Source organism: Cryptomeria japonica, unplaced genomic scaffold (genome assembly GCF_030272615.1).
Source record: "Cryptomeria japonica unplaced genomic scaffold, Sugi_1.0 HiC_scaffold_204, whole genome shotgun sequence".
In the NCBI taxonomy this organism is placed as follows: domain Eukaryota; kingdom Viridiplantae; phylum Streptophyta; class Pinopsida; order Cupressales; family Cupressaceae; genus Cryptomeria; species Cryptomeria japonica.
The window spans coordinates 148,039-220,127 of record NW_026729026.1 but is presented as its reverse complement, the minus strand read 5'-3'; the positions used below and the strand labels follow the sequence as shown (position 1 = coordinate 220,127).

General features: G+C 34.1%; 3 protein-coding genes across 3 annotated transcripts in view; all 3 read right to left on the bottom strand.

Annotated features, from left to right (window-relative positions):
* The window catches only part of LOC131070097 (probable LRR receptor-like serine/threonine-protein kinase At5g48740), a 5,349-nt gene extending 3,469 nt beyond the window's left edge, over window positions 1-1,880 (bottom strand). Inside the window, exons 1-5 of the mRNA XM_058005622.2 lie at window positions 1,805-1,880; window positions 1,184-1,718; window positions 625-1,097; window positions 403-529; window positions 235-306 (exon numbers count right to left, since the gene is read on the bottom strand). Of these exons, the coding sequence (XP_057861605.2) occupies window positions 235-306; window positions 403-529; window positions 625-1,097; window positions 1,184-1,718; window positions 1,805-1,880 (1,283 nt within the window). The remainder of the gene's footprint in view (window positions 1-234; window positions 307-402; window positions 530-624; window positions 1,098-1,183; window positions 1,719-1,804) is intronic.
* A 25,512-nt stretch (window positions 1,881-27,392) lies between these two features.
* Window positions 27,393-38,092, bottom strand: LOC131070098 (probable LRR receptor-like serine/threonine-protein kinase At5g48740). Its single transcript, XM_059215639.1, has 14 exons — window positions 38,017-38,092; window positions 37,386-37,920; window positions 36,812-37,278; window positions 36,589-36,715; window positions 36,419-36,490; window positions 29,596-29,667; window positions 29,439-29,504; window positions 29,073-29,308; window positions 28,763-28,971; window positions 28,504-28,630; window positions 28,324-28,395; window positions 28,059-28,248; window positions 27,827-27,959; window positions 27,393-27,716 (listed from the first exon to the last, which is right to left on the bottom strand). The coding sequence occupies exons 1-14, from the start codon at window positions 38,090-38,092 to the stop codon at window positions 27,393-27,395; spliced, it is 2,706 nt and encodes a 901-aa protein (XP_059071622.1).
* A 5,067-nt stretch (window positions 38,093-43,159) lies between these two features.
* LOC131070100 (probable LRR receptor-like serine/threonine-protein kinase At5g16900) lies at window positions 43,160-47,769 on the bottom strand. The gene is made up of 15 exons (XM_058005624.2): window positions 47,694-47,769; window positions 47,023-47,557; window positions 46,447-46,907; window positions 46,218-46,344; window positions 46,035-46,106; window positions 45,545-45,613; window positions 45,348-45,419; window positions 45,189-45,260; window positions 44,753-45,036; window positions 44,469-44,677; window positions 44,213-44,339; window positions 44,026-44,085; window positions 43,761-43,950; window positions 43,529-43,661; window positions 43,160-43,456 (listed from the first exon to the last, which is right to left on the bottom strand). Exons 1-15 carry the CDS (start codon window positions 47,767-47,769, stop codon window positions 43,160-43,162), a joined length of 2,784 nt encoding a protein of 927 aa, XP_057861607.2.
* Window positions 47,770-72,089: the final 24,320 nt, after the last annotated feature.

The window sequence follows — 72,089 nt, the reverse complement described above, 5'->3', positions numbered from 1 at the left end:
CATGCCTCAAAAATTAAATTTGTGTTGTATTACCTCAATCCCAAACTGTAAGATTGACCCATAGGACATTCAATTTTCACAAGATTAAATATGGTCAACAATTGAGACACGTCATTTTTTTAATTGTATTAAATTAATTGTTTACCTTCATTTTAACACATGCTTGAAATGACGCTGTAATTATATTCTTGAAACGAAATAATGTAAAACTAATATATAGTTCCGTTTGCTTACATGTTAATGAGCTCAGTCATCTGAGCAAGAACTGTGGGTATGGATCCCGTCAGACTCCTTCCGGCCAAGTTGCTGAGAGTAAACAACACCAATGGGTTACATCCTTTCAAATCTATTTTCCCACAATTGTACCTATAAAAATAATTAGAATTCTCTGAATAAAATTACATATCCGAAATTCTGACAGAAGGAGGACTGTTATTGCACTGGATTCCTTCCCATGGAAGAACAAAACAAGGATCTGAAATCCAATCGTTGATTTTAAACTGTTTCTTCATAGCAGCTAGAGCATCAACTGCACAATTACAAAATAGACGACTTCATTAAAAATTTTAATAACAATAAAATAATTTAATACTAGTAAAAAATTCTAAAGCAAGAAGTTCTTACCATCAGCTGAGTAAGTTGCAATTTCAGTAGTAATGAGCTGGTAGTACTCCAAAGCATTGATGAGAGGACCGGGACCTCTGTTAGAGGATCTGTACAGCTGTATATTGTCAAAAGTAAAATTTCTTCCGAACGTCGGTATTTCCCCAAAATTAAACCCAACCTCTTTGGCAGAAAAATCTCTTTCCACACGATCGAGTGTTAAACTGATTTGCCCAACCTTCATAGTCATTGAATCAGAGACGTTAAGCACGTTGCTTTCTGCAAAATAGAGTAACAGTAAGGGGTTGCTTATTGGTTCGAAAACCATGTCTATGCTCTGGTTGGCAAGTGTCGTAGCTGCAGTTTGCATAACGGCAGATGGAGGAAGGTCTTGGGTGTTGTTCGTTGAGATTGTCCCCTGCAACGTAATAGTCTGGAGTCCTTGCAGTAGAAGAAAGGGAGACCACAGGCGATCGAATTTGTCTTCAGGATACCTAAATAAATGGATTAAAGAGATGTGAAACCTAAAAGGAAATTTAAAAGGGTTTATGGAAAAACGAAACAAGATGAGTATTATTACCTGATTGTGGTATTTCCACCGGCATCATATCTTGCCTCCATACGCAAGATTGTTCCGGGCTTGGCTTGAGGATACATGCCTTGTTGAAGGGTTCTCAATTCAATAGCAGAGATAAAAGGAGTAACCGTCTCAGAGGTTCTAATCAAGCAAATAAACAGAGCATCACTTGAACTAAACAAAATCCTCTCGCTCGGCAGGTTCAGCTGTGAAATTCTGCTTGTTATGTTTCTCACGGACAACATTTCCGTAGTCTCAATGGAGAATCTAAAGAGCGGAGAGACTGATTGTACACTGTAATTACCATTATAAAACCAAATTCTTGCAAGGTGAGGCACTTTTGGGGTTATGGGCAGTTGATAGCAAGATTTGTCGAGAGGCCCTGGGAAGACTCGAACACTTTGCTGGTATTCTGGCATGCTAGAGTTTCTTATTTCTACCTTTTCCCCGACTTGTATATAATTATCATCAGGAACCCATTGTATACCGTTTTCATGCTTGTAATTTGATTTCCCGCCATAGTCGATGCTGAGAAAACCTGCTTTAACAGAGATACATACAACAGAGTTAAACAAAACAATACAATTGCCATATGCAATTAGGATTTAACTGGTATATACTGACCTGGTTGAGCAATAACAAAAGCAACACACCAGAGGATAATAATACTCGCAACCAATACCATTGCAATATAACCCATAACTGACTGCCCTAAGCTTATTTGGAAAGTAGATTCAAAAAATTCTTTGTAAGCAATTACTTATGGGATAATGTTATGACCTACATTTTCTTGCCTATATTTTGTGAGAGGTGGTCAAAAAGTCAGGTCAATAGCAGATGGTGAAGGAATGCGTCAAGCCGTCTGACGACAGTCACGACACTCGGTCGTATTCATTGAGATGACGTACTCTGTGAGTCGGTCAATCTAGAAAACTTGGATACAATTTTATAGTAGGGGTGGTGCTGTCAAGATAAGATTCAGTCGAAACTTTCTTTAATAAATTGTATTTGCAAAGACAATAGATCACCTAAGTCAAGAGAACTATAAGGAATATTACAGACCAAATGTGATTTAACAAGATACGACAATAAATATACGTATATTAATATTCGGTCTATGGCGAGGACCACGCAACAACAAACAAGTGCCAAAAGTTGAACTGAAATATATTAAATCAAATTACAATTCCATTTTCAAGGGTTGAGTGTAATAATGCGGCTTCGATAGCCTCTGCGTTTGTCTCGCTTGAAAATAAAATCAATGTAACCACGGGCGTTCCCATGGTTTGAAAGAGAAATTAAAAGAAAAACGTCGATACAAAATCACATCTAAATTTCCAGGTAGAGGAACACCACGGAAACCTCTAGGATGTTAAAATTATACCGACCACGAGAATTTCGTGGCCAATGATGTTATTTTTTAGCGCATTTTTTTCTGGTATTGATCAAGCTGATTTATTTTTTCGGTTTTATTATTGAACATTATTTTTTTTTAAAAGCATATATTAATATCAGTAAGCAAATCTACAATACGGGAAAAAGTCTGAAAGAAGTATTTCAACATTAGAAGTTATTGAAAATGATTGCTTTAATCCTTCAACATTCCACTCTGGTTTAAATTTTTTTTACTAATTAGACAATTATTTAATTTTAATGATGAAGTTATTTGCAATATTCTAAAAAGTTTTTTGATTTTGTGTTCTTTTTCAACAGATTTCTAAAACATTTTAAATTTATGAATTCAAAATAACTGATTGGATTTCAAATCCTTGCTTTGCTCTCCCTCTTCAATCTCTTTCTCTCAATTTTTTTTTTCTCTACCTTTGTTTCCCTACCTCTCCACCTCTCTCCCTATCTTTGTATCTCTTTTCCTATCTCTTCCTAGCGCTCTCTCTCTCTCTCTCTCTCTCTCTCTCTCTCTCTCTCTCTCTCTCTCTCTCTCTCTCTCTCTCTCTCTCTCTCTCTCTCTCTCTCCACCTCATATTCCCCCCTCTACTTATCATCAACACATCAAATATTTTAATACAAACACAATGATCCTTTGGAGTCCTAACAAAACCCGACTGTAATGGAAAGCCATCATACTTATGAGACCACATCTCGATTGACTATTGTAGTCCATCTAAAGAATGTTGTTAATGTACAAATGAAATGTTACTAGCCTCTAACCAAAAAAAAATCATGTTATTCTATATAATTGTTCTCCTTAGTGTCCTCATATACGAAATCAGTTGTAAATCCTATTTTCTCAATTTCAAAGTCTCAAGCAACAACAATAGATAAAAGGAAATAGGAGATAACTTAGCAACAAGAAATAAAATCTCACCAAAATTAACTCCTCTCTAAGAGTAGTCTTGGTCACTAATCTAGCCTAATACCACTCTAATCAATTTACTATACTAATTTTTTCTTTAAACATCCGCTTCCAACTATTGGGCTTTCTTCCTTTGGAAAAACTAACAAGATCCTATGTATCACAATTACACAAAGTTATCATATCCTCCTACTTGACCTACATGTAAGAATTACTTTCCCTTGAAGAAACATGCCAATAATTAACAAAGAAAGTATAAAATGGAAATCTAGTTGGCTATACATGTCAATATGATCTTATTGTTTTGTGGACAATCTCAAGGTACAAGTAATAGGTTGTACATGTTCTTCTAAATACTATGATCCTCATAATCATATAAACTATTTACACCTTCTCCTTCCTCTTCATTCTCTAATCCATTTAATTATTTTTGTTGAATTTTGCAACGCAAGTTTCTTCATGTCAAACAACAAACAAAAACACCTTCCACAAGAGAGTTACATAAAAGAACGCTATCTTACTCAAAAGCAAAGAATACATAATTATAGGATGAGTTACAATTGTACAATGAGGTGCTTATAAAGAAATCACATAGCTAAATTTAGGAGAATTAAAGTGCAAGCATGAGGAGATAAATAAAGTTCAACTCTAGATAACTAGGTTCATAAAAGCTAAACTAGGTGCACAGCTAAAATAAGCACTCGTAAGTGAACTTAAGCAAAAAAGAAAAAAAGAATAACTAGTTGTAAAAAAGCAACTAATAGCTAAATATGCTCTAACTTAATGTGCATCTTTCTACTTTTTTATTTTATATCTTTAAGTTCACTATTTTAGTATTATCTTTCTTTTTTTGTTGTTCTTCATGTAAATTAGCTAGGTAAATTCCTTGAAAATTACATCTTTAGAATTTATCATTTTTAAAGTAAGAAAAAATACAAATCTTACAACATTTTTTATTCTCAATGCAACCAACAAATATACATTAATGAGGTTGTTGGCTCTAGTTTATATCACTTCTTTTCAGGCACATGAAGATAAACCTCACAACCAAACACTCTTAACTTTAAAATAAAAGGCTTATTGTGTATCCACAGTTTAACATCCACTAGTACAAATATATTTGAATTAATGATCTCTAATAATATCCAAGAAACAAACAACTTTCAATGAGTTTAGTGTTACCAATAATATAATTAGAAAAGCCATCAACTATGTTTTAGTTAGGAATGGTCCTAGTACAATTTTCCCTAATCTATGGTGTCACAACATACATGGATTTTAAGTTCTCATCACATTGACAAAATTAGAAAAAAAAAAGAGGCCCTAGGCCTAGAAAAATTTCTAATTTGTGATTCTTTAGAAACCACCAAATGCCCTCTTGCCAACTTGCAACCAAATTTATCAAATGTCACATGTATTCAAAATCATTCAACGTGGATACTGTAAATGGTGAAAGTTTTAGGTTTTCAACAATTAGATGTATGAAAATTGCTAATATTTATACTTAGGGACCATTACATTAAAAAAAGGGGTAAACCCAATAGATTTAGCCATAAATCAGCAAGGATAGGGTTGAGAATCCTTATTAGGTTTACTAGAATTGAATTGATTGCCCTCTTTTAAGTTGAATTATAAAAATGTTGAAATTAGGGTAAATATGTTGAAAATGAAGTAAACACACATGAACAATGAGCTACAGTCATCAGATCGAGCAACAAACTTGGATCTGATGAATGCAAGTATATTTAGATTTGTTCCTAGAAGGAGCTCTTAAAATGTCAAGACTGATATGCCCGTCGCATTAGTCCTCTACACTTTTCCCATCCCAAGGGAGATTTGTTCATCACTGTAAATAAAGTAACTCTGTACCAGCCTAGTAAGGTTCACTTGACTCATGAAAACAAAAATACCAAAATTACAAAGCAAAAGACTATGTTTGCAAAGTAACTTGAGTATCAAGATATGCAAAAGAGTAAAGCATTGAGTGGAGTGTATGCCCCCACGTTAAAGCAATTGCATATGCAACAATGGGAGAATTTTTTTTAATGTAGTATGCATGCATCCAAAATAAATACACGTTATCACAATGATATGGCCCCAAGGAAGAACAAATCAAAGGATAGTGATCACAAAACATAAAACACATAAGGGTTATACTTAGCTCTAGGGTGAGTATTATCTTAAGATAAATAACTTGTATATCATGAAAAATATTTTTATTGAATTATCCTCATCCCCCTAAGAAAGTAGAACCACAATGGAAGAAGGGCACCTCTGTCTTTTGAGTCAACATGGAAAAGACAAAAAGAGATCTTAATGCTTTTGATCATCCTCAAGTAGACAATAGTAAGGAGAACAAATAAAAGAATTGAGAAACAAATAGAGGATGATTATGAACAAGCACGAAAGGAGAGAGAATCTATGGCATGAATGAAGCTAATCATGAAAATAATCTACCTCCCAATCTTGCTCAACATTGTTTTGTGAAGGTGGACAAGATGCAAGAGGAGAAACTTCGAGCATACTAGATGGAGCTACCACAAGTTCCAAACAAGGACCATGCTCTAATGATGAGTCACTTGTCTGTTACTAGGAGATAGGATTAATGCTTGTGAGAATTGTTATTGTTTAGATAAATCATTGTCAACATCAACATATTCATATTCATCATTGAAATCAGTATCATCAATATTGTTAGCATGATGTTCGTTTTCATCCATCTCTTCATCAAGATTAATAGAAATAGGATCTTTAATAGGAAAAGAACATGAACCATCATTAATCTTAATATTTTTTTATCTTGGAGATTTAGGTTGAACTTTCTCCCTATGGTTAGGTGAAGGCTAGACAAATGGGATCATATCAACATTTGGTGTCTTTTGAGAGGAAATTGGTTGAGAAGTGAGTTCATGACCCTTAGCATGACATCTCCATCGAGATTCTCTCGCACAATGGTTTATTTTAGTTTTAAAAGAGGGTTGTGAAGGATTAGGATAAATAGGCATAGGCTTTTTTCTTCTTTTAAAGAAGGATGAATAGGAGAATGTCTACTAGTATTAAAGATAGGAGATGTCGAGCACTTTCCTTTGTAAGATGTAGGATGCAAAACCACAACATATAGAGGAAGAATAAGAGGTGTAGGAAGGAGATTGGGTCCATCATGAGGAGGAGGAATAGGTCTAGGATCTCTAGGATTACTCATAGATAATATCACATCATTCTTCCACTTATGATAAGATTGAAAAAGAGCATCACTTCTAGGTTTAAGAGGTTTAAATTGTTTAGACCAAAAGTAATCAAGATTAACATCTCAATGCCTCACCATGGGTTGATACATGCTATGATTTATAATAATGATTTTATCATTATGAGGGAATTTTAGACACTTATGAATGGTAGAAGGGATCTCTTTCATGGAAGAGGTAAGGATGTCCCAACTTAAGATGAAATTGATCTGATGTAGGAATGATAGCAAAAATGACATCTAAGCACTTAGGGACAACCTCAATGGGAAGAGAAATAGAACCAATAGCAGAAAAAGAGAAACCATAAAAGATATTAACCACAAGATTAGATTTATCATATGTTACTTGATGCAATTGTAAAGTATAAATATATTCTTCAGTTATAGCATTTACCATTGATGCTAGATCAATTAGCACTCCTCATGAGAGTATGTCTTTGATCTTCACAATGATATATAGCGGGCCATCAAGTGCTTCAATAGTTTCACTAGGATCAAAGGTAATGTATAGGTACTTAGGAGGTGCAGGTTTATCAATAAGATTCACCAGATTGTTAGAATCAAGGCCAAGTTCATAGGGATAAAATACAAGATGTTCACACTCAACCACATTAGTAGAATTGGAATGCAAAGTATTAGTAAAGATTTGGAGGTGTTGATTTGGATGAGCTATAGAATTGTTTGCTTTGTCATTCTCACCAACTACAGATATGATATTGTTATTAATAAGGTCTTGAATTTTACTCCTTAAGGAATAACACTTTTTAGTGTCATGACCAAGTTGACGATGATATTGGCAAAAAGAATTGTAATCATAATAAGGTAGAAAATGTTTGGATGTGTCAATTGGTTTGATGGGAGGAAGTGTCAACACATTTTTTTATAATAATTGTGTCATGATACTATGCAATGATTCAGAAAGAGGAGTAAATTCTTTCCTAAAATACTTTGATAAAGGAGGCACACCTTTTTTTGCAGCTACTACTTGGGTATTGATGTTGTTGTAATGTCCTAAATTGTACCCCCTTACAATTTTGACTACATTTGGGGTCCTCACCTTATTGTTTGCGTCCCTACGGCTGATGAGGACCTGATTCTCCTCATATCATGTAAATTTGACTTCATATTGACCTTGTGCATCATTTAAAACCTTTGTCCTAGCCCCTAAATTGGGTAGGACCAAGGCATGGCACCTTGCTTCCTAACAGGACTAGTAAGCCATGCCTTGGTCTTCTGAATTAGGGCCTTGTTTTGGGCTCCTTGGCTCTTTCAAAAATTGAGCAGGAAACCCAGCCCCGTGTCAGCTCATGTCAGAAAATTAATCTATTTTTTGAGTGGCAACTATAAAATGAGGCTTTTCCCTCTCATTTATGTAGACACACACATGAAATTCAATTTGACATCATGAAATAAAGCAATTAAGTAAAGAAAGAAAGCAATCAGTCTTCCTTCAAGCATTGGAGTAGAAATAAGGTCAAGATTCAAGCATTGGAGTTGACATTCATGTTCCATGTTGTTGAAGACATCATAAAACCCTAATTCCATAGAGAGACAAACAAAATGTCACAAGGAGGCATATCATTTGTGTTTTTAGTCATTAGTCAGTATCTCCCTCAAAAGGAGAATATTTTCATTACTACAATTCAATTACCTTTCATTTCTATTTCATGGTTAATTCAAAAATTGGGGTTTGAATTAGGTAAACCCCTATTCCCAACCTATTTACCCTTCTTTTTGTGTGCAAGAAAGAGGTACACAGATTCAATCTTTAAAAGAAACATTATTTACAATGACGAATTGATCCCCCATTGAAGTGCACAAAGTTTGGAGGACTAGGGTGAGCGGCACCACAGTCTCGACATTTTAGGAGCTCTTTCTTGGACCAGGTCTAAGTCTAGTTACATTTCTTAGATCCAAATTTGTGGCTCAATCTGACAACTGTAGCTTACTCTTTAGGCATTTTTGCTTCAATTTCCAACACTTTTAACCTAAGTTTAGCAATTCAACTTACAAAAGAGGGTTTATTAATTCACATCATCAAAAACCTCAATCCAATTAAAATTCTTAGTCCTAATCCTTGTTGGTTTGTGACTAGATCTATTGTATTGAAACCCTCTTTTGAATGTAATGGTCTTAAGTTAGGAAATTAGTGATTTATCCCTTCTATGGTGGAGACCCTAATTTTTCACCATTAGAGTTGTCATTGAACTTATGAATCCTTTATTCCGTTTAAACTTCACAAAATATTCTTGATTATTTTCACTTTTATCAACCGAAGCCATTGAAGAAGATTGTTCAAATTGACTCACTTGAAGTTGATAGTTATGAATGATTGCACACAATTGTGTAAATAAAGTAAACTCAGAGAAGAGAAGCTTATCCCTAATGTATTTTTGCATATTAGAAATAAAAATTATTTGAACATCTTGATTAGGCATAGGATAAGAAATTGGAGAATACAAATGTGTATATTTAACAATAAAATGAGTCACTTTTTCTTTAACACCTTACTTACAATGAATCAAATAGGTCAAAGTAATCTTAGGACCAATATTATTATGAAATTGTTGAATGAAAGAATTATCCAATTGTTGAAATAATGTAATAGAATAAGGAAGAAAATAACAATAACATTGCAAAGCTTCATCCCCAAATGTTCTAGTAAACAATTTAGTCAAAAGTCTTTGATCATGAGGAAAATCACTACACAAAATTTGAAATGTTCTCATATGAGTCAAGGGACCACCTTTTCTATTATAAAGCTCTAATTGAGGTAATTTCACATGTTTAAGGTGTAGAACATGAATAATCTCATTAGATAATGGGCTCGCTACATCAAATGTAGGCACATTAAACTTTGATTGGTTTATGGAAGTTATTCGTCGTTGTAAGCATGAGACAATTTGAGCTAGGCTATTGATGTTTGCTTTGGTTGATGGATTAAAATTGGAAATTTTGGATTGGGATGGAGGAGTAACATTGTTGAATGAAGGTGAATGTTGAGAATAAGGAGGTGGAACACTATGATAGGTAGGTATGGGAGATTATTGGGTCAAAACTAAAATATTCATGAAATGAGGTATAAAGGAGTTTTGATTAACGATATTTACCCCTTGACTAACATGTGTAGGGTTAAAATGTTGTGTGGAAGTAGCCATGATGTTAGATGTGAAAGTAGGCACACTAGGCATAGATGTAGCCATAGGGATAGAGTGATTAACTTCACTAGGTGCTTGAGTATAACCAAGGACTTTAGCACAACTTTTCATAGGCATGATATTAGTGTCAACAATATGAGAAAGGGCACACAACAAATCAACACTAGCTTTATCACTTTGAACCATTCTCTTTACTCCTTCAATCAATGGGATAACCTCAATTTTTGGGTATTGTTGACTCATCAATTGTTAAATATTTTTAGAGTCATTATCAATCTTCTCCATTTGGTCAATAAAAACCCTAGTTAATGATTCACCCTCATCATGAGAATTAGGTAAAGAATGGGGATAAACAACACCAATTGTTTGAATAGAAGAACCACCCACATTATCGTGAAACAAGTATTTCTAATTAGGCTCCATATCCTTTGTAATTAAACATTGGGAAGCCTTAATTATACAACTTCTTCTTATGGGAATATTATAGGTAGGACTAATAGTAGTAAAAATCATGTACAAAGAAGGCAAATTTGAATTTGAATTTGAAAATTATGATTAAGAAATACAATTCTTTTTTAAAATCATTAATTAACCAGTTTATTAAGCCACTTTATTTGTGAATTTGGAAAATAAATGAATATATATCATAGCATAGCATATAAAGATCACATCTGAAAATTAATTTGAAAAATTATGGAACCCACAAGATAAATTCAGAATTATAAATTAGGTTTTTTATAAATTCAACCACTAAATTTATATAATTCAAATTGAAAATGACATCTACGGGGGAAAATTTGAATTTCAAATTGAATGAATAATCAAATTTGAAATAAATCTGAATCAGACAACCCACAAGCTTAATTTTTGAATTAAAAATTAGAGATTTTATAAATTTAACGTCTAAGTTTTTTAAATTCAATGAAAAATTAAACTTGAAAATGTAAATTTGAATTTTAAATGCACAAACATTCAGATTTAAGAACATAAATTAGAAAATAAAAGTCTAAGATGCCAGGTTCACACAAATGTAAAGGGTGAAAAATAATAGGGTTTCCACCATTACAGGCATATGTGCCCTTGATAGTTATATGACTCCTCAATTTTTTGGTCATCATATGTGCTCTCACTATCATTAATGTATTTATAAGAGAAATAGGAGGACTCGTCACATAAAGTTTTTTCTGAATGGCAGCCATCCTATGTCATGTCATAACACAACTGATTTGAAAAGGATTTGAACCTATTTCTAGGTGCATGTGCACATTCTATCTATTGTCCATGACACACCTCTTTTTCCTTTGCTTCATTTCTCTAATACTCTCTATCCTAAAGATCTGAAATTTGTTCACTACTAAGCATACAATCTTCCTTTTGATATTGCATGATGTTTATTTCTACACAGGTCTCATCAACAATGGATTCTTCTTCAATCTGATCCAAACTTCCCTCTTCATTAGGTTTTTGTGTTCCCTCTGTAGATCTCATCTTGCATCCATTATCTTCTACAACAATTTCATCATGTAGACACTTGAGAAAACTATACAACTGAGAGTCATACCCTAATTTACATATTTTATTTAATAACTCATAAAATGGAGGCTTGACATCTGAAGGCATCTCCTGATAAATATTGAACATCCTCATGAAGAAATTTACTACGTATTCATTTTCTTGTTTTTTTATATTTAAAAAGTCATCCAAGGGAGACGCATGAAATTTTGTTTCCATAGTGTATTCTTAGTCTTCCTCTAGCTCATAGCACATGCTTCCTTCTTCACCTGCATCATGAAACACATCAAGGAACCATTTCTCCAACTCCCTCCATGATGAGATGCTCTATGTAGGGAGTGATTCATAGGCTTCTCTTGCATTATCCTTCAATGTCTTGATGAATAACTTTATCACATAATCTTCTGCATAAATCTCATAATCCTTTACGAATGTATAAAATGAGCCCAAATGATCAAGTTCTAATTCATCATATTCCCCATGGAATTTTGGTACAAGTTGTGAAAGCTTAGGGAATAACTTGTTTGGGATACATTGAAAGCTTCTAAGATCCAATGGCCTGATGCCATATGGAATAAATGGTTTTTTTTGAAACATTCTAAACCAAAATTGTTATTTCTTTCAAAAATGAAAATTTTCATCTCCTTCTAGATCTTCTCCCTCAGTAGAGTCACCAACTAAAATAGATCTTGTTATGTAGAATAGAGTTGCCACCTCCTATGGAGGAAAATATTACTTACTGATCTCCTAGGTTCTTCCTTCTAGTAGAGCATACCTTATCAAAGATTCTGGATTTGAAATTCTGTACACAACTCTCCAGCAGAGTCGCCAATCTATTGTGTGACTCAGATGGGGAAAACAAAACTTATCAAATCTTCAATGAAAAAACACCAGAGCTTCTAGGTGAATGTCAAACTACGTATGACAACTCCCTAGTAGAGTCACCAATCTGTTCATTCCCAAAACCACAGATTGGAAAACCATATGACTTGCCAAATCCTCAAGTAATCCAATCGGTCTTGGCCAACGAACAGGGATGGTCAAAGACCAAATCCCTCTACACTTTAGGCTCCATTGTACCTAGGTGGGTATGCCTCTTCCTCTCAAGCACAAAAGAGGTTATTTATAGTGGATTTAAACCTTTTAGCAAGTTTACACAACTGGCAAATTATTGTTCTGCAACTATGCTTTATTATGTGCTTTAACTAAATGCTTTGAAAAGAAATGATTGTGAATGTATATTGAAAATGAGATTGCTTTCAGGATTTAAATGAAATCTGCATAGATTAGTTGATATAGGATTTGGGAAGAATTGTTCTCTATCAGGGACCTTGAATGCATACTAATCAAAACCTTAAAAGATCAATAACAAACTAGTGCCTCTATCAACTCAAGAGACAACCTCTGATCAACTATGAAGGTTCAGTATATGTTACACAAACAATAAGAACTCAATCTTTTACTTAACGAAACGACATGTGATTCAAATCATAGCAAATCTATAAACAAATTTATCAAGAGGATGAAGATAATCATCAACACAAAAGTGTACACACTTTTTGCAAAAAGAAACAATGAACCTTGTATATTAATCTTCAGGAAATAATTGCATACATAAGCTGCACTTGCAGATACTTCTCTAATACAAATGATATTCAATCCTTCCAATAGTATATTGTTCTTATGACTCCCCCTCCATATCTATATTTTGTAACCACTTATATATGTGGTTGAATGGGCACCATACCCCTTTTGGGGTGAAAAGTCACCATTTTACATTAAAATTAACAAAACCCTTTGAAATTAATATGCAAACTAGTTAGTCAATAACCTTGTTTTAAGCTATCTTTTAGGTTTTTATTTGGTCGGCTACCTTAAACTTCATATATGAATCTGAAATTGTTTGTGGTGGTAGGAAACATCCACTTCAAAAATGGGTCTTCATCAGATTTGATATTGGAATACATGTTCATTCCAAGTCGACATTTCCTTTCATGAAGGTCGAAATAACAGGCTTTTCAGCCTTCTTACGGTCTTTTGTATGGTCTACAGCCAAAAACACATTGTACAGATCTAATATTTTTACTCCAACTTAGAAACTTGATTTTCTGAAATGGGCATTTCTTATATTTTCATATTTCATTCATTTTAATTCTCTGTTCATATCATCTTTTCTACAGATCAAAAACACTAGTCTTTCATGGGGTCCATTGGAATTAATTTATTCATATCCTCCTTTAATCTAGTTGTTCATATCATTAATCATCCATTATGTGTCATTTCCATGAAGTTACCACCATTTTTAATAGTATGGAGCTTGACATTATTTGGAAAATTGAAGCCCCAACAGGGGGAGTGACATGTGTTTCCAACTGAGTGAAGAAGGTCAAAGGGGGGGAAAATGTGTGGTAGGTGGGTGAGAGTCGATTGCTGCCCCCCTTTTCCATTGATGTCGAAAGGGGAGAAGATGTGCCTAACACACTATATTATTAGTTGATATCAATGCCAAAGTGCGAGATTGTTGGCATTAGATTGTCATTGATGTTAATAGTTGAGTGTTGATATTTTGGTATGGTTTTGTCATTGATGTCAACACCTACTGAATAAACCTACTTTGGAGATCCAACAACATTCACCGGCAAGTAGTAAATTGTGCAACAGTTACTGGTATATGGTTCACCGATAGGATATATTGTTCACCGGTACCTAGAATGATATGGAAGACACTTGGTAATGTCTAAGACATCATGTGTACACTCTATTTTGAAGAAATAATAATTGGTATATTCATATTTGCATATTTGCTTTTACCAGCAAATAGGTCCAGGTTATCTAGGGTTACACCGACAGGTTTATCTTTTCTAGATCAACATGGCACGCTATGGAGCTGATTTATTATTATTCTAAATGCATTAAGCTGACATGTTCGATCGGTTATTACATCGGATGTTATATTATTTGTAAAATGTTTTTATTGTAATATCTTGTAGAGCCGACCTACTAAAATTGGCCTTAGGGTATGGTATAAATGTAAGATCTTATTTGTAAGATCAACTGTGGAATGCGAAAAAGAATTGTGTGAAGGTATATGCGAGATCAAGCAGAGGTATACACGAAGACATCATTTGAAGGTGAAGTTAGGTTTTTGTAGAAGCATATCAACATTACACCGGTACTGAATCCAGCATATGAAGATGCTATTTTGTGCAGTACATTCTTATTGGATTTAACCATCCATCTATAGTCAGTGTGACTCCCATTTGTGATTGAGCAGTGAGCTCTAGGCTGTTGGCCTTTCTGCATGTGCAGACCCCTTTTTGTACACTTACTATCTGCAGTAGTATCATCTGATTGTGGGTAAGGTTTCCCACCGTGGTTTTTCCCCTTACAGGGTTTCCATGTACAAATATTGGTGTCATGTTTTGTGGATGACTTTATGTTTATGTTTCATGCATTAATCCTTACCGGTATAGCAATTTACTGTTAACACTTTCTACTGCCATACTTAACTGGTTTACCGGTATTAAGCATTAAGTTGGTTAATTGGTTTTTGGTTTGAATTTATTAGACATCTGATTCACCCCCCCTCTCAGTTGTCTCTGGGACCTAACAATTGGTATCAGAGCTTAGTACTCTTTTGCAGAAGTTTAACAACTTGAGGAGATCCAATGTCTACTAATTATTTCAGGAAGGAGAGTCCTAAACTTGATGGAACCAACTATGCGATATGGAAGATCAGAATGGAGACACATTTGAATTGCATCGGTAAGGACATCTGGGAAATTACTAAGAATGGCTATACTGCTGCTGTAGCTGGTTAGACTACTCCAACTACCTTAGCCAAAGATGAAGAGAATGATTGCAAAGCAAGAGAAGCACTTTTGAGCGCATTATCAGATCAACAAATCATGGGATTATCAGATAGTTCTACTACTAAAGCTATTTGGGATCACTTGGAAACACTGAATGAAGGAGATTCCACAGTCAAAATTGCAAAACTTGAAAGATTCTGAGTCAGGTATGAACATCTGAAAATGGAAGAAGATAAAAGGATTTCTTCTTTTATGGAAAGAGTAAATGAAATTGTTTTGGGTATCAAATGTTGTGGATGAACCTTGAGTGAGGATGAAATTGTTTCAAAAATCTTAAGAGGTTTGCCATCGGCATATAAAATGAAGGTTACTACTATAAATGAGTTGAAAACAATGCCTAATACATCAGTAACTAGGGATACATTGATTGGAAAACTTTCAGCTTTTGAAATTGAGGAATTTGGTCCTGTTGCTATAAAGACTGATTTGGCCTTCAAAGAATCAACATCATCTGCTCCATCATTTGACAAATCAGACTAGAGAGCCTTTTATGCAAGAGAACTTGAAGAAACCAAGAAGGAGAATGAAGAGCTTGAAGAACTTGAAGCACTATTTGCAAGGAAAATAGCAAAAGGTCCAATTGGAAGTAAGTATGAAGGTAAAGCACCCTTTAAATGTTTTAACTACAATAAGATTGGTCATATGGCTTCAAGATGCCTTGATAGACATGCTAAAATAAGAGAAGAAGCTAGAAGAACATACAAGCCTAATCCTGGATATCAGAGATACAGATTTAAGAAGAACAAAGATAAATCTTGTTACATTGCTGATGAAGGTGTGACTGATGATTCTGATGAGGATCTGGTAGACAATGGATGGGTTTTTGTTTCTATAACAGAAGATCAACCGACACCTATTGCTCAACCGGTAGAACAAGCCCTAGCAGCTAAAGTTGAATCGAAGGATGAATGGATTATTGACTCAAGATGCTCACATCATATGACTGGAGACAAAGGTAAATTCTTGAACTTTCAAGAATACAATGGAGGTTTAGTAAGATTTGGAGATGACAAAGCCTGTTCAATCAAAGGTAAGGGTTCAATATCTCTTGATGGTAAACATAACACTAACAATGTCTACTATGTTGAAGGATTGAAGCATAATCTTTTAAGTGTTGGTCAATTAGTTGAGAAGGGTTTTCAGTTACAATTTAAAAATTGAAAATGCAAAATCATGAATAGAACTGGTTTGGAAATTGCAACCGGTAATCAAACTAGAGGTAATATCTTTCATTTGAATAACAGTGAAAAGGCATGCTTAATTCCACATATAGATGAAAGTTGGTTATGGCATAAGAGATTATGCCATGTAAATTTTGATTGCATGGTAAAAATTAGTACTTCTAAGGCAGTAAGAGATCTACCTAAAATTGCGAAACCTCATAATACAATTTGTAAGGAATGTCAATTTGGAAAACAAGTTAGAGCTAGTTTCAAAAGTATTCCAAAAAATCCAATAATGCTCTTGATTTAATTCACACTGATTTATGTGGTCCTGCTAGAACTAAAAGCTTACAAGGTGATAGATATTTCATGCTAATTATTGATGATTATTCTAGAATGTGTTGGGTTACTTTTCTTAGAGTAAAATCAGAAGCACTTGGGAAGTTCAAACTATTCAAAGCAATGGTTGAGAATGAAACTAGTAAGAAAATCAAATGTTTAAGATCAGATCAAGGAGGAGAATTCACATCTAAAGACTTTAATACATTCTGTGAAGTGAATGGAATCAAAAGACAGTTATCAGCACCTCAGACACCACGAGAGAATGGAGTTGTTGAAAGGAAAAACAGAACTATCTTGGATACAGCAAGAAGTATGTTATCAGAAGCAAATCTACCACATGTGTACTAGAGAGAGGGAGTAAGCACTGATGTCTATACATTCAACAAAGTTCACATCAAAGGTGAAACCGGTAAGACCCCTCATGAACTATGGTTTGGTAATACTCCTACTCTTAAGTATTTCAGAATTTTTGGAAGTAAATGTTATATTAGAAGAGATGAGTATATTGAAAAATTTGATCCTAGAAGTGATGAAGGAATATTTCTTGGTTATTCATCTAAGAGAAAATCATATAGATGTTTTAATAAAAGATTGCAGAAAATTGTTGAGAGTACAAATGTAAAGATTGATGAACAATTCAGAAAAACTTCAAGGTATATAGACTCTGAACCGGCAACGGATATTGTGACAAATGAACCTACATTGAATCCACCGGTACAGAATGAAGATCCAGTTACCCCGGTATCATCAAAGGATTCCACACTAATTGAAGAATAATGGCAAACTAAGACACCCCGGTATGTAAGACTGAATCATTCTGAAGATCAGATAATTGGAAACAAATTTAAAGGAGTTATGACAAGAGGAAGATTGGCAAATGAAGAGGTATGTCTTATTTCTCAAATTGAACCATCATCTATCAATAAGGCATGTGAAGATAAATTTTGGATTAAAGCTATGGAAGAAGAATTAGGACAAATTGAGAAGAATAATACTTGGACATTAGTTCCTCGGCCTAAAGATAAAAATGTAATTGCAACCAAATGGGTATTTAGAAACAAATTTAATGAAGATGGTAAGGTTGTCAGAAATAAAACAAGACTAGTGTGTAAGGGGTATTCTCAGAAAGAAGGAGTTGATTACAATGAAACCTTTGCACCGGTAGCCAGAATTGAGGCAGTTAGATTATTCTTGGCTTTTGTAGCTCACAAGGAGTACAAAGTTTATTAAATGGATATTTAATGTGCATTTTTGAATGGAGATCTTGAGGAGGAAGTTTATATTGAACAACCTAATGGATTTTCTTTGTCAGATGACAATGATATGGTTTGCAGGTTAAGAAAAGATCTATATGGATTGAAACAAGCCCCAAGAGCTTGGTATGCAAGATTGGATAAGAATCTTTTAAAGATTGGTTTTACTAAAGGAAATGCAGATAGCAATTTATATTACAAAGTAACTAATGATGACATCTTGATTATTGAAGTATTTGTTGATGATATAATCTTTGGAGGAGAAGATGGATTATGTAAAGAATTTTCTCTTGAAATGCAACAAGAATTTGAAATGTCTATGATTGGAGAAATAAAATTCTTTTTAGGATTACAGATTTCACAGACTGATAAAGGTATATTTTTGAGTCAATCCAAGTACTTGAAAGAACTACTAAAGAAATTTGGGATGGAGAACTCTAAACTGGTAAGCACACCTATGACTACAAATGACAAATTATCTCAAAGGGATGAATCTACACCTGTTAATCCAACTAGATACAAATCTATGATAGGAGGTTTACTGTATTTGACACAAACCAAGCCTGATATTATGAATGTAGTATGTATTGTTTGTAGATTTCAGAGTAATCCTAGGGAAAATCATGAATCAACAGTAAAAAGAATTTTTCAGTACTTACAAGGCACAACAAATCTTGGATTATGGTATCCTAAAGATGAAAATTTTGATCTATGTGCATACATAGATGCAAATTGGGCAGGAGATGTGGATGATAGAAAAAGCACCACTAGAGGAGCATTCTTTCTTGGAAAGAGATTAGTTTCTTGGTTGAGTAAGAAGCAGAGTTGTACATCTTTATCAACAGTAGAATCAGAATATGTTGCAGCAGCAACAAACTGTACACAGGTACTTTAGCTTAAGAAAATGTTGAAAGACATAAAGGTAAAATGCAAGGAACCCATTACTATATACTGTGATAACACTGCAACAATTGATATATCTAAAAATCCGGTATTACATTCTAAAACAAAACATGTTTCTATCAAACTGAATTTTCTAAGGGAAAAAGTTGAAGAAAAAGAGATAAAACTGGTTTATGTGAATACTAAAGAACAACTTGCAGATATTTTCACAAAACCTTTACCTAAGGAGACTTTTGAGTATCTCAGAGATCAGCTTGGAGTCATACCACCACCGGTAGAGACTTAGACAGTTGATGATTGTCATCAACCGGCAGAATTAAATGGACAAATCTTTTATTCCGGTATTTGATGAGGAAGCTACTTCTTAGGGGGAGTAGTTGGTATATTGAATTGGTTGGTACTTTGTATGAACTTGACTTTTGTGACTTTGGCTTTTGATGTCAAAGGGGGAGAGATATCTATGGAAAAACACATTATCTTTTTGGTGAGAGATTTTAGGGGAGAGATTTTGAAAAACACATTTAAGGAGAAATTGGTATGAGAGATTGGTATTGTTACTCCCAGGGGGAGAAATGGAGATTGTTGGTTTTTGTATTTGGCATTTTGATGGTTTTTCCATCTTGTGTTGCCATCAATGCCAAAGGGGGAGATTGTTGGTATTTTGGTATGGTTTTGTCATTGATGTCAACACCTACTAAATAAACCTACTTTGGAGATCCAACAACATTCACCGGCAAGCAGTAAACTGTGCAACAGTTACTGGTATATGGTTCACCGATAGGATATATTGTTCACCGGTACCTGGAATGATATGGAAGACACTTGGTAATGTCTAAGACATCATGTGGACACTTTATTTTGAAGAAATAATCATTGGTATATTCATATTTGCATATTTGCTTTTACCAGCAAATAGGTCTAGGTTATCTAGGGTTACACCGACAGGTTTATCTTTTCCAAATCAACATGGCACGCTATGGAGCTGATTTATTATTATTGTAAATGCATTATGCCGACATGTTCGATCGATGATTGCATCGGATATTATATTATTTGTAAAATGTTTTTATTGTAATATCTTGTAGAGCCGACCTACTAAAATTGGTCTTAGGGTATGGTATAAATGTAAGATCTTATTTGTAAGATCAAGTGTGGAATGCAAAAAAAAATTGTGTGAAGGTATATGCAAGATCAAGCAGAGGTATACACGAAGACATCATTTGAAGGTGAAGTTAGGTTTTTGTAGAAGCATATCAACATTACACCGGTACTGAATCCAGCATATGAAGATGCTATTTTGTGCAGTACATTCTTATTGGATTTAACCATCCAACTGTAGTCAGTGTGACTCCCATTTGTGATTGAGCAGTGAGCTCTAGGCTGTTGGCCTTTCTGCATGTGCAGACCCCTTTTGTACACTTACTATCTGTAGTAGTATCATCTGATTGTGGGTAAGGTTTCCCACCGTGGTTTTTCCCCTTATAGGGTTTCCACGTACAAATATTGGTGTCATGTGTTGTGGATGACTTTATGTTTATGTTTCATGCATTAATCCTTACCAGTATAGTAATTTACTATTAACATTGTCTACCAGCATACTAACTGGTTTACCGGTATTAAGCATTAAGTTGGTTAATTGGTTTTTGGTTTGAATTTATTAGACAACTGATTCACCGCCCCCCCCCCCCACTCTCAGTTGTCTCCGGGACCTAACATTGAGTGGATGAATGCCAAAGTGAGAAAATGTTGGCATTAGATGGTGAATGTCCCAAATGAAGGTCAAATGGATAATAATGGTGTTGTCCAGCAGATTTGACTGTATATGTGCAAGCTAAATGTAAGAAAGCTAACAACAATTGGACAAAGAAGACATAGGCCATAGAGTGGTAAAGGCATTAGGCAAATAGTGAAGACTTGGGACAAGTACAGCTACAGTAAAATGCATAACGCACCATGTCATTTGCAAACTATTATATTTATATTGTAACCCACTATGTTATCACTCACATCATGCTAGTCCAATGAAGGTACTGGTATAACATAACACATCGTGTCTATCTCTATGGTCTCTACACATCCGCAAGGGGAAATTCCACTACTAACTGGTCATGTGTGGATCTGCGGGTAAATGGGAAAGCATTTCATAGCTCTGCATATCTACTCACTTCAATGACCAAGTCATTTGTAGAATTGGGGGTAGATGGCTATGCGGCTTCCATACCTCTGTAGGTCAACTCACTATGTTTGCCAAGTCACCTACGGACTTACAAAAAAAGGAGAAAATGTTGCCGCAACCTTGCACGTGTGGGCCCCACCTCGGCCAACTTGTCTATAGTAGGGATGAAGTGGGTGAATCACACCTCAACCATGGTGGCAATGTTAGAGCCGTAAGGAAGAAATCCTCCACAAATTCCTTGGTCTACATGAAGCAACTCCTTAGCTACCTAATAAATTGTGGAAAAGGGTATTGCTTCTGCAACTCTGCAGTCATAACAGGCAGAAGTGTCATTGCTATCTTTATAGGTCAACACTTTGCATTGACCAAGGTGGTTGTGAAATCACAAATAATATGCATAACATGTTGTGTTACTTAAACTGCTGAAAATGTAAGGAGATGCACATAACACACAGAGTTAGGATTATAATGATGCCGACAGAAACATCGCCCAAATGAACATTGACTAAAGGCAACCTGATGATGAAAAAGAAGAAGAAATAGAAGATGTGGCATGTATGGAGAAAATCAGATTCCTCTGTCAAATAAAGATTTAAATTGCCAATAAAGAGTGGCGGTATGCACATGGTAAGTGGTGGTTAGCAAACAAATCCAATTAGATCGCAAATATGAAGAAGAGAGACAATTGCATTTAATGTAGAGCTAGTAGAAGATCATTTGAGTGGCTCGAGGAGATAAAAAAAATCCTCTGTTGACAAGACATCGGATCGTTCAGTAGGTGAATATTATTAAATATAGTAATATGAATGTGAAAAATAATTTGAAAAGAAAGAGATACAATTAATAATGATGATAGATGCAAAAGAAAAAAAGAATCAGCTTGTACAACATGATGTGATTTTAATTCTTCTTTTGGCAGGAAGTTTGGTTATTGTTACCACATGCTCAAGATAGAGAATATAGAGTGCATGAAAAAATGTGTGTGTAAGTGTTGAAAGTGTGAGGGGTGTGTGGTGAAGAAAAAATAACAGAGAGAAAAGACCTGTAAAAGTGTGAGAAGCAAGCTAATGCGAAGACCAAAGACCAAATAGTGTAGAGCTAAGGTAGATAACATACAAGGTTATTCACACATAATGTGACAGAGAGAAAAATAAACAAGTAGAGATTAGAGAGTATCACAAAGAGATAAGGAGAGTACAAAGAGTAGAAGACAGGGTTGGATAGCAGAGATCAAAGGGCAGGGGAGAGATATTAGAGTGTGAGAATAACACAGTATCAAAGCAAGAATAGCTTCTTGTATTAGTAAGTTACAAAGTATAATTTGTAATAAGGTGTCTAAATTGTATTTAAAATAGATTATTAATTCATTGTATGTCATTTGAGTGGGTGCTCAGATTACAGATAGATTCTCCTTTGAGTTGGTGCTCATAAAAATTAGGGGTTGGTGCTCCTTTGGGTTGATGCCCATAAATATTGCAATCAAAATACTTTATTTGTGAGGCTGGATTACAATAGTAGAATCTACCACCATTTCTCACTAAGGTTTTTCCCTACCGTGGTTTTTCCTCATACACACCATGTTATGAGTATATGATGTACATGTGTGTTTAATGTTTCATTTTCATATTATTTCTCTCTAAATTTAGTGATTTCTTAGTTTAAAATTATTTTTAAAGATCCACTTATTCACCCCCCTCTCAGTGGTCCATTTGTGTTCCTTCAACAGGTGGTAGTGTGGAAAAGTTCAAGGCCCAATTTGTGGCTCATGGGTTTTCTTAGAACAAAGGGATCAACTATGATGAGACCTTTGCTCTGGTAGTTAGGTACTCATCCATAAGGGCTATCATTACTATAGCACCATATATGGGTTGGAGGATTCACTAGATGGATGTGAAGATAACCTTCTTTAATGGAGTGATTGAGGAAAAGATTTACATAGAACAACTAGAGGATTTTGAGGTACATGGGAGGAATTCCCATGTGTGCAGGATGAAGAAAGCATTGTATGGGCTCAAGAAAGCTCCCATAGTGTGGTATGAGTGTGTTGATGGTTACTTGTAAAGTGTGGGCTTCACCAAGAGTGAGCCTGATCCAAACCTGTGCTTTGTTCAATTGAAGGGAAAGCTTCTCATATTTGTGTTGTATGTTGATTACTTGTTTCTCATAGGGTCGAAAGTGCTCATAACACATCGAAAATAGGATCTTCTAGGAGAGTTTGGGATGAAGGACTTGGGATCGATGCACAACTTTTAGGGATTGGAGTTGTGGTAGAAAGAGGGAGAAATCTTCCTTGGATTGGGAAAGTATACAATTTATATCTTAAAGTGATTTAGGATGGAGAACTATAAGCCCATGTCCACGCCACTTGTGACCAACTAGAAGAAGATTGATGCTTCCAAATTAGAGGTAGTGGACCCAACTTTGCATAGACAATTGATATTCTTTGTTATGTATCTAGCCAACCCACTAAGGCTCTCTTATGTATCTAGTCAACCCACTGAGGCTAGACATTTATTTTGCAGTGAACCCACTAAGGTAGTTTATGGTGGAACCTAAATGTCTCCACACTACATAGCTATGAAGCATGTTTTGAGGTATCTCCAAGGCATAGTTGATTATAAGCTGAAGTATATTGATCAGGATGGAGTGAAGCTCGAGGGGTTCACTGATGTAGATTGGGCAGATGGTATAGCTATTAGGAAGAGAACTTCAAGGTGTTGTTCCAATTTGGGATCAGGAGCAATCTCATGTTACAGTAGGAAATAGATGTTAGTTGCACTTTCTTTTGTGGAGGCTGAATATATGGTAGCTAGTATGGCTACATGTGAGGCAATCTGGCTTAAAAAACTTCTAGTTGGGTTCTTTGATGAAGAGATAAATACTATAATTATTTACTATGATAATTGGAGTTGTATCAAACTCTCTGAGAATCAAGTGTTTCATGGAAAGTCAAAGCATATTGAGATCAAGTATCACTTCATCAAAGATTATTTGGAGAAGAGGACAATCAAGTTACAATACATTCCTATGAATGAACAGATAGAAAACATCCTGACAAAGGCCTTAATGAAGAACAAGTTTGTTTTCTTCGAGGATACAATGGGTGTTGTACAAAACACCTTCCTCGCTAAGAGGGAGTGTTGAGTTTTCTATAGCTTAGAAGGTGTTGAGTGTGGAAGTTGCTTAAATGTAGCTTGAGTTGAATGTTTAGCAAGAGAATATTTTCTATTTTGTAAATAGAATGTTTCCTAGAGTTGTGAGGCTAACTCCAAGAGTGGTTTTATGAGAGTTATTCTAATTTAAGTGAGACAAGTTTCCTTTTTGTTGCATCATGTAAGAAAAGTTTGAGTTTGCATCATGCAAGGAATGTTTCTCTTAGGTTGTGTAGTGTGAGAAAAGTTTCTCTTGTCTTGCATGATTGATGTTTCATCAAGAGGGCTATGTATGTAAGATCATTGTAGCAACTAGGATTAGATTCTAGAATGAAAATTTTCTCTTGAGGATGAATAAAAGATTCAACTTTTTTAGGGTTTTCCCCACATTGAGTTCTCCTAGGTGGGTAAAAGCACAATGTTGTGTCACACTTTTATAAAGGAAGTGGCCAACACAACTAAAACTATTTAACTTCGACCGCATAAAAGTGACATTTCTAAATTGAATTTCAAAATACTGTAAAATGATCAAATATAAAAATATTAATGAAATTTATGTCTATTATTTTTTAAATTTAAAAAAAGATTGTTATTTTTTTATATAGTCAAAGACATATTTTTTATTGTTGAAAAATACTGAAAATTAAGGGTTCTAGTTGGTGTCACCAAACAAAATGTATACGATTTTTTTTTTTAATTTTAATTTTCCAAATAGAGTATATATATATGCAGTGTTCAAAAAAATATAAAAAAATTGAAGTATATATTTAGATTGTAATAATATTTCAAAGTCCAATAAGCTGAATTTGGTAGTTTTCATTCAGTGTCACCTTTTGTCTACAAAATTTATCATTATAAAAAAAATATACCCTTTTGGAGAAGATTCTCTCATCTAATGAAAAATGTATATTTTTTTAATTTTTAAATATCATTTAATATTCTTTTTAATTTCTAATCAACCTCCTTTTTAACTTTAAAAACCTACTCACAATGTTTAATTAATCAAAATACTAAAAAAATTATATGAATAGATTCGTGACTTCGAGCTCCACAAAAGGGTATTTTTTTATTTTTGTAAAAAAATATTCTACTTGAAGAAAAATTGAGCAGAAGTGAAAAGTTTCAGAAATGCATACAAAATAGGTGATTTGGCTGCCACATCACCTTCAACATAGGTGAGTTTGGCAGCACTATTTTGAATTATTTTGAACTATTCTAAGTTTAGGCACTCACAAAAATCAAGATAATGTAACCAATAGTTCGACTGGACTGAGTTCAGCCAAACTCTTAGCGCCATTTAGGTGCCACACCCACACCACTAGGCACCACATGGCAAGCGAATAGTACGGTCGGATTTATTTCGATCGAACTCAGCTTGACCAAACTAAGTTCGGTCGGAATGAGCCTAGTCAGTGCCAAGTGTGACATAGGTTTGTGCTTTTGCTCCGGTATATTGGTGTTATCTATATTATTTTGTTTTTTTGATTGGTTTTGTGTGAATTTGCTTCCATTGTCCATTCTATTAATTAACCTAGTGTATTAATTGTTACAAATCAGATAGGTAAACATTATTCTTGTTTCTTTTCTATGATATTTGTTGAGTAGTTAATCTATAATAGGGTTATAAAAATTAACATGATTTCAAGAATAAATATTAGAATGATCATGATAGTTTATTGTTATGTGGGCGTCATATTTAAGAGGATAGATGACTACAACATGCTATTCATTTTTACACTTGGATTCTGGTGTAGCACGAACCAATCAGACATTTATTCATCTCTCCCTTTGTTCATTTTGAGCTAGGGCTTGGAGAGCATGCTAACAATGTTAAATATAGTTTTGCATTAATTTGATAACATATCATTTTTTATTTATTCTTGTCATAGCTACTTGTCAACAAGAAATAGTTCTGAAGTCTAGTTCCTATTTATTTAGTTTATTGTTGTTTCCTATTTTGTTTCAGATTTGGCAATAAGATTGAAGTTTAATATTTTTATGATTGTTTCTTCGGCTTTTAGTTTCGGGAGAAGAAAGTTGCACAAATGGGTTGTTTGCATTAGTTTGTTTAGTTTCTAGTGTTATATTTTTTTATCAAATAATGTATATTCATTTTTTATTTGAAAGAAAATTTTAATATTTAGGGAAAGAGCATTAGTAGCAGTTATTGGAAAAAAATTGATCACTACAATTCTATTAATAAATTTCACACATACCAATAACCACCCATTTCTAACCAGTTTTAGATCATAATTGACCCATTTATGCATCTTTATTGGTACCCATACAGCACCACCACTAGGGCATTTGTAAATAAGTTTTGACAATTTTAAGTGCATGCTTATTGGGGCATCCTTAAGTAAGAATGGGAGACCCTTTTAAATGTGTATTTTTTTACCCTTACATAACAAATCCCATTACTACACAAAATTGGCTATAATGACTCCTAGGATGCTTCCCCTATATAATGAAAACTTATTGAGCAATTATTAAAAGAATTATTGTCAATAATAAAGTATTGCATCTATTATAATTTGTTATATAGACATTTGTAATGGTATTTTTAATAAATGATAAATTAGATACTTATTCATGAAAAAAGAAAATGGTGAAACAAATATTGTGTATTTTAATATTACATTATTATTAAGTTTTCCATATGTTAAATAAACTTTAAAAACGAATAATAATATAATTTCTATTTTTTTTTTAACTTTTAGTTAATCAAATTTCTTGTATTTAAAGATTAAGCATGTAAATTTGATGGATGTTAAGCTAACATATATCATTAATTTTACTATATATTAAAAATAAAATTGATTTAAAAATAATCAAATATTTATAATAATATTCCATGTTTAAAGACCACAATATTCTTTAATCTAATATAATGTTAAAATAGAACATATTATTACTAAATTCCGTAAGAACAACCATAACTTTGGATGTTCTTCGAGAATATTCTAAACTGGGTCAACTTTATGGTCAATACATGACAAATTATTTATACAGGCAGTCGCCATTACAAATCCTAGTTCGTAGATGTATATTAAATAACGGCGAGCATATAAACGTACACGATAGTCTCGGTTCTTATCCTTTTAACCATCTCTGTACAACGGACTAACTTTCTGACCGTGAAAAGTAGGAACTGTTATCCCTTGAACTGATGTCCCTGTGTGCAGCCGGACTTATCTGCTGATCTTGATAATCAATATCGATCTCTTCGGAGATATCCATACTTGTTGCATGATATTGCACAGCCGCTTTCATCTCTGCTAACACTTCGCTTGCACTAGGTCTTGACGATGGGTTATCTGCAACACACCTAATTGCTAGCTTCGCCACATGAGCAATGGATTTTATGCTGTAATTGTCAACCAATCGCTTGTCCACTATTTCTGAAAATTTTTCAGAATACTCAGCTATCTCCACAAACGGTATGACCTGTTTGAGCAAAAACAAGTTATTAAGTTACGCTGTTAATTTCTCTTATAAGGGATGCCTAAAATCACTGTCCTAATTTGCAATGATAAAGGGTTAGTAGAATTGCACACCCATCTAACAAGATTAATTTCATTCGTAGAAAGTTTTGCATCTATAGGTGCCCTGCCACAAATGATCTCTAGCAACACCACCCCAAAACTATACACATCACTCTTGTCAGTCAGGACTTCTGTCTTAAAATACCTGTCACGCATAAAAATGAAATGTCAAAACATTGGAAATGAAAATATTCTCATGTTTAGCGTTACGAACTAGGCAAAGAGAGGGCAAGTAGAAAATTACTCTGGATCTAGGTATCCGGCTGTTCCTTTCACAGCAGTTGACACATGAGAATCCTCTCCATCACTTGTTACTCTTGAAAGACCGAAATCTGCCAGCTTTCCATTCAAATTTTCGTCTAGAAGAATGTTGGCAGTCTTTATATCTCTGTGAATTATTTTTGGGGTGCAACTTACGTGAAGGTACTCCAATCCTTCAAAAAGTCACATCTACAATTAGATTAAGAAAAGTGGTCTTTATATGCAGTTTTATGACGGAAAATATTTACCTTGCGCTGCATCTAAAGCTATATCAAGCCTGGTTTTCCAATCTAGATTCGGATATTGCCCCCCACTGTTACCTGGGAGCAGAAAGTAATAACCAAATATGTGTTTGGTGAAGTTATAGTTTTCCATATTCATAAGTATACAGCAATTGGGAGAAAATTTTATGGTGGACATTTAGTTACCATAAAGATGATCCTTTAAGGACCCTCCAAACATATATTCGTATACAAGCATTAATTCTCTGGATTCATTGCAATAACCAAGCAAAGACACCAAGTTCTTGTGATGAACTCTGGACAGAAGATCAATCTGTTAAGCAAGTTTGAAACAAGTAATGTATATTAGATTTCTGTAGTAATTAAGTTCCATGAGAATGAGATTTAACATTGTTAGGGTGAAAATGCAAATAAACAATACGAGGGTTTAAGAATCTTCCACTACCTCGTTTAGAAACTCTAGAACTCCTTGTTTGGAGAAAAGAGAGAGCACTTTTACTGCAATTTGCTTTCCGCTCTGCAATTTACCCCAGAACACAGAACCAAAGCCACCTTGTCCGATCTTATAGCTAAAGTTCTCTGTAGATGTCATCATCTCTTCTAGGGTAAACGCACGGGATTTTGATGGGTTTGGTACCAAAACTACTGAGTAGTCTGCAATACATTTTAAATTGAAGTAAATATAGCTACTTTTAAGAAGCCATAAAAGTAGTTGATTTACCAAGCACTTACTAAAAGGAGAGACATTTTCTTACCGTTGTCAAGGATATTTACTGATTTGCTTCCTGATGCGCTGCCTTTTGACTCTTCAAGTACAATCTCCTTTTTGCTAAATCTCCTTCGATACACAATAATACTTACAATCAAAATAAAAGCTATTACTATGATGCCGCCTCCTATAGCTCCAACTATAATTCCTACATTGCTCCGCTTTGAGTTGAAATGGGTTGAACTCTGAGACGTATTACTAAGGTACTTATTGCCTTCGTATCTGCGGGATTCGAATACAAAACAAAATAAACATATTCCATATTGTGATATCCAATACTATTTGAGAAGAAAATGTTATACAAAGTAGTATCGTGGATAAAATAAGAAGGAATAGCAGATGATAAGATTACGTTAATATATTCTTCTGGAGGAGAAGTTGAGGAATTACACCACTGAAATTATTGTGGTCTATGAATCTGTCACAATCAGAAAAAGAAATCAATATAATGTTTGAGTACATGTACGATGGTGTTGATTGTAAATTAGAAGCGAGAAGAGAAAACCTACAGCTCTTTAAGATTGTCTAGTTGAGCTAACCAGTCTGGAAGTTCGCCACTCAAGCTGTTGTTTTGTAAATGTCTGCACCAAATTACGTTGATCCTTATAGGTTTATTGTTGAACATTAAAACGGACCACTGAATTCCCTAGATCCTCTATGTCATTTATTAAAAAAGTAAAAACTCAACGAATTTTATCGAGATTCAAGATTATACGTACAGTCTTTCCAGTTTTCTTAATCTGGAAAAATCTGGTAAGGTTCCGATGAAATTGTTATTTGCCAGCGATCTAATTGTACACGCAAATCGGTAAGAAAGGATTAACCCCAATTTAATTACCAAAATAATAATTTCTGCTATTTTATGCATGTAAACTGTAGGTTTGACCATCATGGTGACTCATCGGAAAGAGCAAAAAAAGAGCAGTATTAGTAATTTTTGCGAAAAAAATGAAGTAACTTTTTGCATCGATAGTATATATGGGGAAAAATCAGTGATTTTAAGACATAATCTGAAAATTAATTTTTTTAGATTTTTTTATTTTATTTTGAAATGGCAAATTTTATATTTATATTTTTTTAAACAAATTTTGATTGAGTATTTTGATGTAATTATATGATAATATGTGGCATAATATTTATTTATGTTTTTTAAAAGATATGTTAGCTGGCTTTAGCTTGTTCTTATATTTCTGTTTCATTATTAATCTATACTTATGTACACCTAACCCTCAATTTAATATTCTAAACTTTTTGATCTTAGAATCATTATAGAGCAGGTGAGAGTCATCTTATACAAGATAGAACTAACTTCAAGTTGAAATTTTAAAATATATATTTTTTCAACCATTTTCACAATATGCTTGGCTGGCACCACATTCATGCTATTATGTCTTATTATTTAAATACATTTATTTGAATGTTAATTTAAATTCTAGATTGATCAAATATCCCAAGCAATCACAAAGAATAATCATAGAAGTATTCTAGTTTTGAAGTAGCTTAAATATTATAAGTTTCTTAGTAATTCATCCCTAAATTATTGTATAATTTTTTGTTGTGTACTAAAATTTATCAAAATTCTTAAAATCAGTATGTCAAATGATATAATTGATGATAATTTAATCCTTACAACTCAACTTCTCATGAATATTTTTAAACACTGGTACCAGTTATATGTTGACAAATTTAAAAAATCACAACAACCTAGATCATTGAAGTTAAGACAGATCCATTGAACACCGAATTTGCATAGGATTTCAGATAGTAATCAATTGAGAAATGCCTTTTTTTTTTATTCTATTAAATTAGTTGTATACCTTCATTTTAACACATATAGCCTTGAAACATTGTTGTAATTGAAGATAGCTGATGTTGTTCGTGCATGCAGCTCCATGCATTCTTGACTTCCACTGTTAATCACTTCATGCACTGCCATATTTAAGCTGCATAGTTTGTTCAAGCTATTTTTAGTTCTCTACATGGATTATTTGTTTCAAATTTTTGGTTGTTTCAATAAATAAAGCATGTTGTGCATGCAATGTAATTTCCAATTAGCTCATTCAATGGTAGAGCTTAGTTTCGATTTTAGTTTTTAACATAGTAAAAAAAAACAAGACATGTAGCTCTAGTTCCACCGTATTTTCATTCTTTCTGTAATGCTGGCAGTTATGCATGTATCTGGTGAACTACAATGTAAATTTAGACATACAATATGCAAAAGTTTATATGATTGTTTGTTAAGGCTGTGAACTCTTTAAATAACCAACCTCTTTGTAATTTCTTTAAGCTGCAATAATAAAGCATTATGGTGTTTTAAAAAATAGTGAATCTGAAAATAGTGCACTCTGTTTTTATTGAAGTTGTGTTTCTTATCGTGTGAATTGAGTAGGATTTGCATGTGAATTGTTTTTTCTATTACTATTATTATTGATCTTTTTAGTTAATCAGCTGGTTAAAGAGAGAGGGATCACATTGAGATTCTACAAGTGGTATCAGAGCAGGTAAATTTTTTTTAGGTTAAATCTTTATTGCTAGAATTTTTCCAAACATAATCATGTCGAATTGTAACAGCATCCCATTCCAAAATTTGATCGGAATGATTATGATTATTGGTGCATTTAGCTGCTGACCTTTTTTATTGGAAAAGATTTGTGGGAGACTGTTGAATAAGGTTATGAGGAGCCAGCTGATTGGAATGCCCTTACAACCAATGAAAGAACAGAAAGAAAGGAAGCAAGGAAGAAGAATGCTCAAGCTTTGTTTCACATTCAGATAGCTCTTGATAAGAGCTTATTTCCAAGAATATCAAGAGCATCAACTACCAAAGATGCTTGGAAAACTCTTCAAGAAGCTTACTAGGGTAGTGATCAAGTTAAGGTGGTAAAGCTTCAGATATTGAAGTGAGAGTTCGAGAATTTAAAGATGCAAGAAGTTGAAAGTATAATTGACTATTGTGTCAGAGTCAAAGATGTGGTCAATAAAATGGCTACACTTGGGGAAACTGTAAGCAATGAAGTTTTGATAAAAAATGTATTGAGATCTTTGACACCCAGATGGAATCATGTTGCTATTATCATAAAAGAAAACAAGGATTTGACAAAACTACAGTTTGATCAATTGGTTGGATCCCTAATGTCTCATGAAGAAATATTGAAATATTCTTTTGAAGGTGTAGAGAAAGCGTTTTCCTCTAAATTGCAAATCACAAAAAAATGAGGATGCAAGCAGGAGTAGTGCCAAATGCAATCAAGGCCAAGGTAAAGGGAAAAGCCAAAATTCTTGAAGAGGTAGAGGCAGAGGTGACTCAAGAGGAAGAGGTGGTTCTAGAGGAAGAGGTAGAGGCAGATTTGATAAGAGAAATGTTCAATGTTACGATTGTAACAGGCATGGCCACTTTGAAAGAGAATATAGATTGAAAGAAGGTAAAAGTGCTAACTATGCTCAAGAAAGTAGTGAGAATCATCCAAAATACTTATTTTTATCTTATGCTAAAGGTGAAAATACTAGTAAAGATGTTTGATACCTAGATTTTGGATGCTCTAACCATATGACAGGGAATGAGAAGTTGTTTTCAACAAAGGATGAAAGTTTCAAATCCAAGATCCAGCTTGGTGACGATAAATCATTGGAGGTTTCTCCCAAAGGAGCTATGGAGGTCCAAATGAAAGAAGGTATAAAGAGTATTCATGATATCTATTATACTCCATAATTGAAGCACAATTTGTTAAGTGTTGAGCAGCTATGTGAGAAAAATTATAAATTAATCTTTGAGAATAAGACATGTACTATCTATGATAATAATAAGGGCAATAGGGTGATCACTGTTATGCCTATGAAAAGAAATAGGATGTTCCCTTTGAGGTTTGGTGAACATAGAAATAGCCTTGCAAATATGGCTTAGGAAGATTCAAGTTGGTTATGGCATCTTAGGTATGGGCATTTAAATTTTTTTAGTTTGAAGTTTCTAACCTTGCATGCATTAGTTTATGCTTTCCCCAAGGTTGAGGAACACAAGGAGGTTTGTGAAGGATGTGCCAAAGGAAAGCATGCAAGGGAAAAGTTTCCAAAGGGTAATGCATGGAGGGCCCATCACCCGCTTCAACTTGTTCATTCTGGGATATGTGGTCCTATGCAAATTAAGAGTTTGGGTAAGTCATCATATTTCATCACTTCTATTGATGATTACTCACAAAATTGTTAGGTATATTTTTTGAAGGCCAAGGATGAAACCCTAGATACATTCAAGAATTTCAAAGCCCTTGTGGAAAATGACAAAGGTTGCAAGATCAAATGTTTAAGGACTGATCGTGGAAGAAAATTTTTCTCAAAGGCTTTCCACAGTTATTGTGATCTGAATGGCATCAAGAGGTAACTCACAACTGCATACACACCTCAATAGAATGAGGTAGTTGAAAGAAAGAATCGTACTATGGTAGAAATGGCAAGGTGCATGATACAAACCAAGGGATTAAGCAATTCTTATTGGGGAGATGAAGTAGCTATAACTGTGTACATACTCAATCAAAGCCCCACCAATGCACTTGAAAAGATGACTCCTCATGAAGCTTGGTATGGAAAAAGGCCTAATGTTAATAATTTCAAAGTTTTTGGTTGTTTGGCTTATGTGCATGTATCCGATCATAATAGACAAAAGTTAGATGTAAAGAGTGAGTCATTTATTTTTATTGGGTATAGTGAGAAAAGAAGGGCTTAGATTGTATACTCCCATCACTAATAAGCTTATTGTCTCAAGAGATGTAATTTTTTATGAAGGGGGAGTTTATGGCCATCAAAAAGGCCATGTTGAGAAGACAAAATCTGTTTTGAATGATGATATAATTCTTGATATTGATCATGACCAACAAACTAATATTTCGGTATCCAGTGGTGTAACTCAACCAAGAAACCCTTCATCAAGTTCTTCAATGCCAAGTTCAAGTCCAACTTCTTCTCCAAGTTCTACAAGGAAGGTAATGAGATTGAGTGATATCTATCAAAGGAGTGCAAATCAAGTACATGAAGAAAACACAATAGGTGAGACAGTGAATTTTGTTTTATTAGCCAATGCTAATTTTGAACCATCATGTTTTGAAGATGCGTGTACTAATGAGGTTTGGGTGCAATCCATGCAAGGAGAGATGGATTCCATTAACAAGAATGACACTTGGGGGTTGACAGAGCTTTCTCATGACAAGAAAACAATTGGCACCAAATGGGTCTACAAGACCAAGTTTAATAGTGATGGGAGCGTTGAAAGACACAAGGCAAGATTAGTTGCTAAAGGCTTCCCACAGGAATATGGAATTGATTATGAAGAGACATTTGCACCAGTAGCAAGACAAGAGACCAATAGAATGTTGATTTCATTAGTAGCTCAGAAGAAGTGGAGCATACATCATATGGATGTGAAAAGTGCCTTCTTGAATGGGTACTTAGAGGAGGAAGTATATGTGGAGCAACCACAAGGTTTTGAAGTGGAAGGAAAAAAGAATCATGTCTACATGTTGAAGAAGGTTTTGTATGGCCTCAAGAAAGCACCAAGAGCATGGTATGCCAGGATTGATGGATACTTTCAGGAGAATGGCTTCCAGAGAAGTAAGAGTGATCCTACCCTTTACAATGAACAAGAAGGTACTAATATTCTAATCATAAGTTTGTATGTTGATGATCTTTTGTATATGGGTATTAGTTTTAAGATGAAAGATGAGTTCAAAGTTGCTATGATGAATGAATTTGAGATGAAAGATCTAGGTGTCATGAAATATTTTCTTGGAATGGAGGTTTATCAAAGCAAGGATGAGATTTTCCTTTGTCAAACAAAGTATGCGCAGGATATGCTGAACAAATTTTATATGCTTGATTGTAACCCATCCCCCACTCCAAGTGCTCATGGAGTTGTGTTATGTAGAGATGATGGTGTTGATTTAGTTGATGAGACAACTTACAAAAGTATTGTGGGGAGCTTGATGTTTCTAACCCACACAAGGCCTGATATTACATATTCAGTTTTACTTGTTTCAAGTTATATGACAAATCCGTCAGAAATACATATCAACATAGCCAAGAGGATTTTGAGGTATGTGAAAGACACTCTAAATTTTGGTATTCATTACTACTCTTTTGAAAAGTTCAATCTTCTAAGCTTTAGTGATTCAGATTGGGGAGGTAGTATGGATGATTGTAAGTCCACATCTGAAAATTGTTTCTCTTTGTGTTCTTTTTTTATTACATGGAGCTCGAAAAATAAAAACATTGTTGTCCTCTCATCCACAGAAGCAGAGTATGTTGCAATTACCTGAGCAGGTACACAAACTCTTTGGCTCAAAATTTTTTTTTAAGAAATTGGAGAAAAGCAAATTCAGCCTATAGTGATTTATTGAGACAATGTGAGTGCCATCAAGTTAGCGAAGAATACGGTTCATCATAGTAGAACAAAGCATTTTGAATGAAATATCACTTCATACGGGATTTGGTGTAGAAGAAGGACATTGAATTGAAGCACACCAACACTCAGGATCAGCTAGCAGATATATTCACTAAAGTGGTTGCAAAAGCTCAGTTTTTAGCACTACGAGATAAGATCGTGAGCCCTCTCAGCATCAAGGGGAACTATGAAAATAGCTGATGTTTTTTGTGCATACAGCTCCATGCATTCTTAGCTTCCACCGTTAACCACTTCATGCAATGCCTTATTTAAGTTGTATAGTTTGCCTTATTTAAGTTGTATAGTTTGTTCAGGGTATTTGACTATTTTTAGTTCTCTTCATAGATTATTTGTTTCAAAATTTTTGGTTGTTTCAAAAAATAAAGTATGTTGTGCATGCAATGTAATTTCCAATTAGCTCGTTCGGTGGTAGAGCTTAGTTTAGATTTTAGTTTTTAACATAGTAAATAAAAATAGGACATGCAGCTCTAGTTCCACCGTATTTTTCATTCTTTCTGTAATGCTGATAGTTATGCATGTATCTGGTGAACTGCAGTCTAAATTTAGACATACGATATGCAAAAGTTTATACGGTTGTTTGTTAAGGCTGTGAACTATTTAAATAACCAGCCTCTTTGTAATTTCTTTAAGCTGCAATAATAAAGCATTCTGCTGTTTTAACAAACAGTGAATCTGAAAACAGAGCACTCTGTTTTTATTGAAGTTATTTTTCTTATCGTGTGAATTGAGTAGGATCTGTATGTGAATTATTTTTTCTATTACGGTTATTATTGATCCTTTTAGCTAATCAGCTGGTTCAAAGAGAGAGGGATCACATTGAGATTCTACAGTAATTATATTCTTGAAACGAGATTATGTAAAAATATTTTAAATTTTCGGACACTTACATGTTAATGAGTTCAGTCATCTGAGCAAGAACAGTGGGTATGGATCCCGTCAGATTCCTTCCGGTCAAGTTGCTGAAAGTAAATAACACCAATGGGTTAATTCCTTTCAAATCTATTTTCCCAAAATTGTAACTATTAAAATAATTTAACAACTTTCTAAATAAAATTACATTTCCGAAACTCTGACAGAGGAAGGGCTGTTATTGCACTGGATTCCTTCCCATGGAAGACCGAAGCAAGGATCTGAAATCCAATCATTTATTTTCAACTGGTTCTTCATAGCTGCTAGAGCATCAACTGCACGATTACAAAACAATCGACTTAGTTAGAAATTTTAATTGTAACAAAATATTATAATATTACTAAAAACATTCGAATGGAAGAATTTCTGACCATCAGCTGAGTAGGTTGCAAGCTCCGTGGTAATCAACTGGTAGTACTCCAACGCATTGATCAAAGGATCGGCACCGGTGTTAGAGGATCTGTACAGCTTTATATTGTCAAAAGTAAAATTTCTTCCAAATATCGGCATTTCCCCAAAATTGAATCCAATCTCTTCGGCAGAAAAATCTCTTTCCAGACTGAGTATTAATCTGATTTGCCCAACCTCCATAGTCATTGATCCAGATACGTTAAGCACGTGGCTTTCTGCAAAATACAGTAACATTAAAGGGTTGCTTATTTGAGTGAAATACAAAATTATGCTCTCGTTGCCAAGCGTGGTAGCTGCAGTTTGCATAACGCCAGATGGAGGAAAGTTGTGGGTGTTGTTCGTTGAGATTGTCCCTTGCAACACAACATTCTGTGTTCCCTGTGGATCTAAGGGAACCCAAACGCGATCGAACTGGTCTTGAGGATACCTAAATAATTAGTCAGATATGCATCAATAAATGGAGTAAAGAGATGTGAAATCTAAAGCAAAACAAAAAAGGTTTATCGACAAACAAACCAAGATAAGAACTACTACCTGATTGTAGAATTTCCACCGGCATCATATCTTGCGTCCATACGCAACATAGTTCCAGGCTTAGCTTGAGGATACATGCCTTGTTGAAGTGTTCTCAATTCTATGGCAGAGATAAAAGGATTAACCGTCTCAGAGGTTCTAATCAGGCAAATAAACAGGGCATTACCAGAACTAAACAAAATCCTCTCGCTCGGCAGATTCAACGGTGAACCTCTGCTTATAATGCTTCTCAGGGACAACATTTCCGTAGTCTCAATGGAGAATTTGAAGAGTAACGAGCCTGATTCTCCACTGTAATTACCATTATAAAACCATATTCTTACAAGGTGAGGCACTTTTGGGGTGATGGGCAGTTGATAGCAAGACTTGCTGAGAGGGCGTGGGAAGACTCGAACGCTTTGCTGGTATACTGGCAAACTAGAGTTTGCTATTTCTACTTTCTGGCCGACTTCTATGTAATTATCATCAGTGACCCATTCTATACCATTTTCATCCGTGTAATCTGATTTCCCGCCGCAAACAATGCTGAGAAATCCTGCTTTAACAAAAATGCATTCAATAGACTATTTTCTAATCAAACAAAACAATAAAATTGCCAGATAAAGTTAGGATTTGATTGGTATATATTTACCTGGTTGAGCATTAATAAAAGCTACACACCACAAGATGATAAGACCCACTACCCATACCATTGCAGTATAACCCATAACTGACTTCCCCAAGCTTATTTTTGAAAGCAGATTCAAGAAATTCCTTGTAAGCAGTTACATATGTCATAATGATATAATCTCTATTTTCTTGCCTATATTTTGTGATACTTGGTGAAAAGTTCAGACCAATAGCAGATGGTGAAGGAATTCATCACGCTGACGACACTCCGTCGTATTTTTTTATTAACGGACTAGTGTAATGATGCCGTCGGGCTAAGATTCGGTCGAAACTTTTTTTAATAACCAAAATGGATTCTATTATATGCGCTTCTAACATAAGCCATAGATGATTGAGTAAAGAAAACTGTAAGGAATATTACAGACCAGATATGACGCAGAGAGATACGACAACAAATATATGTATATTAACATTCGGTCTATGGCTAGGACCCCGCAACATTCAACAAATGTCAAAAATCGAAATGAAATTTATTAAAAATCAAATTAGACGAATCGATTTTCAAGGGGTGAATGTAATAATTCGGCTTTGATGGCGTCTGCGTTTGTCTCGATTGAACATAAAATAAATGCACTCACGGGCGTTTCCTTGGCTTGTAAGACAAATTAAAAGAAAAACGACCGAAACAAAATCCACATACGGATGTACAGAGAGAGGGAAACCATGGAAACGTCTAGGGTTGTAGAAAAACACTGACCACGAGAATTTTGTGGCCGATGATTTGATTATTTTGCGGTTTTATTATTGAAGATAATTTCATTTTAAAAGCATATATTAATATCAGAAGAAAAATTTATAACAGGGGAAACGTGTCTGAAGGAAGCATTTCTAACATTAGAGCTTTTTGAACATAGTTGACATAATTCCTCAACATTCCACTCTGGCTTGAAAATTTGTACCAATTAACTATCTAATTTTAATGACGAAACTGCATACAATATTATTTTTCTTGGATTTGTTTTGTTTTGGATATTTTCAATGTAATAATTAGTTTATGATATTATTTTATTTCTATTTACTATTATTCATTTTTTAAGATTAGTTTGGGTTTGTAGATTTTTATTTTACTGGAAATTAATGTTAAACCATTCTAATATTAATTTAGTCAAAGTCTATATAAATCTACAAATATATTTTCAAGATTATCTATAATAATCTTTGTGTGATTAGAACATTCAACAAAATAATATGAAGAAATGAACAGAGAATAAGTGACATAGTATTTATGTGGAAAAATCCTTGCAAGAAGAAACTCCACATCCAAAGAAAAGCCAATGTTTGTATTAATACTTCAAAGAAATTTATATCAACATGACATTGTTCTTTGAATTTTTTTAGCACTTTATTAATTTCGCAACCTATAAACATTTTCCATTGAATTTTTTTAACACTATTAATTTTGCAACCTACAAAACATGATATGAAACAACTAACCAAAGACACTAATTTATAGAAGAGTTGGATGTGAGAATACTATTGTCTTATCTTTAAAAAAAAAGAAAAAGTGATCAAACCACATGAAAAAAAATATAGACCCTACACCATAGGAAACATGTAAACCTAGCAAAATATCATAAATGATAACATGTCCTTCACATGAGTTCCTAACTTACCACCAATCAAATTTAGTCATTATCAAGCACTCCATTATTCTCCGATGCCTGACATGCAAACTTGGGTGCCTAACTCTAGATAAAATGTAAATGACATATGTAAACATTCACAAGTGTGTAAGTCCAACTATAGCCCACTCCCAAAGTGGATGCCAAAATGAAACAATCTCTCAATATACTATGTAATTGGCACCAATGATTATAATAGACAATACAAAAATAACCCTTAATAAATTATAATAAGCATGACCTAAATGATTGTAATAAATTACATTGTGTGTGCGTGTCTCTTAAATTACTAATATTTGTAATTTGGCATGATTTTGAGTAGAAATGGAGGCAAATGAATCAAAAAAAGACATGTGAAGAAAATCTAAAAATTTGTCAAATATTAGGAATGTAGTTAGTAAGAGCAGCTTAATGATGACATATAGCTACAAAAAGATTCATTTTCTTATATTGTTATATTGTATATCTATCCAATAAAATAATTTATTTGATATCCATGATTTATAAAAATTATTTCAATTTTGTCATATACTTAATTAAATCACAATGAATATAATTATAAGTAACATGATTACGTCTTTATATAATTATGTTGAGATGCACATTATACTCACATGATGGATTGAAGAATGTCTGCTAATAAAAATTTTCTTGATTAAAATTGGAGTTTGTCTATAATTACTATTACTTTTATTTTTGTTTCTAATGTCACATGTAAGAAAAACAAAAAAGCTAATATAAAGAAAGTAGACAATATGTGCGTGTTTATATTTAGAACATTTAATTTCATATTGCATTTGATTTATTTTTCATTTCCAATAAATTAATGAAATTTTACATAGAAACAAATCAATGAAAGGTTATCCCTTGTAGGAACGTATTGGCATGAAAAATCAATGAAATTTTACATTGGATTAGATTTATTTTTAATTTCCATTGTATAAAGTGGAAAGTATGGGCATGTTTCTAGTTAAAATATTTTGTTAGTTCATATCAGATTTCATTCAGATTTAATGATTGCAACTTTCTATTTGAAAACATGATTTAATTATTTAATTTTAATATTAATTATCATAATATAATTATATTCCAATATTATTTAAAATATAATAATTTAATAATTTTTTAATGGAATAATGAACAAATAAAATATGTTTTCAATAATGATATCTATCCATTTTTTTTACCTTTTTTTTCTAATCCATATCATTTAAATAAAAATTCAAGATAAGAGTGTTGTTTTCTTCTTATCCAATCAGAAATGACAATGTCTTCCATTGTCTCTTTTTATCTACAAAACATGAAACAAAAAATAGAATAAGGATAAGGATAATGGCTTCAAATTCAACTCACAGTCTCCAAATTGATTTTTGAATGAATGATTACTCTAGCATATTGAGAGATTCATGACCTAGTATTATGAAGTGAAACAAATGTTTGCAAATTGTAGTTGGTATTTTGTATCTCAAATCAATTTTGTAAGTTTGAAGATGGCTATAAAATACTATGTAGTCTTTGAATGTTTTATCTTTAATGAAAAATCTTAAGTAGCCTTTGTTTTGTTATTTTTATTAATAGTTGTGAGTCTATTTTCAATAGAATTTATAATCAAATCTCAGCCTTTAGATGGTGATGGCATGCAATTCAAAAATGAGGAACCCATTAAGGCATGAAATGTTTATGTATTGTATGATACATAATACTTACAATTGTCATTCTTCAAATAATTTGAGGATGGTGAAACATATTTTGATATGAGAGCAATTGAGAAACTTAGGTTTGTTGCATTCATGAGCCATGATAATGTAAAGTTTGGAGATAAATTAAAGGAGATGGTAAAGAATAGTGTCAATATTTCTCAATAATATCTTCTAAATTTGTTATTGTCTATTGTAGGAGAGGGTGTTGGGTCAACTAATCCCTATGTGTAGATGTCTATAAATTGTAGATGTGCAGATAAATGATGATAGCCAAATAAATACTAATATATTTTCTTTTCTAAATTCATTCTTCAACTCATAGGTTGTGTCATGCTCTTCAAAATATTTTCTTATTTTTTTACTTATTTCAAATGTATTCTCCTATTCTCTTATATAGATCAGTGGAATATAAAAATAATTTTAGTATTTAGTATAATACTAAATTTTTGTGAATGAACAAGAAAAGTTGAGCTTTATTTAAATTTCAATAAATATTTAATCAAGCCATAGAATGACATCTGGGCCCTACCACCAAAGCCCCCCTCCTTTCTATAGCTCTCACTACATTTGAATGAGGGATAACCTTTCATTGATTTCTCAATTCAACATTGATAACCTAAAACAAAAGTCATTGCACCATCAGTTGGTTACCTGGCATTGGTAGAGGTTTTAGGGGCATTAATGAAGACTCCCACCTCAGGTTCGGTATTATCTACCCATACTAGGATAAGGGCGTTGATGAATGGCCAATTAATAAGAATTATAGTTGCAATCTGAGAAATCTATTTGCTAATGAACTCAGAGAATGGGACCTTCCATCTCTCTAGATAGAGTAGGCACGCTCGACCATCCTTATCCCTACTCGTAGATAGAAGTAGAGGTGGAGAGGGTCTCCAAGTTCTCATTCGGGATGTCATAATTTAATGCTTTCTTGAGTGTCAGTACTCTTTCTTTCATTTGATAAGGTTTCCTTATCATTTTGATTATTAATCTACAAGAAAAGAATTCTCAACAATCTTTATTCAATTTAAACTCTGAAATGGAAAGATGTAGATTAATTCTTTAGTTGAAACATGGTTCTTAAAAAAAGTAGCATTTTGGTAATTATTTAATTGTTGATATTTTTTAATAATGAATTTAGTGATTTATTTATATTTATGAAGGTTAAATATTTTGAAAATAGATATCTCTAAATGTAGATTACATAAATTTTGAAAAATATAAGTATGTTGTATTAAAATAATATTGAAATTGATAAATCCTATTTTTAATTAATAAAATGCTCATATTCAACTTTATTTATTTTACATAATTTTTATATAACAATTAAATACAAATGAATTGAAATTAACAATAATTGTGGTACATGTATTCTAGTATGCATACAAAGTATGTGGAACGTCGGGAATAAATTATAATGGTAATGCCATAGTCCATGTTGACAAATGAACGAAGTTCAAAATATTTAAAAACTAAACAACATATCACTGCATAATTCTATATATAATATATGAGAAATAAGAATGATTAAGTAAAAAAGTTATTTCTTAAATTATCATAAAATTTTCTGAATGTAATAGTCATCAATTTCAACGAACTCGGGTCACGGACTCCTCCTTTAAAATAGCTTTAAAGTGAGCCGCTAAATGGCCGACATGGCACTAATTATAGAGCTGTGGGCCAAGCACACATATTACTAATACATATTTCTGTTCTATTGGCCTAGCCCTCTCAAAATTCCGGCTTCTCTCTGGTACAAGAAAATGTTGGAACACACATCAGTTTAAAATGATGGTCTACTTCCAGTGCAATCTAATGGAGAGGACAGGCTAGTGTGATCTCCATAATCAATATCAATTTCTTCAGAAAGGTCCACACTAACTGCATTATATTCCACAGCCTCTTTCAATTCTATCACAACTCTGCTTACACTGGGCCTAGACGATGGCTTAGATTCAACACATCTAATGGCTAGCTTACCCACATGCACAACAGATTTTATGCTGTAATCATCACCCAGTCCTTTGTCCACTATTTCTGCAATGTTTAAATGATCTTCTATCTCAAATAACGGTTTGACCTGTCAAGTCAAAACAAGTGATTATTATTCATTATATTGATTCAATGGTTGGAAATACGTAGGATTTCCTACCCATCTAATGAGACTCATTTCCTGGTCAGAAAGACTTGTATCTATAGCTGGCCTGCCGCATATCATCTCTAACAAAAGCACCCCAAAACTATACACATCACTCTTCTCTGTCAACATTTGCGTATGAAAATACCTGTTACAGATAAAAAGAGAACATAAAAAATAATAGAAATGACTGTTACTTATATGTAACATCATTGAATATAAAAAGAGAGTGGAAGTAGAGAATTACTCGGGATCTAGGTATCCAACTGTTCCTTTCACTGTAGTGGCCACATGGGAAGCCTCTCCATCGATTGTTAGTCTTGAAAGACCGAAATCTGCCAGTTTTCCATTTAAATTGTCGTCTAGAAGAATGTTGGCAGTCTTTATATCTCTGTGAATTATTTTTGGTGTGCAATCAACGTGCAGGTACTCCAGTCCTTTGAAAAAGACATGAAAGATTAGAACAATGATACTGATTATTGTGTTAGCTTTGGAACAGAGAAAATATTTACCTTGGGCTGCATCTAAAGCTATTTGAAGCCTGGATTTCCAATCTAGATTGGAATACTTCCCTAAATGGGGACCTGCAAGTAGAAAGTGATAGTTAAATAGTTTGTTGGAAATTTAAAAGTGAGCACTTTGAACTTTTCTCAAACATCGAGCAAAGGGAAGGAACATTTCAGGCCCGAATTTAGTTACCATAAAGGTGGTCCATTAGAGATCCTCCAACCATGTATTCATATACAAGCATCAACTCTTTGCATTTATTGCAGTAACCGAGTAAATGCAACAAGTTCCTATGATTTACTCTCGACAGAAGATCAATCTGTTCAGAAAATTTAAACTCAGTAATCTAAAAAAAGATTTGGACTTTAACTGCATACACCATGAATGAGATATGGCTATTGCAGAGAATAAAGGGAACCATAACTTTCTCCTAGAATCACGGTATTACCTCGTTTAGAAACTCTACAGCTCCTTGCTTGGAATAAAGAGAGAGAACTTTTACTGCTATTTGTTTTCCATCCGGCAATTTACCCCAAAACACAGATCCAAAACCACCACGGCCGATCTTGTAGCTGAAATTTTCGGTTGCTGTCATCATCTCCTCTCGAGTAAAAGCCCGAGTTTTTGATGGGTTTGGCACCGTAATAATTGAGTAGTCTGCAATTCATTTTGATCTGTTGTAAATAAATAAACTTTTCCAAGACATGAGCAATTACATTAATGGGTACTTACGGAAATCACGAATAAAAACCCAACCTTCGCTATTAGGATATAACGATTTCCTTTCTGAAGCTCTGCTTTTAACATTTGCATTGGTAATCGCTTTTTTCCTAAATATCTTTCGATACACAATCAGATTTACCAACAAGAGTAAAGCGATTACTACTATTCCACTAGCTATAAGTACCATAACAATCCCCACTTTTATCCGTTTAGGCTTTGAGTTGGAGCGGGTTGAAATCATGGAGGGTACACAATCTTGTTTATTCATACAAAGGAACGCGTTGCCATTATATCTGCATGGTATAAAATAAATTAAAGATATTGTCATGTCCACTGTGAATACTGTGATTGGAAAATAAAACGGCATTCAAATTAGTAGTATCATGTAAACATATTGTTGAAACCTGGACACACTTTAGAGAGAAATAATCTTTTAAGAGCTTACTTAAGTTTTAATGAGCTCTTATCCAGAAGATGCTGAGGAAGTACACCACTAAAATTATTGTTCTCTATGAATCTGTCAATCAGAAAATAAAAAAGATGTTCTCAAATTTGTCGGCAGAAAGTTCATTGTAAAAGTTAAATGCGACCGAAAGAAACATACAGCTCTTTAAGATTTGGGAGTTGTGATAGCCAATCTGGAATTTCTCCATTCAAGTTGTTATTTTGTAGATGCCTGCAAAGGAAGTCACATAATTCATTAAATGGTAATTAAAACATCTATAATACTGACTTGTTGGTATTAGTTAGCCACTAAGAGAAATTGAAAAATCAGGGATTTTTTTGTATCACGATACTTACAGTCTCTCCAACCTCGATAAATTCGAAAAATTTGGGAAGGCTCCACTCAAATTGTTATTGGCGAATGATCTAATCAAACATGAAAGTCAGTTTAAATAAACAAATGTTTTCTACCCCATCTCATACATCTAAATTTAGCTGGCACAATAAATATAGTTATCTTAAAACAAATTATAGAGATTAGCTGTCGTGCTTCTAAATGTGGGTTTAGATCTAAGATAGAAAATTAAAAAATTAATTTTCGACTTATTGGAAAAACTAAAGATATCGCCAGTTTCTCTCAAATCCTTCGTAAGAAGTACTCTCAATTGGGATTTCATATATTATTAATATTTTTATTTTCAAGTCTCAAAGTTTAACAATATGTATCTGTGATATCTTATTTAGAAATTTATACTTTGACAATATGTATCTGTGATATTTACTTGCTAATGAATTTAAACAGAAACAACTCGAAGCACGAAATGCATCTAAAATTCCAGTAGCTTACATGTTAATGAGTTCAGTCATCTGCGCAATACTTGTGGGTATCGATCCTGTCAGATTTTTTCCGGACAAATCTCTGAGCATAAACAAGTGACACCAATATCTTAAGCCCAGTCAATCTAGAATGTTTTCATAATTGTACAAATAAATCTAAAAAACAAATAAGGAATACTAAGAATAAAATTACATAGCCAAAACTCTGACAGCTGTAGTACTGTTACTGCAGTTTATTCCTTCCCACGGAAGACCAAAACAAGGATCTGCAACCCACTCTTTTATTTCAAAATGCTCTTTCACAGCGGCCAGAGCAGCAACTACAGATTAACCAATTAGACGATTTTTGTAAGAACAAAATTAATTATATAATCAACAGTATACCATTATCATTAAATTATTTAAATGGAAGTAGTTCTTACCGTCCCATGTAGAAGTTTGAGGTTCGCTGAAAAGTAGCCCGTAGTACTCAAAAGCGTTGATCAGAGGACCTGTGCTGAAGTTGCTTGGACTGTACAGAGCTACCGTAAACAATGGCCTTTCTACAAAAGTGAACCCAACTTCTATGGCAGAATAATTTCTTTCCAGACTAATGTTTGCCAATGTGAAAGCATTATTTTCCAGAACCAGGAAATTTCTTGACTCAGAGACGTTAAGTATTTCGATCTCTGCAAAATAGAGAAGCAGTAAAGGGTTTTTTAATATGCTGAAATTGAGAGTTATGGTGTTCTGGTTGGCAGGTGCAGCAAGTGCAGTATGCATAACAGCAGATGGAGGAAGGTTTTGGGTGTTGTTAGTTGAGATTGTCTCCTGCAACGTAATATCCTGGAGTCCTTGTACAGGAAAGGGAAACCAAAGGCGATCGAATTGGTCTTGAGGATACCTAATTAATTAATCAGATAAGTATCAATAAGAAGAGAAAAGCGAAAGAACGATAAAACCTGAGACAAATATAAAAAACGTCATATGAAAAAGAAATCAAAAGTGGGAATTATTACCTGATTATAGATTTCCCCCCTGCATCATATCTTGCTTCCATACGTAGCATTGTGCCCGGCTTTACTTGATGATACATTCCTTGTCGAAGGGTTCTCAATTCCATGGCAGAGATAAAAGGATTATGAAGCTCTGACGTACGGATCAGGCAAATATAAAGCATCTTGGCAGAAGTAATAAAGATCCTCTCGCCCGTTTTGTTTTCCTGTGGAGTTTGAAATATTATGTTTGCCACAGACAACATATCCGTCGTCTCAATCGAGTACTTAAAGATTGGTAATTCTGGGACTCCGCTGTAATTGCCTTTATAAAACCTTATTCTGAAAAGGTAGGGGACGTTCGGGGTGATGGGCAATTGATAACAAGACTTGTTGAGAGGGTGCGGGAAGACTCGCAAGCTTTGCTGGTAAGCTGGCAAACTAGAGTCTTCTATGACCACCTTCTGACCCAAGTCTATGTAATTATCATCTGTCACCCATTTTATATTTCTTTCATCTATGTGATTAGTTTTTGCACCACAATCAATGCTGAGAAATCCTGCTATAACATAGGCCATAAAAATCAGTATTTGTAAATTGAACTCAAGGAGCTAACTATTTCATGGAGTCCCTGTAGTTAAAGAAAAGAAGATCCAATGCCTGAATAGAAAGTATTATATATAATAAATACGAACCTGATTGAGCACTAGAAAAAATAATACGCCACACAATGATGAGAGTCATCCGCTGTACCCAAGCTATGTAACTCATAGTTACAGTTGTTTCGGCTATTATCAACTCAGTTTGACGTGGGCTATAAGGATGTGCACTCTACAGATATGCTATCTATTTTCTTGACTTATATGCTTTGCAGTGGATGGTAGCTAGGCTAACACGATTGCTTATGGAGAAGACATTCTGCAGGCCTTACGAATTCTAGAAGCGTCTTGAATATGACGATAACTCCCTTACTTTGGATAAGAAACAAACATTCGGTATCCATGTCGTTTAAAAAATTTCAAAGCATAAGAACTTGCTCAAATCCAAAGACCGTGAAGCACAGAAATCAATAATGAATAATACTGCTCGCATTTCTTCCAACCAGATATGACAATATGTGCACTTGTCTGTGTTTTAGATAAACGTCAGAAGGACCCCACAACGTTAAAGAAATCTCAGTTATCCAACTGGAACAATTTGTGAAATGCATGGGACAATTTCATATTCAAAGCTTGCTCTATGAAAACCAAAGCAAATCCGCCGTTGTCGTAAGCAGAGTTATCTACCTACCTAATTCAACTACTGCCGAAAAGAAAACGACATTAATATCCAGTTTTAAAAATAAACGTAACGTAAGCATGGAATAAATGAAATTGTTAACTTGATCTGCTCCTTGAAGGAATTCAAATTTGGAGTCTTATTGTTGTACTATAATTAGTTCTTCAGGATTCCTCTGTACTCAGAATTATATGTCGTTCAAAGTTACGTATAAGAATACCTGTTTTTCAGTGCTGTGTGGTAATTCGGTGGTCGTTATGATAAATTTACAACAATGGTCTTATTTAAGTCAAATAGTATGTTTATACTAAGTAATTAGTGGTCGAGAAGGTACCACTAGAAACTAGAGCTATTAAATACACGTCAGCCGACGTTGCTCGGACCCATAACATTCAAACGAGTAAAAACTTTAAAATGTGGGCTATATAGAACAAAAGTATTCCTTGTCCATGTGAACACAAGCAGTTTGTGTGATTTATGAAGCTTCTACGAGGTACAAATAATCTTTTATCATTTAATTAGCGAACTAAAACAAGTTTTATTATTTGTTAATACATATTTAATTAACAGTTATTTATTTATTTTTACAATTTTAGTGTCTTTTTAGTATAATATATCAAATCAATATTTCTTCATTAAATTTTATTTCTTATAAATTAATTGTGAGTTTCAATGTGTTTTAATCTAACATGATAAATTTGTTTGTTTGTCATTTTCATTAGATTTTAATTGTCACTTTTGATAGGTGTTGTACCATCTTTTGTTTCTATCATGTCTTGAAGACTATACAATTTTAAACTACTTCATAATTAATACTATATAATACTTTATACTCAACTTTATTGTACAAAATTAAATTTAGTTAGACCATTTTTATTATTTGAAGACATGTTTTTTATTAAAATAAGCACGGAATGGCCCAAGCCCATTACAAATCAAAATAAAAAACCAAAACAACTAGACTAAAAAAAAAGTAGTCACGAAAATAACAAATCAAGGCACCCTACAAAGAAACAACAAAGATGGAGCCACATGAAACCATAAAAATGAGAAAGAACAATAGGGTTGTAAAACAAACATTTGAACCAGACCAATTGAACAAACACTGAGAGAATAACAAGGTTACTCAAAAAGTAACCAAATGCAAAACAACAAAGCAAGATTAAACCAACCCAAACCAAAACAAGCTATTCAAGACCAGAGTTGTTTCAAGACATGTTGTTATTCCTATGCTAGATGTATATCTACTAGTGATATTCTATCATCTTTGTCATTTTCTCAATTAGAATTTGAATACTATTTTAACTCAATATTGAAATATTTATAATCGTATTCAATACAAAGAAATAATAGCTCCTTGTAGTTATTATTAGTTCTCTTGGTGATCTTTCAATGGGTCTCCTACACCCTATGAATTGGCTATTTATGCATATTTTTTATGTAGCTATATTCTATTATGGTTAAGTGATTTAAACTTTCTACCACTATCGAGACAAGTTAGTAGTTTCTTCTTTTCCATCATCATAAATGTAAATTTTCAACATTTTATTTCAATATATTAGAGATTAGATTCGACTCATGCATTTTCCTTACATAGTTTAAATAATTAAAGTATTAATATCCTCTTTACAAACCTTAATAAGTAACAATTCCTCTTCCTAATATGCCTTATTTCCAATCATATCTTTGATTTTAGTAAGTATTTTTTTATTTCATGTTATGATTGAATCATCAACATAATTAAATTAAGAAAATTATCACTTGTTCCTCTTTCTTTACTTATAGGAACAACTCTTTTGATGATCCTTGTTCTAATTAGATAAATATGGGAGAGGCCCAAACCATTACAAAACCACCACACAAGTGCACAAAGGGAGGAACTCACAAGCAGTGAGACCACCAAGACCACAAAAACCTAAAAAAAGACTACCCTTTTTTGAAAGGAGGCTAATGATCAGAGCCAAAAACTAACAAGAATAGGGTCTTGACCTATAACATAATCAAAATAAAGAGGTTTAGGAAGGAACCTCAAACCATCTTCTTAAAAACCCACCTTGCATAGGAACCAATCCCATCCAAAGAAACATTAAATAGAATATACCAATGATTGGACTACAATAAAAATACTCAAAGGGATTTGGAAGGCATCTCTAAACCTTTTACAAAAAGAAAACCTTGCAAACATAAGGACTACCTCTGTGAGTCCTTTGGTAGTAGTACCATTAACTACAACAACCCCTATAAACAAAATATTTCAGACCACTCGAGTAGGCCCGATGTTAGAAAGGTAGCAATCAAGGTCTATCATAGGGGGGTCATCAAACAAAGTCAATTAGTATCTCTTGATGTTACCCCCCACCTTAATAGGGAAAGAAGTAGTAGCCCTTGATGTTACCCCCCACCTTGATGTTAGAACCAACAAATCTTCAATTGAGACACATAGATTTGTACCATGAAACCTATGGAAAGCCAAATCACAAGTCAAGCACAGAGAAAAGAGATGAAACTAGATGAAACTAGAAGAGACACCAAACCCACTACATAGAGGGACACCAGATGAGACTAGAAGAGACACAAAACAAGAAGACAATAGAAAGAGAGGGAGGCAACAAAGAGGTAGCCGAAATATGAGCACAACCAACCTCAGCTAGACCACATGAAATTATATCAACCTGAGAAAAAACCTTAAGACTATCCAATGATAGTTATCCCTAATGAACGACCTCCAAACTCCACTGAAAGGTGAACACATACCCCAATGCAATTATAGGACCCATAACCATCCTTACACCAAGGAGAACCACCAAGGGCCAATCCAAAAGAATAAAAAGAAAAACCCCCATAAACATAAGGGGACACCAACAAAGAGCCTCTCAACCATGGAAGGTCACAAACGTAGCACAGTCCAAACCTACGGAAGCAAAGGGCCATGCAAATTTTCCACCATTTGGGTCAACATCTTCTCCTACACTTTCGCTATCTACTAAAACTCTAATGTGTCCTCCACCACTATCACCTTCATCGCTCTCACTCACCATGAAAATTATGAAAATGTTCTTCCTTTTGATGATCTTTGTTATTATTGGGAAAACTACTCTAATTTTCTTTATACTCTAATGTTCCTCCTTTTGATTATCCCTATTATTTCAAGTATGGGAAGGTTATACTTTGGTACAAAAATGGGTAAGGAAGGGGGAGGAATCCAACACTTTCTCTAGTGTATTGTGATAAAGGTTTTATAGGGAGTTTTATTTCTTGTTCTATGCCAAAGCCAACCTTATTATTTATCTGCAAATGTGAAGGTGAAGGAATTTCATTTTAGATGCCACTAAAGTTTGTCATGTAAGTACACTTTGAAGGACCAAAGTGATGAATATATTAATGGAGATGGATTCTTGTAGGAGGATGCACAAATTTATCATCATTATTCATGTTGACTCGAGAGGTAAGAGAGTCCTTTTGTCTTAGATTGTTGGGTTGGGAAGAAGTATTCTCATCATGTAAAGTTCCATCTCTATTTAATGTTATATTAGGTGACATATCAATAAAGAGATGCATAAAATAATATTATCTCAAACATGTTTATGGCTAAAAACAAGATGTTGGAGAATAAGAAAGATCCAAGGTGATAGAAGTTTTAGGAGTTTGATTGTCAATTTGTGTCGCATGTTGCTCTTGCACCAAAGTAATGTTATAAGAAGAGGATTCATCATTACTCTTCATTGTTACATCTCTGTTTAGAGAGATCATTGATAGTCATAAAAATTAAATCTTTCCTCATGATAAAAGGATACTTTAGGAGAGTTACAAGAATAATTAATCCCAACATCACCCCTAGGAGTAATATCAAAGGTACCACATTAAAAATCCACTAAATATTTAATGAAATCCAAGCACTCAATAAACTTATTTAAAAATATCATTCTATAGCAACATGAAATATGTATGAAAGATTTGAGAAATGAAGTGAATGTGGGAAAAATATTTGAAAATCTTATAATTAAATACATTAAAATATAGTACTTTAATGCAAGCAACATGAAGTTAAAGAATCCATCATTTAACACAGAATTTTGATAAATATAGCTAATGAACAATGTAATCACATGTTTACAATAGATGTATGGTCTTCTTCTTTAGTCTTCGCTTTGAAGGAATGTAATGTAGGGCCATTGGAAATAGGTTCTCTATGGTGTAAGACTAATTGGTCCATTGAAAATATGTTCTTTATGATTTAAGATCAATTATTGGCCATTTATGATCATATTGACCTTCTTGCCTCTGAAATTATTTTGGGACTCCAACAAAGCTAGAAAAATATTTGATGTGATTACTGGAATAGTGTTGTTGGAGAATACAACACCTAGAAATCTTGATCAGTCCCAAGTCCATAACCCTTGCAGGTGATAGCCAATTCAAATGTCTCATCCAAAAAATATGGATTTTTTCCGGTTTGGGATCTTTTGTCTCTGTCTTTCATATTCTCTTGTTCTTTCTCAACTGGCATATGGGGGTGCTTGTATTGTGTTATTTTTGGTTTTTATTGCATTTAGTTCCCTCTGGTTAAGACTCTTATTTCCTTCATGATTGTTCATTATCTCTATTGTATATCTTTCTATATTAAAATATATTCAGTCATAGCGCCTTTCACCTATAAAAAAATAAAAATGTAATCACATGTGAATGTGAAAACCAATTAGATTTTGTTAAATCCATAATAAAAAATTAGATCTGAAAAATACCAATCAAAAGTGTTGAAATGTGGCGACTGATCAGCAAAGTACTGTACACTCAGCACGTATCCTCGCCGTTTTTGTTGATGAAAACCGACATTGTAATAAAACCCTAAAAAGGCCGACTTTGTTTTTTGCCCTAAAAAACGCATGTTATAAGTGGCTGGGATGCTTAAGGCATTGTAAGGTTGATGTACTATTTTTGCTGGATAATAAGAAAGATTGGACGGCTGTGTATGGTGGACGTAACCCATTCTGGGTGAACCACGTTAAATCTCTATGTTATCTGTGTCCTATTTTATTTCTTTATCTTTTGTATTTAAATCTGCATATAATTGTTAGTTCATATTTGCTTCGGATCTGCTTGAAACCCTAACAATTGGTATCAGAGCGAGGTTTTCTGTAAATTGGCAGGACTTTCAGATTTGAGTGGGAGCAATGGAGGATTCCAAATTCAAGGTCGAAAAGTTTAACGGCCAGAATTATCAGTTATGGAAAATGCAGATGGAGGATTACCTGTATCAAAAGGATTTGTGGCAGCCATTGGAAGGAAAGGCAAAGAAACCGACCACAATATCAGATGAAGAGTGGGACATTTTAGATAGAAAGGCACTGGGATCCATTCGATTGTGCCTTGCGGCGTTTGTAGCATTCAATATAATAGAAGCAAAAACGACTGTAGATTTGATGGCAACATTGGCTAAGCTGTATGAGAAACCCTCGGCTTCGAATAAGGTATTTCTTATGAAGCGTTTGTTTAATTTGAAAATGAGTGAGGGAGGATCTGTAGCGGAGCACTTAAATGAATTTAATACAATTACCAGTCAATTGTCTTCGGTAAAAATTACCTTTGCAGAAGAGGTTAGGGCTCTCTTGATTTTATGTTCTTTGCCAGAAAGCTGGAATAGCTTGGTTATGGCTGTAAGTAACTCTGTCTCTGGTAAAAATACTTTGGTATTTGATGATATTGTTGGTGTTATCCTAAGCGAGGAAATGCGAAGGAAAAGCACAGGTGAGACTCCAACATCATCGAGTAGTGTTTTGAATGTGGAGAACAGAGGAAGATCAAAGGAAAGAGGAAAAGGCCCTGGGAATGAGAAGTCACGAGGGAAGTCAAAGAAAGGACGCTCTCAATCTAGAGGAAAGAAAGATTGCTGGTACTGCGGAAAGCCTGGTCATCTAAAGAAAGATTGTTGGTCTCGGAAAAACAAAGAAGGAGACAAAAATGAAAATGATAGTAAGGAAGCTAATATTGCAAGTAATACTCTACAAGATGCTTTAATCTTATGTTTGGATAATGTTAATGATTCCTGGGTAATAGATTCTGGGGCTTCATTTCATGCTACACCCCATAGAAAATATTTTCTAGATTATGTTCAAGGTGATTTTGGACAGGTATATTTGGGTGATGATGAGCCTTATCAAATTGTTGGAAAAGGAAAGATAAAGATCAAGTTGCAGAATGGTAATGACTGGTTTCTGCAGGAGGTAAGACATGTTCCTAATTTAAGAAGAAATTTAATTTCTGCAGGGCAACTAGGTAGTGAAGGTTGCATAGTTACCTTCTCAGACAGTATGTGGAAGGTCACTAAAGGATCGTTAGTAGTAGGTAAAGGTTCGAAGGTAGGCACATTATATCTGTGTACTGGTAACACTTACTCTACCTTAGCTGCTACAGATAAAGTTACTGCAGGGACAACAACAATAAATGTTGCAAGAACAGATTCGATAATGTGGCACCATAGGCTTGGGCACATGAGTGAGAAAGGGATGAAAATCCTTCACTCCAAAAATCTATTGCCAGGACTAAAGAAGATTTATTTAGAGTTTTGTGAAAACTGTGTTTATGGTAAACAGAAAAGAGTCAGATTTCTCAAGGTTGGGAAAGAGAAGAAGAGTGAGAAGTTAGAGCTTGTACATTCAGATGTATGGGGACCGGCTCAGGTATCATCTCTTGGTGGCTCTTGTTATTATGTTATTTTTATTGATGACTCAACTAGAAAAACATGGGTATATTTCCTAAAACAAAAATCAGATGTTTTTGAAACTTTTAAGAAATGGAAAGCTCTGGTTGAGAATGAGACAGGAAAAAAGTTGAAGTGTCTCAGATCGGATAATGGAGGTGAGTATTGCAGCAAAGCATTTGAAGATTACTGTTCCTTAAATGGGATTCGAAAGCAGAAGACAGTTCCAGGAACTCCACAGGAAAATGGTGTGTCAGAGAGAATGAATAGAACCATCATGGAACGTGCGAGGAGCATGAGATTGCATGCTGGATTGCCCTTACATTTTTGGGCAGATGCTGTACATACTGCTGTCTATTTGATAAATAGAGGACCTTCAACCCCTTTGGATGGTGGTATTCCAGAGGAGGCATGGACTGGTAAAAAGGTAAATTATTCTTTTCTAAAAACTTTTGGTTGCGAAGCTTTTGTCCATGTTGATAAAGAAAACAGAACCAAGCTTGATGCTAAATCTCAGAAATGTACCTTCATTGGATATGGGATAGATGAATATGGCTATCGGTTATGGGATTTTGAAAATAAGAAAATAATTAGAAGTAGAGATGTTATATTCAATGAGAAGGTTATGTATAAAGAACAGATGCAGGAAAAGAAGCATGAACAGGACAAACAAGAATATGTGGTGTTGGATGAGATTCCTGAAAATGAAATGCCACAGGTACCTGATGCTCAGCAACAACAGATTGTCCCACAAACTCCTGCAAGTGTTAGACGTTCTACGAGGACAAGTAGACCCCCTAAAAGATTTTCTCCTTCTTTGTATTCTATTTTATTAACAGATTCTGGTGAACCAGAAGAATATGAAGAAGCAATGCAGGTGGATGCCAAACAACAGTGGCAACTAGGCATGAAAGAGGAGATGGACTCCTTGATGAAAAATAAGACTTGGGACTTAGTCCCTTTACTTGCAGAAAAAAGAGCCTTGCCTAACAAATGGGTTTATCGGTTGAAGGAGGAGGAAGGAGGTCAGAAAAGATATAAGGCCAGACTTGTGGTAAAAGGTTTTGCACAGAAAAAGGGTATAGATTATGATGAAATATTTTCTCCAGTTGTAAAAATGACTTCAATTAGAACTGTACTTAGTCTTGTGGCTGCAGATGATTTACATCTTGAACAATTAGATGTCAAAACAGCTTTTCTCCATGGAGATTTGGAGGAGGAAATTTACATGTTGCAACCACAGGGATATGAGGTCAAAGGTAAGGAGAACTTGGTGTGCAGGTTGAAGAAAAGTCTGTATGGCCTAAAGCAAGCACCCCGACAATGGTATTTAAAATTTGATAGTTTCATGGCTGAACACGGTTATCATAGATGTCATTCTGATCATTGTGTATATTTTAAGAGATTTGATAATGGCAGTTATATTATCCTGTTGCTTTATGTTGATGACATGCTTGTTGCTGGGTCTAACACGCAACATATAAATGATCTTAAACAAAAATTAGCCAGGTCATTTGCTATGAAGGATTTGGGTGCAGCTAAGCAAATTCTCGGTATGAGGATTACACGGGACAGGAAAAATAGAACCTTGAATTTGTCCCAAAGTGAGTATATAAAGAAGGTGTTGAAAAGATTTAACATGCAGGATGCAAAAGCAGTTAGTACACCTTTGGCTAGTCATTTCAAATTGACTAAGGAGATGTGTCCAAAGGCACAGGAAGAGGTTAATAAAATGTCTAACATCCCGTATTCATCAGTTGTTGGCAGTCTGATGTATGCAATGGTATGCACAAGGCCAGATATTGCACATGCAGTGGGAGTTGTGAGCAGGTTTATGAGTAATCCGGGTATGGAACATTGGAATGCTGTGAAATGGATTCTTCGGTATTTGAAAGGAACTACTACGAAGGCATTATGTTTCAAAGGATCTAATGCTGCTCTAAGTGGATTTGTTGACTCTGATCTGGCGGGTGATATTGATTCACGGAGGAGTACTACAGGGTATGTTTTTACTATAGGGGGAACTGCAGTCAGTTGGATTTCTAGGCTGCAAAAGGTTGTTGCACTTTCAACCACTGAAGCTGAGTATGTTGCTGCTACAGAAGCCAGCAAAGAGATGATTTGGTTGCAATGTTTTCTGAAGGAATTGGGTCAGACACAAGAGGATAGCCCATTGTATACTGATAGCCAGAGTGCCATTCATCTTGCGAAGAACTCTGCTTTTCATTCAAGGACAAAGCACATTCAGCTCAGGTACCACTTCATCCGGACTATTTTGGAGGAGGGTCAGTTACGGCTTGAGAAGATTCACACAAGTGAGAATCCTGCCGATATGTTCACAAAGGCAGTTCCACAGGAGAAGCTGATTTCTTCATCAGTTTCTGTTGGCCTTCTTGATTAATAATTGTGGAATTTATACCAGTCAAGTCCTAGTGTTTTATCCAACGGATGTTGCATGTATAGTGGTGTCGTGTAGTATCAGTCTCCAAGTGGGAGATTGTTTGGTGTGGAGCCTGATCAGTCTCCAAGTGGGAGATTGTTGAAATGTGGCGACTGATCAACAAAGTACTGTACACTCAGCACGTATCCTCGCCGGGGTCCGGGGCCAGGCCGGGCCCCGGGTAGGGGTTCGGGGGCGGCAGCCCCCGAGAAATTTTTTTTTGCCATTTTTGTTGATGAAAACCGACATTGTAATAAAACCCTAAAAAGGCCGACTTTGTTTTTTGCCCTAAAAAACGCATGTTATAAGTGGCTGGGATGCTTAAGGCATTGTAAGGTTGATGTACTATTTTTGCTGGATAATAAGAAAGATTGGACGGCTGTGTATGGTGGACGTAACCCATTCTGGGTGAACCACGTTAAATCTCTGTGTTATCTGTGTCCTGTTTTATTTCTTTATCTTTTGTATTTAAATCTGCATATAATTGTTAGTTCATATTTGCTTCGGATCTGCTTGAAACCCTAACAAAAAGTATACAAAATGTAGCAAGTGCTGATTTCACAAAAATGTAATGTGGTTTGAATGTGATTCACTAGTCTAATCATGCAAACTAGGAACCCAACTCATTATATCAAGACACGTTAAAGAATAATCAATAGGTCTAGCTTCAAACCCTTGGGAGAGTTGGTCACAATGATTGATTATTCTTCTTTTATGATGTGATGTGATTGGACAAGATAAGATGATAAAATTCAAGTAGCACATAAAAAGATGTAACTTTTTAAATAGTCGGCATGCAAAGTAAGGTACATAATAGATATCAAATTCTTAAGATAGATCAAGAAATTGAATTGAGAAAGAAACATGTGTTTGTAGTTTAATCGTTAAACTACTAATCTATGTGGCTATCCACCATTATCTTGAAGATGTCCAATGCAATTTTTTTAAATGCATTTCGAATTAAAGGATGCCCTATAGATTGTCTCCATGAAATTATTTTTAGAGAAGTGTTGGATATTGTGGTTGAGCCATAAAGAATAGGGTTTTTTGCTTCTTCAAAATTGGGATTTCTTCTTCTTAGTTTGAATTTAATGAATTTGTAATCTAAATTTTGTAGATCTTAATCATATACACAAAAGAAAGAGAAAATGGTGTTGGGGTGTATAGGGGGGTTGATCCCACAATAGTGGGTTATACTTTTTAGCCAACTTTGACACTGATATAAATATTTTGAGAAAAAAATTCACATTCGAACACTTATTACTGCTAAACCGTAAGGAATATGTAGATGACGTGAACTCATGATTTGTGATATTTTTTATGTAGATTCTATATATATATATATATATTAAAATTTTAAATCAATTTGTATCCATTTTTCTATCTCCCTCGAAAACTAGTTTTTAACAGTAAACAACATTTTTAAAGAGTGATACTTATTTGGTAAAACATATTTTTTTTGCTAAAATTTATATGAATGTGATTATTTTGAATTTAGTTTAATAAAATTGATATCTAATATTCACAATTGGTTTCATAAAATTATCTATAGTATTTCATATTTTATTAAGTTTTGAAGTCGAGTTAACTGTAATTCTGACATATGTTCATTTGGTAGATTGTAACTTGTTGTGTATGTATCAAAATTTAATTTTTTTTTGTTGAAAAGAGTAATTGACTACCTATTACATAGATATTTTTTAGAATTTTTTTGTAACTATTTTACTAATTTTCCATAAGTGTTAAACATATCAGTTGATGTTTGGTGAGAAACCTATGTTTACTTAAACTAAAAAAATAAATCATAGTAAACTCAATAAATATTAAAATTATAATTGTTGGAAGGCTCGTTTTGAGTACTACTATCATCCATTTGGGTTTGTCAAGATTATTCCATTTGAGCCCTCAATTAGAGCTTCAAAGGTCGGATATCTGAAGAAACTAAGAGATCTTGGGGGGAGATTTTTGGTTAGGGGGTTCGATAGAACATATGTTGTATCGATATGGGTTTGATCAAACTCATGTTCCTATTGAACATGGTTAGCATAATTTTTTTTAACTACCGTGTCCTTTTTTAAAAAAAAAAACCCTTAAAAAAAGAGGTTCGATTGAACCCAGATTCAATCAAACCAAGGTTTGATCAAACACCTTTTTTTAATAATTTTATATTTGATCAAATGTATTTAAAATGATATGTTTGATCGGATGATATTTTGGGTATGATTGAACATGGCATTCAATTGAAAGTGGCTAAAATCATGTTTTGGATAAACAAGTGCAATTTCTTTGTTCAAAAAAGTGTAAACCACTATTGTGGGTTCACCTAGGGCTTTCATATGTCAAACTCTAGGTAGATGATAACCTCCATTACAAAAATGATGATTAGTAAAGAGAGAGCTTACCCTTGGAGGTCATTGGCTAAATCTAAAGTAAAATGTTGATTTGACAAGATTATACCTCGACCATAATGATGAAGGCAATTCTCTCTAGATAGGACCCTCAAGTATTGATGTAATAACATAACATGAGAAGATAATATCAATCATAAAAAGCACACTTACATGAAGATTGTTGTAACTTGTTGCCTCATAATTTTCAAATATGAAGAAATTCACTCATAATACTCTCTTTAGGATGAAATTAAATTTGGAAAGATGCTCTTGTATAGGGTTATCAAGGTATTTCATAAATTAGGTCAACCTCCAATGTTCATATTAAAATAATGGGATCAAATAACAACCAGTGACAATTGACACGTTGAGAAGTTCAAATTTGGGCCCATTTTGGGGGACTATTCCACCCAACATCCTATTCCACTAGGAATAAGGAGCCTAGTACCCTAGTTCACAAAGAGCATGGTGCCTAGAACTATAGCCTACTTATAAAGGGTGGAATAGAGAGAAGGTGGCATGCATAAGCTCATGGCACAAGATCTTAACACCTCATGAATACACGAGTATAGTTTGGTTTTAAAAAGGGCTAGAAATAGTTTTGAAAAGAGCTTTGAGGGGGCACACTAAAGAAAGAGACCAAAAAAGAAGGGACAAAAATTTATGACATTGCATATATTTAGAATGAAATTTATAAATAGATAAGACCTTCTATTATCTTAAAAGATATGTGGAAGTGAAAAGTCTATAATGTTGTTACAACCAGAGACCGAGAAAACTACATCTAAGACTAAAGTAGAGGATGGAGATGGATCTGATAAGGAGCATAGAATAGAGAAACAACATGGACTAGAAGAACCTTTACCTTATAATTTGATGACATACAATCGACAAAATACAAAAGCAAAGAGGTATAATTTTTCTGATTTTTGCATGCACTTTTACCTTGATTTTTGGAAGAACTCTAAATTTTGGTATTCGTTACTACTCTTATGAAAAGTTCAATCTTGTTGGCTTTAGTGATTTAGATTGGGGAGGTAACTTATGGATGACCGAAAATCTACATTTGGAAATTGTTTCTCTTTTGATTCTGGTTTGATTACCTGGAGCTCGAAAAGAAAAGCATTGTTGCCCTCGAATCCACAAATGCAGAGTATGTTGCAATTACCTTAGTAAGTACACAAGATCTCTAGCTCATAATCTTTTTGGAAGAAATTGAAGAAAAGAAAATTCAGCCTACATTGATTTACTATAACAATGTGAGTGCCATCATGTTAGCAAAGAATTCGGTTCATCACAAAAAGACAAAGAATTTTTATATGAAATACCACTTCATTCAAGATTTGGTACAGAAGAAAGAAGTTGAATTGAAGCATATAAATACTCAGGACTAGCTAGCAGATATATTCACAAAGGCAGTTTCAAATGCTCAGTTTTTTGTACTTAGACATCAAATTGTGAGCCCTCTCAACATCAAGGGGGAGTATGAAGATAAGTGATATTGTTCTTCCGGTTCCATCATAAAACACCACCATGCACCACAATGCTTCATCTTAGCCATCCATCGATCACTGATTAAGGCATGCATAGTTTCTTTAGGATAATTTTTAGTTTTTGCATGAGTTATTTGTTTCATTAATCATTATATTCACATAGGTTTTTTTTTAATTCTTGCAAATAAAGCATCTTGTTCATGAAATTAGTCTATTCTTAGTTTGAAGCTTTCTTTATAACTATAGCTAGATTACTTTCCATCGTATAATGCATGTTCTGCATGCTAGCTATGCTTTGCTTTTAGGAACCTCTCAAATTATTTATTAGGTGTGCTGAAATTATTAAATAGCTTTGTAATATTTTATCAATCTACAATAATAAAACTATTAAGTTTGGTATTATCTTTTTTCTCTTGATATAGTCTTGTGAGTTTATCAACTAGCTATAAGAATAGGGGGTTCGATTTAGATTCTACAAGTGGTATCAGAGTAGGTAATATTGTTTTGGGTTGAATTTTTTTGCTATATAATTTCACCAAAGTTAATCACATCAAATTATAATAGCATGCCCACTCCAGAATTTGATGGGAATGACTATGATTATTGGTGCACTAAGATGTTGACCTTTTTAATAGGAAAATATTTGTGGAAGGTTATTGAATTAGGTTATGAGGAGCCAACTAATTGGAATGCCCTTTCTGTTAATGATAGAACACACAAGAAGGAGGCAAGGAAGAAGAATGCTCAAGATTTATTTCACAATCAAATAGCTCTTGATAAGAGCTTATTTCTAGCAATTTTAGGAGCAACAACTGCCAAAGATGCCTGGAAGACTCTACAAGAAGCTTACCAGGGTAGTGCTCAAGTTAAGGTGGTCAAGCTTCAAACATTGAAGCAAGAGTTCAAGAATTTGAAGATGCAAGAAGCTAAAAGTATAAGTGACTACTGTGTCAGAGTCAAAGATGTGGTCAATAAGATGGCTACACATGGGGAAACTATGAGCAATGCTATTTTGATTAAAAAGGTGTTGATATCATTGAAACCTAGATGGAAACATGTTGCCATAATCATAGAAGAAAGTAAATATTTAGCAACCCTTCAGTTTGATCAATTGGTTGGATCCCTGATGTGTCATGAAGAAAGATTGAAAGATTCTTTTGAAGGTGTAGAGAAAGTGTTTTCCTCTAAATTTCATATCACAAAGAATGAAGATGCTGGCAACAGTATCATCTCAAGAAATCAAGGCCAAGGTAAATAAAAAGTCAAAATTGTTCAAGTGGAAACTGAGGTAGAGGTGGCTCAAGAGGAAGAGGTGGTTCCAAAGGAAGAGGTAGAGACAGTTTTGATAAGAGAGATGTTCAATGTTACCATTGTAATGGGTATGGCCACTTTGGAAAAGAATGCAAATTGAAAGAGGGTAAAAGTGATAACCATGCTAAAGAAAGTAGTGAGAATCCTCAGATCACTTATTTTTATCTTATAAAGGTGAAAATACTAGTAAATATGTTTGGTATCTAGATTCTGGATGCTCTAGCCATATGGTAGGGAATGAGAAGTTGTTTTCAACAAAGGATGGACGTTTCAAATCCAAGATCTAGATTGGTGATGATAAAATATTGGAAGTTGCAAGAAAAGTAGCTATAGAGGTCCACACAAAAGAAGGTATAAAGAGTATTCATGATATTTATTATACTCCATAGTTGAAGCACAATTTGTTAAGTTTTGGACAGTTATGTGAGAAGACTACAAAGATGTCTTTAAAAAAATGAACTATCTATGATAAGAATCAAGGTAATAGGGTGATAATTGTTGTGCCTATGAAAAGGAATAGGATGTTCCCTTTGAGGTTTGGTGAACATAACAACAGTTCGACATTTATATGACATATGGGATTCAAGTTGGTTATGGCATCTCTAGTATGGGCATTTAAATTTTCACAATTTGAAGCTTCTAACCTCGCATGCATTAGTTTTTGGTTTGCCCAAGGTTCAGGAGCATAAGGAGGTTTGTAAAGGATGTGATAAAGGCAAGCATGCAAGGGAAAAGTTTCCAAAGGGCAATGCATGGAGGGCCCATCACCCACTTTAGCTTGTTCATTTATATATATATGGTCCTATGCAAACTAAGAGTTTGGGTAAGTCATCATATTTCATCAGTTTTATTGATGATTAATCACAAAATTGTTAGGTATATTTTTTGAATCCCAAAGATGAATCCCTATATACATTAAAGAAGTTTAGAGACCTTGTGGAAAATGAGAAAGGGTGCAAGGTCAAATGTTTGAGGAATGTTCGTGGAGGAGAATTTTGTTCAAAGTCTTTCAAGAGTTATTACGATATGAACGGTATTAGGAGGTATCTTACTACTACATACACACCTGAAAAAAATAGAGTAGCTGAAAGGAAGAATCGTACAGTGGTTGAATGGCAAGGTGCATGTTACAAACCAAGGGTTTGAGAAATTTTTATTGGGGAGATGGAATTGCTATAGCAGTATACATCATCGATCACAGCCCCACTAGTGCACTTGAAAAGATGAGTCCTCGTGAAGCTTGGTATGGGAAAGGGCCTAATGTTAATCATTTCAAAGTTTTTGGTTGTTTGTCTTATGTGCATGTACCTGATCAGAATAGACAAAAGTTAGATGCAAAAAAATGAGTCATGTATTTTAATTGGGTATAGTAAGAAAAGCAAGGCTTATCATTTGTATAATCCCCTCACTAATAAGCTTATTGTCTCAAGAGATGTAATTTTTGATGAATGGGGATTTTATGGTCATAAAAAAGGCCATGTTGAGAAGCCAAAATCCTTTTTGCATGATGATATAATTGTTGATATTGATCATGAGCATCCCAATAATATTTTTGTTTCAAGTGCTACAAATCCACCAAACAACCCCTCATCTAGTTCTTTAGTTCCAATTTCAAGTCCAACTTCTTCTCCAAGTTCTATGAGGAAGGCAAGGAGATTGAGTGATATCTATAAAAGGACTGCAAATCAAGTACATGAAGAAAACCCAATAGGTGAGATAGTGAATTTTTCTTTGTTAGCCAAGGCTGATTTTGAACCATCATGTTCTGAAGATGCATGTACTAATGAGATTTGGGTGCAAGAAATGCAAGAAAAGATGAATTCCATTCAGAGGAATGATACTTGAGAGCTTATAGAGCTTCCACATGACAAAAAGAAGATTGACACCAAATGGGTCTATAAGACCAAGTTTAGCAGTGATGAGAGTTTTCAAGGACACACTAGGCAAGATTAACTGCTAAAGGCTTCATACATAAGTATGGAATTGATTATGAAGAGACATTTGAACCAGTAGCAAGATAGGAGACCATTAGATTGTTGATTTCATTAGTAGCTCAGAAGAAGTAGAGCATACATCATATGGACGTGAAAATTGTCTTCTTGAATGGGTACTTAGAAGAGGAAGTATATGTGGAGAAACCACAAGGTTTTGAAGTGGAAGTAAAAGAGAATCATGTCCTTAAGTTAAAGAAGACTTTTTATGGCATCAAGCAAGCACTAAGAGCATCGTATGCCAGGATTGTTGGATACTTTTAGGAGAATGGCTTCCAGAGAAGTAATAGTGATCCTACCCTTTACTACAAACAAGAAGGTACCGATATTCTTATCATAAGTGTGTATGTTGATGATCTATTGTCCATGGGTAGTAGTTCTAAGATGAAAGATGAATTTAAAGTTTCTATGATGAATGAATTTGAGATGAAGGATCTTGGTCTCATGAAATATTTTCTAGGATTGGAGGTTTATCAAAGTAAGGATGAAATTTTTGTTTGTCAAACAAACTATGCACAAGATATGCTGAAGAAATTTGATATGAGTGATTGTAACCCTTCTTCCACTCCAAATGCCTATGGAGTTCTGTTGTATAGAGATGATGGTGTTGAGTTAGTTGATGAGACATCTTATAGAAGTATTGTTGGGAGTTTGATATTTCTAGCCCATACGAGACCTGATATTGCATATTTTGTTTCACTTGTTTCAAGGTATATGACAAATCCGCTAGAAATACATATGAAGGCAGCCAAGAGGATTTTGAGGTATGTGAAAGGTACTTTAACTTTTGGTATTCATTACTACTCTTCTAAAAAGTTCAATCTTGTTGGCTTTAGTGATTGAAATTGGGGAGGTAGTATGGATGACCGAAAATCTACATTTGGAAATTGTTTTTCATTTGGTTCTGGTTTGATTACATGGAGCTCGAAAAAGAAAAGAATTGTTTCCCTCTCATCCACAAAAGAAGAGTATGTTGCAATTACCTCAACAGGTACACAAGCTCTTTGGCTCAAAAAATTTTTGGAAAAAATTGAATGAAAGCAAATTCAGCCTATAGTGATTTACTATGACAATGTGTGTGCCATCAAGTTAGCCAAGAATCTAGTTCATCAGAGTAGGACAAAGAATTTTGATATGAAATATCACTTCATTTAGGATTTGGTATAGAAGAAAGAAGTCGAATTGAAGTATGTAAACACTCGGGACCAACTAGCGGATATATTCACAAAGGCAGTTACAAACGCTCAATTTTTGGTACTTCAAGATCAGATTGTGGGCCCTCTCAACATCAGGGGGAGTATGAAGATAAGTGATGCTGAGCTCCCAGTTCCACTATAAAACACCAGAATGCACCACAATGCTTCAGCTCAGCCATCCACCAATTGCCGATCAACACATAAGTAGTTTGTTTAGGTTAATTTTTAGTTTTTGCATGAGTTAGTCGTTCCGTTAGTCATTACATTCACATAGGTTTTTTTCTATTCTTGCAAATAAAACATGTTGTGCATCCAGTTAGTCTAATCTTAGTTTGAAGCTTTCTTTAGAACTGTAGCTAGGTTTTTTCCACCATATAATGCATGCTTTGCATGTTAACTATACCATGCTTTTAGGAAACTCTCGAATTCTTTTTTAGGTGTGCTGAAATTATTAAATAGCACTGTAATCTTTTATCAATCTGCAATAATAAAACTGTTAAATTTTGGTGTTATCTTTTTTCTCTTGATATAGTCTTGTGAGTTTATCAGCTGGCTATAAGAACAGGGCGTTCGATTTTGATTCTACAACTTTTCATTTCTATGTTACTATCGTCTCTTCACGGACGTTTGTTTTTCGGCTTGACCCCGCCACGAAGCATTAGTCAAGTCGGAGACACCGAATTAAAATACTGTCCAAATATATACGACAATTAATTTTCTAGAAGTTGGTGAGCAAGATTCGTTTGCGTTTATCTTTGTCTTTGTTTCTGTCTACAAAATAATATAAATATATATGCTCACTTTTATTGAGAAAATCAAAGGCCTGATTGAAATTTTAAATTTGTCGATTTCAGACTGGAAAGCTCTATCATGAGGGTGAAGTTCACAGCATTAAATATTCTAATTTATTTAATAAATTAAATTTATGGCTCAGTCGCAATGTTGAGTTGAAATTGATTGTTTTTTTTGACTAATATCGTATCATAACATTTCTCTATTGCATTCCACGACTTCACTACTCTTCATCAACCACTGATTTTAGAGTCGGCCAAACATAGATTTAAAAAATTAAAGAAAAAGAATCTTGTGCTTTTGTTTTAAGGCGAGTGGAAATCTGACTACAATTTGTTCCACTCTGGAATAGAAACGGGACTATGTAGATCATGTTTTCTATGAAATGAGATCTAAATATTACATTAAATTGAAATAATTTATAAGCCTACAGAAAGTCGGTGGTATGTAATCATTTTCAATACCCTAATCAAGTATAAATCAAAGTGTAAAATGAGTTTAGGAAACAAAATTGTAAGTGGATATGATTGCATTTATAAACAATAGTTATGATGCAACTGAAGCCCTGTCTTATGTCAAAATTAGCAGATTTGTTCTCTGTTGGTATATCGTATATTTATCTAATGTCTGATACAAAAGGCATGCCAAACAATAATCAATATTGAGTTGATCTATGCTACAGATTGAATTGTTTGTAGAAAAGCTTTGGCAGATATAGCTTTGGACAAAGGTTTTCTCGTCACTATTGCTAGGGATGTTGACAACATACAATTGAGAGCATGCCAAATTTAGCTTTTTTCTATTTGAATGGGATAGAAGATATAAGGTGTTGATTGTTGGTGCTCATTTTAGACTAATGAGAGAGAATGTTTAATTTCATCAAAAATACTTAAGCAACATATAGTATACCATTAAGGGCATGCTAAGAGGATTTATAAATTTGAAAAGATTATTAATATATATTTATTTTTGCCTGGGATATACATATGTAAATTTTTTGCAGTAGATCTCAATTCCAAACATCTTGATACATGCATTTCCTCGTAGGTTCTGATTACAAATGGTAACTCTCATTCTTGTCATTGATGACACTGCTCTTGTGTATTTTGATCACAACCTTCACTTTCACAAAGCTTATAGATGTTACATCTATCAAGTAAAATAAACTTGTATTTATTTCAATAACATTTATATTGATATTTATTGTAGATCAATTTTGTGGTAAACTTTAGAAGTCCATGGAATCCAAGTCTTTGTGATAGCATACCTCCATGATATTTAGTAACATATGCTTTGTCATGAGATCCAATGTTAGATCATCAATATTTCATGTCCCCTCCAAATGTAACTGGAAATTTTGCACAGATTGAGATCCAAATCTAAGAGGTCTACAACATTAACAATATTTACTAAAGATTCAATAGCAACCACCTCCACCTACAAAACTATAAGATCCGCCCTTTTGCCACCACAATTTTTATTTTTTTTAAATCACACATAGCATCCATTGCAAAATTGATCAAATAATCATCTTCCATTTATTATAGTGTCAATTCTAATACTCCTCTATTCACCATAGTGGTGGCAACCCAATGAGACAACATTGCTATATACTTGCATCCCAAATCAAAGCCTAAGCCTCGAGAATTCACTCCTGATGATCCAACCTATGTATCTTCTCAGAGTGAGTCAGAGGCTTTGTAGTTAGCATTTAGAGAGAGTTTTCTCTCTTCCCTTGATGAGATCTTGATCCCTCTCTAAAACTTGACAACTAATAAAGTGAACCTATTATCATAGTCTCATTGCAAGAAGAGATACACATTGCCATCAAGTGTTGGTTCCATAACCAAGAGTACCTAATAATTGGTGTTCAATATGGACATATACACACAAGGGTCATATCACATCTCCTACATGGTGATTATCACAATCACATATACATAAGGAAATATTTCCTAGACATTACAAGTTCACATGATGGCTAGCTCCAACATACATCACATACCTAATGAGTAGCACACACATACATCACATGAACATTAGTGATTTTCTCATGCAGGCATTACAAATAATGGTGATTGTCTCATATATATACATCACAAGATATAAGTTATTGGCTCATTTACAAGCTTAATGGATAAGTGACTGATTCATATTCATGCATCACAACTTAATAGTGATTGGCTCCTGTATATGCAACAATAGATAATAGTGATTGAGTCAAGTACAAGCATCACATATAATAGTGACTAGCTCATATACACCTCACAAAAACAACATGATTGACTCATCCTCAATGGCTAACTATCTCTTATCCATAGTACATCCTAGATAGAGAAGGAATGTTGATACATTGCACACTACACCATGGATCCCATTCTTCTCCCTAGTCAATTGTATCATCAGATTTTGGTAGAGGATTCAATGCACCCCACACTACTCCATGGGTCTCTCTACTACCCAATAGGGTCAAGTATACTATCAAACAATTGAGAAGAGGATTCAATGCTTCCCATACTACACCACAAGTCCGTCCTCAGTCCCAAGGATTTACACAAGTAGTAAACCAACCTAGCCGATGGATTCTAAATTTAGTTGCCTATAGGAAACTAACAATAAGTTTGTCCATCCAGGAAGAAGTAGCTTCTAACATATACCACTTATTGACCTTAGTGATATTTTCATCTATCTTCTTCACAATCTCGAGTAACACTTGGCATTGATCACTCCCATGCTAAGTGACTGCTAGTGAACCCTCTCGATATGATGGTTAGCTCCGGTTATCACTACCCATGAAACCATTACCGTATCAAATCCCTGATAGCCCTTACAAATCCTTCACCTCTGTGAACCTGATGAGTGTTGGTTCATCCAATAATACAATAGTAGCTCTAGGCCTTTTCCATTGGCACAATCTAATGAATAGGCTTTCTAACTATTTATCGTATCATGTCTAGGGTAATCTAGACAACATCACCTCTATGAACCAGGTGATTGCCGACCAATCCCTTACAATAGCCCAAACATCAATCATTGGTGTAATCAAATGATTTTGTATCTTTGCATAAACACCTCTACGGTTCACTCTTGTGGTGGGGTCATACACATCAAGATTCACAATAATAGACAAATAGACAAGTACAACACAATCAAGTAAATTAGGAGCCTATAACTCTAGGTTTAACTTCACAAACACATAATACAATTATAAAGAACCAACATAAGATGGCATCATCTCATCCTGTACCCTTAAGCCATTACCGATTGTATGGTAGTTGTGCCCCATGTTCCCTTCCACAAACTTTCTATTCGATGGCACATTGCATAATATTACGCTTATTTAATTTTCTTAAATCATTCATAATCTTTTAATGCCTGATTAGCCTCATCTGTAGTCTACTAGCGAGGTAAGGTCAAAAAATTAGGAACAATTATGAACCTTAGAGTTATTCCCCACTAGACCCTATCCCCATGGACTTGAGGTCATAGGGGTATCCTTCACCCAAGGACCTCCTACATTCCTGCTTCCAAACAGGTCAAAGTCGCACATAGTTCTCGTAACTAGGTCTCTCAAGGGGCCTACACATAACTTCCCAATTTTGGTAACTCTATAACACATCACATCTATTCATATATGTCAAAATCTCTTATTAGATTTCACCATCATTATTCAACAATAATATTCTAATACCTCTTATAGGATCACTTCTTTAACACATATGTTCTCCATAAATAAGGTTTCATTAATTAATAACATATAGTAATAGTTTGGTAATCATACCAACTTTCATACTTTACTAACCCATACTATAACACTTCCCTCCACATGGTTCATTATCTTAAATTAAAATTGATTTCATTATTCAACATGAGTATTCTAAACCTATTGTAGGTTCACTTCCGCATCACAAACATTGGGAGGTTTCCCCAATTCTCTTTGTTCATATAAATTATGCTAATCATTGGACCAAGACACCATTCCATGATTGGATCATAAACAAGGAATTACATTGTTGTAATCATAGTTACCAAATTGTCACACCCAAGAGTTATATCTAGGCTGAAAATCATGTGAGGTTGAATCAACTAGGTCACCCATTAGACACAAGATTATACAGTTGGTCTCCCGTACTACTCTAATTTAAGTATGATTAGTGCCTAAGCCATACTCAAGATATATATCATCAAAATATCATTATATCATTGTATGAATATGTATACTCAATTAATATGAGTAATAATATTCTTAACTCTCTCTAATTTTCCTTTGTACTATCCGTATACTATATCCTCTTATTATTGTGATGGTCTAGCTTATAGACTAGATAATCTATTCATACCTAATCATTTAAATTCTTAATATGAACTTAATGTCAACAATGAGGTATTAAGAGAAGTATCATATCATGTTTATAGAAGTGAAATCAAGAAAATATCTTTATTTCAAGAAACCTTAACTTTTACTTATATTCAATTTATAAAATAAAAATAAGGTTCATTGCCACTCAATTTATTTAAACATAGTTTAACATTGCCAAAATATAATCATATATAGGAATATAGAACATCACAATCAATATAAAATAGTATGAACATATTAATTAATGAGACATAAATGATCAAGATCCGATTTTGAAGCAATAATTATGTAAATCTTCGATTGGCTCTTCTGAAGATCTCTTACTATGTAACATGGGTCAATGATTTTAATAGAATACATTGGTAATTGTCACTCATCCGGTGGTTTCTGAAGGTTGATTATTGGTTTAGGGTTTTCATTGATGGAAATTCTTCATGGAGATCGATTTGATGACCATAATTCTTGTTATTCGGAAGTAGGTGTTAACTGGTAGCCTATTAACCAGTATTTTAGGAAGGCTATAGCATTTTTGTGTCTGAAATATTTTTGGTTATTGTACTGCATTGAATCATGTTTTGGGTGATTGGAATGACTTAGAAACATCATTTTTCCATTGTTTTGTTGATCTGCACTTATATTTTTGGATACGGTCAAGGCGACATGTGACTACACATTACTCTAGCAGGCTGACATGATGTATGATCTATTTTGTGATTGTTGGTATATAAATTTGGTGTGGATGATATTTTTGGTGAATGATGTGATTGTATTCAAGTAAGAGGTGATCGAGAGTTTGTTTTAGTGTAGTTTCATGTGCACATTCTTGATCCATTAGATGATTGAGACAGAGAACAAGGTAGAATAAAGAAGAACAGAGAAGGTGATCCAGTCAGTATTTAGTACTCAACCAGAACTCATCCAAGCATTGTAGATGCTATTTTAGAGTTCATTCATTGTAATTCATCACTATAACTATCTTGTAAGTTAGTAAGACTTCCCTAAGGGTTGTAGCCTTCTGGGTTATTATAATTGAGCAGTGAGCTCTAGACATTGTACCTGAATGCATGTGCATTCCCATTTTGTATTATTGTTTTTCTATTGGCCATAGTGAAATAATATTATGGATTAAAATCTCAAAGTGGT

Bases quoted from the DNA above. Each gene is read 5' to 3' on its own strand.
- LOC131070098 (XM_059215639.1), bottom strand. From the start codon at position 38,092: ATGGGTTATACTGCAATGGTATGGGTAGTGGGTCTTATCATCTTGTGG. The intron at 29,505-29,595 runs GTAGGTTTTCTC...TGATTGTGACAG, and splicing joins CTAGACAATCTTAAAGAGCT to ATTCATAGACCACAATAATT. The intron at 28,396-28,503 runs GTAACTAAATGT...TTCTGCTCCCAG, and splicing joins CTTAAAGGATCATCTTTATG to GTAACAGTGGGGGGCAATAT.
- LOC131070100 (XM_058005624.2), bottom strand. From the start codon at position 47,769: ATGAGTTACATAGCTTGGGTACAGCGGATGACTCTCATCATTGTGTGG. The intron at 45,037-45,188 runs GTAAGCTCTTAA...TATACCATGCAG, and splicing joins AAGAGCTCATTAAAACTTAA to ATATAATGGCAACGCGTTCC. The intron at 43,457-43,528 runs GTAGGAAATCCT...TTGACTTGACAG, and splicing joins AAATGAGTCTCATTAGATGG to GTCAAACCGTTATTTGAGAT.